We start from the raw sequence: 72,089 nt of genomic DNA, 5'->3' as shown, positions 1-72,089 counted from the left end.
ATATGATTTTAAAGGTGATTCAAATAAGTTTTTAAATATTATTTAATATTTATTAAATATATTTTTAAATATTATTTCTTCCAAAGCTCAATAATTAGAAATTGCTTTCAAACTTTAAAACATTAATAGTTATCATAAATATTATTTAATAGTTATTGTATACATATACATTTTTATAATTATCAGATTAAAGAATGCCTTGTCTTCTAAGGACATGTGTGTGCACATATATATGATTTCAAATAATGAAAAATTATTCACTTGTCTAGGTTCAAAAGATGTAAAATTAAAACCTAAGTTTATAAAATCAATGATGATAATTTTGATAAAACAGGTTAATATTCTCATTTTCTGAAAAGCATTTAAAATTAATCTTAAGATAAGCTCATTCTACTTAAAAAAAAAACACACCTGGGTGTGTAGTAAATTTAGCAATGACTGACTGTAATGCTATGTGAGGGATTACATGGGTTAATTTTACAGTTAACAATTTCCTTCTTCTAAAACTGTACATAAGTGAACACAATCACTTATATATCCAAAGAGAAATCTGTCCTGACTCTAATTCAACATGGATAAAGGCAGAAGCAAATTGCTCTGCCATATAGAGAGCTGAGGTCATTGAAATCATTGCTCCATTGAATGATGTTTGAAATAAAAATATGAACAAAACTGAACGAAAATTAACTCCATGTTACATGATCCAAAGAATACTTCAAAGTGTATGAAGTAACCAGTGATTGGCATTTTTATAATTATCAGATTAAAGAATGCCTTGTCTTCTAAGGACATTTTGCTTTTAGATAATTAGGTAATTTTGCATTTTCTAAGGTAAAATGAAGCTCTCTCTCTGAGGTGGCCCAAAGAGGTCTGTTTTAGCACAAAGAACACTTTGGATGTTTAATTGCTTATTTTATCTTTATTCTGACCTAGTATCATCCTGATCATGTATCACAGTTACCTGAAGATGAAAAATAAAAAACAACAACAAAAACATTACATTCTATGCTTGTCAAATCTAATGACATATTCAACTGTTGATTTGTGTATTGTTCTTATCCAAGATGTTATTATGTTCTACCAAATACCATTTCTAGATAGAAAAACAAACCAGATACTATCCGAAAAGGTAAATCTTTCTGGCATAGCAAGTCCTTAAAACAAATTTTATATATATATATATATATATATTTGATCAGTAAATTATAATTGAATTTTAAGAAAGTAGCCTTGATTTTATTACAGCAACAAAATTTTTATAAGATCACACTTTAAATCATATGATAAATAGTACCAAATTTTGTGGCACAATTTAAAAAAAAATCTACATAGGAAAGTCCTTTGTTATAAGATTACAACATTAAAATACTAAATAAACCTTGTTAATGATCTTATCTAACTTGTTCATATTATAAATGGGAAACTAAGGTCTAAAAGCATTAATATTATTTAATCAAGGTCAAAAACTTACAAAGTAACAATATAATATCCCAATCTTTTGTTTCCCATGTCAAAATGTTAATGCAAAATTATTAAATAAAAAATAAAGAACCACATATTCCCATATTTCTATAATAGAAAAGAAACTCCACAATAGTATAATATTGCAAGAAAATTTTTGTAGAATATAAATATGGTTCCTTTTATTCTAAGCTATATTGGTGCTTTTGACATTAAAACATGGCCACAAGATAAAATTACCTTTACTATGAAATTAAAGTGCAATTATTTATCAGGATCATTTATGAGAAGCAACCAAGAGAATAGCCTGAGTTGACTAACTTCACAGTGGATTGCAGTCAGAAGCACTCACTATAGACAAGACATCTGTGTTTTATATAAACACCACACCAGTTGATCCCTGTTACATTTTGGGTTTCTACATGATGATTAGCAATATACTTTTCCTAAAAAACGTTTTCTCAAAAGTTAAATGGATAAAATATATGCATGGAATTAGTGCTCCATTTTATAATGAATTGAACTGGGCTTCTTTGTGGCCATGTAATTATTTCTTTACAATATCAGCTGTTAGTTAAAAATTCAATTATAATTTATGTTGATGAATTTTTTGGGGAATTTGAAAAAAATATGGATTCTGCAGAAAACATGCAAAATTAGGTGTAGAGGTTAAAAATTCTATGTGATTTTTCCTCACACAATGACAATTTAAATACTAGCTACTGCCCTGAACAGTGTTCTCAGTGGTTAGAGCATTGGCTCACGCACCAAAGGGTCTCGGGTTTGATTTCCAGTCCAGGGCACATATCTGGGTTGCAGGTTCAATCCCCTGGCCCCAGTTGGAGTGAGTGCCAGAGGCAACCAATCAATGTGTCTCTTTCACATCAATGTTTCTTCTCTCTCTTTCTCTCTCTCTCCCCCCCCCCATCTCTAAAAATCAATGGAAAAAATACCCTTGAATGAGGATTAACAATAATAAATAACGGCTACTTTATGAATAAGTCAGTGTGTACCAATCACCAAATAACAAAATTAAAAATTGAGAACATTATAAGTACTGTTTTTTAAGTTATCATACACTGACATAGAATATACTAATCTTAGGAAACATATCGCAGCAACAAAAGACACTAAAACAGGACATATATTCGGGGATATGACATGAAGTAATTTCCATTCTAATGATGCATTCGTAAGTCAAAGTCAAAGCCAATGTCACCTACCATAGCTGCCTATTTGATTGTCCTGGTGAAAATTTACTATGGTGGCTGGAAGCAAATTTCCTTAATCCTGTTTTTGTCCCTAAAAACAGATAAAAGTGGCATCACTAAAACATAATTTAGTGGCAAGAATACAATGAAAGGAGTACCCAGGAATATCTGCTGAATTTCAGCCGTCATTAATGTGACTCTACCTGAAAAAAAAATATATGTTTGCAACAAATAACACTCACACAAAAGCATTATATCCAAAGTGAAAATTAAAACTAATTTCCATTTCATATGTAGTGGATTCTGCAATTCAAAGCATACTGAATTAATTTTTACACATTTATGCTCTGTTCTCTTTTATTTTTACTATTACCAACCTTGCCAAGTACCAGATGCACATTAAATATATTAAAGTGGTGATTCACACATGTCAGCTTTCCTTATCACCAAGGAAAAGGATCAGAGTTTCCCTCACAAATGTTAAAATAACATCTTAACCTCTAAACATCTCTCCTCAAGAGCTTTTATAATTTTGTGGAACATTATTCTTGATTTCCTAGTGAGTTTCTTATTGAGGAACAGTCTATCAGGGAGGAAATTAACTAATGACCCCTTTTTTGTTTTTGTTTTTGGTATCACATATTGAAAAAAAAAATCTATATATATAAAGAGCCAGGGTCCATAACAGCCAAAACAACTGAAGACTCTACTGAACACCTGAAGTCAGTCCTGCAGTCAGTGCTGGGTCGCCATGGTGACCCAGCACTGATTGCCACACTGCGGGCACCTCAGCGACCCAGCACTGACTGCGGAGGGGGCTGTGATAAGCCCAGAGGCCCGGAGAGAAAAGCAGGGTCTGATTGCAGGCCCCGTGGCAGTCAGTGATGGGTCGGCATGGCGGAAGTCAGTCCTGCAGTCAGTGAACATAGGGTCAATTAATATCTCTTTGAGAGGAGTTGAGAATATAAAGTACAGTGTAGAGCAATTACTTATATTATTTCACATAAAACTCTTTTCAACTAAGATATTTTCCTTTATTTAAAATGTATCTTTATTGTTGAAAGTATTACAGATGTCCCTTTGTTTTATTTATTTTTTTTTTCCATTGATCTCCTCCACCCTGCACCTGCCCCTTCCAGGCCTTTACCAGACTATTGTCTGTGTCCATGGGCTATTCCTATCTAATACATAAAAATCTAGAAAGATTTAGAGAAAATAAAATAAAAGATATGCCAGGTAAATATTGAACGGAAGAGCTGAAGTTGCTGCATGAATACTGGATACAGGTTTGAAGCCAAAACACAACTCATGAGATAAAGTTAGTCATTGTAACATAACAAAGTGTTCCTTTCACTAAAGAGATAAGATGGTTCCCAATACTTATACACATAATAGAACAGTGTGGGGGTTCAGAATGAGCCTCACCAAGATGTGTCTCAGTGGTAGGCAGATTTTTGAGCTAAGGGAAATTGTAGCTTCAGGCTCAAGTTAAAATTCTGCCACTCCCTTTAACTACCTAAAAAAAATTGAATTAGAGGCCTTGCCCATAATAAGACATTATCCTATATAATAAAAGGCTAATATGCAAATCGACTGAACAGCAGAATAACCGGTCGCTATGACATGCACTGACCACCTGGGGGCAGATGCTCAATGCAGGAGCTGCCCCCTGGTGGTCAGTATGCTCCCACAGGGGGAGCGCTGCTCAGCCAGTAGCAGGGCTCATGGCTGGCTAGTGCAGCAGTGGTGGTGGGAGCCTCTCCTGCCTCCGCGGCAGTGCTAAGCCATCAGTCAGACATCCCCTGAGGGCTCCCAGACTGCGAGAGGGTGCAGTCCAGGCTGTGCTCCCCGCCCCCCCCCCGCCCCCCCCCCCCCGCCCCCGAGTGTACGGATTTAGTGCAACAGGCCTCTAGTTAGAAAATAAAAAATATAGAAGAAAAAAACTAAGGATGATGGAGAGGGCAGGTGTCCAATATAAAAGATGAAAAAGACCTTTTTTGTAGAATTTTATGCTGACACATATCAACATGAGTCATTTGCTGGTTTTTTCAAATATAGCAGCAAAATGTTAGATCAAATAGGTCCTAATTAATCCTGAGGCCATTTACATAATGTTGCAATAACCACTCAATCAAAATGTTTCAAAATCAGCTCCCTGTAGTCATCCCTGAGGTTTTATTAAAAAATGAAGAAATTAACAAGTCATTCTTTTCCTGTAAATATAAGAAAAAAAGCAATAAAATGTGGCTCTGAACTTGGAGTCTCCTGTAGACCATTTATATATGGTAGGTGTGCTATTTGTTGCTTTCCGATCATGAATTGCTGGATATATTTTAGAGATATACATTCACTTCAGTAAGGCAGAGGAATAAGGCGAGAATTCAGGATTCCAAATGAATCCTACTTTCTCTGCTTTTCTACTCAGTTTCATATCTTGATGCCATATTTTGTACACAGGATTGGAAAAGACAAAACATTTTCAATGCCTAAAGTTTTACATGTGTATCTTGCCTCAAAAACTGAGGATATATTCAATTCCACTCAAACTTACACTGTAAGAGGGAGAGTGGCCACAGGGTTAAAAAATTATTATGCCCGCCACCCACCCCCCCAAAAAGAAACACACACATATGTTTTGATCCCAATGCCCAATGTGATGGTTTTAGGAGGTAGAGTCTTAGGGAGTTAATTCAGTCATGAGGCTGGATCCTCATGAATAAGATTGGTGCCCTTATAAAAGAGACCCAGGGAACTCTCTCACTCCTTCTGTCATCTGAGGACACAACAAGAAGGCGTTGAACTGGGAAGTGGGCCCTCGCCAGACACTGAATCTGCCAGCATCTTAATCTTGAACTTCTCAGACTCCAGAACTATAAGAAATAAATTTCTTTTGTTTATAATCCACCTAGTATATGCTCTTCTGTTAAAGCAGCCTGAACTGCCTAACACCTATGGTGAAATATTTCACTTTATCAGTTGAAAGAACTTAAGTGTGGGAACAATATTAGATTTGCATTTAGAAAAGCTACTCTAGTTTCCATCTCAGACAGACATTTACAAAAAGCAAGATTATTGGCAGGGAGCTCAGTTAAGTAAATGTAATTAGAGGCATGAGAGCTGGTGTTGGGGTAGAAGTTAATGAATATTGTCAAGTGGTCACGTAGTTTCGGAGCAGCAGCATGGTGACAGCTGCTATGCTGGCTTGCCACATTTCCACAGGTTCAGTCAGAAAAAGACAGTTAACCTAAATGGACTTGGACAGGTTGTTACCTACACAAAGTAAAGCAAGAGCAAAATTAGTATGGGTTCAGCTCCTGGGAATCCTAATCCGATAGAATGACACAGGATTTGAGGGGCCAGGTGACAGCACAGTTAGTAGATTGCTGTGTTGTGAAGGAGCCATCTCTAGACTGCAGTTAAGTGGTGGTTTTATAGCCTACACCTGTACTCTAAATTGGAAGTGGGGGAGGGGGGAGCGGGGAGGGGGGCGTGGGAAGTCCCATGCTTCACCACAACCAGAGAGGTAAAATGAAAATTTGCCTGGTGCTTACCACTAGACAGGGAGCCTCCCGCAAGATCCCCAGGTGGGTGGGAAACAGTCTTGTGACAGTTCCTCACAAGATTACCTACCTTACTATGTGACAGAGAGGATATCAGACATTTGCTAAGAATTGAGTCAAACTGAAAAAAATAAAAAATAATCCAATTAGAAAAAGTGCAAAAGGCATTATAGACATATCATCAAAGGGGACATACAGATGGCAAATAAACACATGATGCCCAACATAATTAGAAGTAGAAAAATACAAATTTAAAACATCATGTGATATGACTAGATGCCTATCAAAATTGCTAAAATTTTAAAAAATAGATTTATTAGAAAGGCGTAATAATTATAAATGTGTATGTACCTAATAATGATTTAAAAATAGATACAACAGAATCTTTTTTAAGATTTATTTTTATTTTTTAATATGTTTTATTGATTTTTTTACAGAGAGGAAGGGAGAGGGATAGAGAGTTCGAAACATCGATGAGAAAGAAACATTGATCAGCTGCCTCCTGTACACCCCCTACTGGGGATGCGCCCGCAGCATGCCCTTGACAAGAATCAAACCTGTGACCCTTCAGTCCAAAGGCTGACGCTCTATTCACTGAGCCAAACGGGTTGGGGCACAACAGAATCTTACAGAATTAAAAAGCTGAAATAGATGAAGTCATAAGGAAGCCAAGATGGCACACATTACAAAACCCTGTAATACTGAGATGGTATTAATTAATCTTGGGAAACATTCTCCTGGAATGTTCATCTCAAGTCAAACCATCTTTGGGGATAAAAGAGTTTATTCACTGGTTCCCACCAAGCATGGGTTGAATGTTTATGCTTCAGATAACCTCATAGCTTCCATTATAACTGGCTCCAGATTTTAGCCTCCAATTTTGTGAGAATATGATGATCTTGATTCTTCCCAGAGAGAGGCAATACAAGTTTATTAGAGTTTCCTTTGAGATAGAAGCCAACTACCATCTGAAAATTCTTAAGTTTAGAGGGTTAGGGAAACATGCTACAATCCCTACTGAGGCCTTAGTTGAGTCACCATCTCCCTCTTCAACCTCCCGCTCTTTCAGCCAAGCTGGTCTTAGATACCTGCCTAGTACAGTGGTCGGCAAACTCATTAGTCAACAGAGCCAAATATCAACAGTACAACGATTGAAATTTCTTTTGAGAGCCGAAAACCGACTTCTGCTCATGGGCCACGAAGTTTCAATCGCACTGTACATGCGTGCTCGCACATGGTATTTTGTGGAAGAGCCACACTCAAGGGGCCAAAGAGCCGCATGTGGCTCTCAAGCCGCGGTTTGCTGACCACTGGCCTAGTACAATGATACAAACCTTTAGTCCAGAGGAATAACTAAAAAGCCCTTAGTTGTATTGTCCTTGTCGGGGCATTGTTTCTGCAGTTGCCCGTTTGCCACTATTATTAGGAATGAAAGCATCAAAAATCCTTTAAGTCCCAAATACAGTCACCCTGCCCCCATTGTATAGCTGCATCCCAACTTTTTCATGGTGATCAGAGTTGATTACTTACACCAGTATTTTTTTTCTTCCCATTGCACTGTTGACAAAAAGACCTTAAAGTGATCAAGTGGCAGGTGCGACTTCAAGTGCAGTAGAATCCTCATTGTGCCCCTGGAAGAAATGTTCCCTCTCTCCCTGGAAACCAGGATCTCTAATGTGTCAGAAGAGTAAACACAAATTCTACAAGTGGAACACTGGAGGTGATGGTGATAGGGGTGGGAATAGGGGTAATCCTACTTCTAGTTTTGATTTTTGGAAATTTTAACTGCATATTTTAACTTATTTTAACACATTGGGATCATTGATACACCCTGGTACCACATCCTAAAGGACAACACCCTAACTTCACAGTATGTTAATCCCAAATTGAAATATTAGCTAAAGTTTTAACAGGCCATTCTACTGTTCTATTGGGCCAACTGCTCCTTGTTGTTGTTGCTTTTTGTTGTATAGTAGGGTTTATCTCACTTCTTGCTCATATCAGTTGCATATAACATGATGTCATTATAGAAAATATTCAGGGAAGCTTTCCAGAAGAATAAAGGCAATTGAAGTCCCTTGTTGGAGAGTAGGATTCTTCTCATGATCCTGGAGGCAAAAGAGCAAATCTATATTGTTGTCTCTGTCATATGAAATTATGTTAATTGAGAAGACTGTATTCATCAGATCAATAATTACAACTAAGTGCCAAAGTTGTATGAATATATTCTAGTTAAGGCACTGCACATTAAATAGCAGCTACAACTGCAGTTACTACATGCCTAACTTTATAGTAATCCACTGTAATTAGCATAATCAATGTGGTTGTGTGGGGGCCACACAATTGGAATAAATTAGAATAGGAAGGATACCTGTGCACCTGCATCTTTTTAGTGTTTAATGATGGATTAATCTTTGAAATCCCTCCCAGTATGTGATATTTCTTTTGATTTACTATCTTCATTGGGCAAGGAAGAAAGGGAACTGGCTAAACTCTTTTCTCAGTAATGTTTTCTTACTCCGCAGATCAGGAACTAATGTGAGTGTTCTGCCAGTTGCTAACTGCACCCTCATCAGTGGTCTTCTATCCTACTTCTAGAGACACCAGGAACCATTGGTCACTGCTGCATAGTCAAGGAAGCTATGGGTCAAGGCACCCAGATTCACATTATAGCCTTCCCGCCCATTTTGGTGATTATAATTATCTTAATTCTGATGGTAAAGTGCTCCCAATCTGGTATTTACCATCCCAGAATTAGCATCCCTTTTGATACTAGGAAGTTCTGGTCCACGGAAGTTCTGGTTCCAACATACTCCTGTCAAGCTTTTCATGGGTACTGCATAGCCATATCACCAGTGCATTCCTTACTGCCTTGATAAACAGCCAGATGGTGATTCTCATTTTAACATTTCCACCTCCATGAATCTGCAGACCACTTCCTTAATAACAGGCCAAGAAAATCCTGGAACCTTCTCCCAATTTATTGTAGGCTATCATCATGCCTAAAACTCCAAGGAGCCATAGTAACAGACTGTTAGAACCATTTCCATGTGTCCTTGCCAGAACCTGATTCACAAGTGAGGGCTCCCATGACTATAAATCCTCCCTTGTCCAGCCTTATAGTCTTTCCCACCTGATCTAACATCCTCAGGATCCACCTCAACACACTCTCCTGTTTCCTCCTTGTACATATTAATGACATCCTAAATTTTTTGTATAGACTATTTTCTCCTGGGCCAGGCAGTGTACTTCCCCACTCAGGTTCTACAGAGACCTAATCTTGGTTATCAACCAGGTGGAAATGAGAAGGGATGGGGTGGATGTCTAGGAGGATAGGTGTTACTTTGCCTCAGATTAGATATGAAACATGGTCTCCTAGCTTTTCATCTTTGGGAGGGGGAGAAAGGGCTACTTTGCATCATTTGCCTCAGATTAGATATGAAACATGGTCTCCTAGCTTCTCATCTTTGGGAGGGGGAGAAAGGGCTACTTTGCATCAGAGAAATTTATGGTTTCAAGCTTCTCAGGTTTATCCACTGAAATGTCACTGTCCCTAGGTTCCATTATTTTCCTATCAGTTCCCTGACTGACATACAAATCCTTTTAAAGCTGTGCATTCAGTCCCTTATGGAGCTCTGCCGCACTTGCAATTATGTGCTGGGCCCAATAATTAGGACAACTTGCCCTGAAGTTACAGGAGATCAGAATCTCTCTAAAGCTGTCCTAGAAATGTTTTGATTTTCACAACATACCTTCTATTGACAGTTGGCTTCCAAGTCTTCTGATGAAGTTAATAGAAGCCAACTCTCTCCACATTACAATTCATAAAATTATTATCATAGCCCTGTATGGTTCTTAAATAGAACCCCAGCCATCATATATTCTACCATTTTCCATTCTTCCTTTATCTCAGGAAGAACGTATCACAGTCCAATTAACCACAGGTAAAAGCCTTAGTAATGATGATGCCACTACATGCTAGGTATTAACATTGCAATCCTGTTACCAACTGTTTTATCCCAGGTTCACCAGAAAAATAGAACCTGAGGCAAGAGTTTGGCCCTATAGTTTTATTCGGTAACACAAGCCAAGGGTAAAATAATGAGAGACAAGGGTAATATAGCAGAGAAGGCTGTATTATCAAGCTGGTTGCCTAAGTTGAATGATGGTTCAATCGGGCTTTGTTACCTTCTAGGAAGAATGCTTTATGTCAATATCTCAGGAAGACTGCCAGGAGTAGGGTGTGAATGGGGGAAGAGGAAAAAGATTCCACCTCTCATTTGTCAAAGATTGCCTCATAAAGCATTAAGTTTCTCCACGCATTTGGATTGCTCATATGTAAGAACCCAGTGAGCATGTGTGACATCCCACACTTCAGTGTCAACAGGAAAGCCATAAGCCAGGAGCTGAGACTGAGATAAGACATTGTCAAGTTGCACCTGTTTTTACAGCTGGATGGAACAATATCCAGGTGAGCACAAAAAGATCTGAAGTAGTACATTAAAATGTGTCTAATATAGTACCAAAAATTATTATTTTGATATAGGTTTTATCTCTTTGGTAACAAAATGATCTCCTAAAGTAGAACTTAGTTATTAAGTTGGCTGATATTATGTGACTATATCATAAGAGTTTAAATATAGGTATAAATTTTTAGGTATAAATGCTGTGTTTGAAAGAAAAGATCAACTGTCTTTTAGGTGAGATAGTTTAAAATAATTGGTGGCTTACTTTCCCTTGGTCACTCTTAAAAAATTAGGCCACACAACTAGTTACCTAGCCACATGCCTTAAAAGTCAGAGAATCCCTAGACGGTCTATAAAAATGGAGGAACCAATGGCCATCTCCCAAACTGCAGAAGACAATAGGACAAGCCCTGTCCATGTGTCCATCACAGGTATCCAGGCTAGTACTAGTGTGGTTGTTGAGATCCACTGATGAAGGTTATGCTCCTCTTCTCACTAGAAAAGGTTGCATCCTATTTTCTTAAGGACCCATCTATTGTCAGAATGACCTTGCCCACCCTTCTTCATCAGCTTGTTCCAAACCTTGGATGGAGTGATGAGAAACTGACACTTTTAACTCCCCTCTTTAGCTGGACTTAATCCATTCTCTGTATCTCTGTATGATATAGCAATCATTTGGTAGAAGAATGCAATTTCAAGCTTACACAAATAGAAAATAAGGGCTTACTCAGAATACTATCGATAGCGCCGAAACCGGTTTGGCTCAGTGGATAGAGCGTCAGCCTGCGGACTGAAAGGTCCCAGGTTCGATTCTGGTCAAGGGCATTTACCTTGGTTGCGGGCACATTCCCAGTGGGGGTTGTGCAGGAGGCAGCTAATCGGTGTTTCTCTCTCATCGTTGTTTCTAGCTCTCTATCCCTCTCTCTTCCTCCCTGTAAAAAAATCAATAAAATATATATATTTTTTTAAAAAAGAATAATATTGATAGGAAACTCTTAAGATCTGTTAAAAGAAATTTTTTTTTTCATTTCTTTTAGCACAAATGATTGGGAGTTTATCATGCACTATCCTGGAATAGGTGTTGAAGCTTATAGAGAGTAGCTGCATCAGCCTTCACATACATGGCTACCTGTGGCTATCTACAATCAAGCTGTTTTAAGAACTGAGTCTTGTAGACAAAGTAGTGTTTATAAATATTTTCTATTACTTCTCATACTCTGCCCTTTAGCTATGACTTTGAGCAAGTTAATTAACATTCCTGGCTTTATTATCTCCCATATATGGAGCTTAAAAGAACAGCACTCACCTAGGCTTCTGATAAAGATTAATGTTTAGCAGTGTGACTGGTACTTAATGTTAATATTTTCACTCAATCAGTAAAGCTGTTGATACTGCTGACATCTTTGCAAATAACATGTTGCTTAGTTTATACAGTCACGTGTTTATGTGGGACGATCTTGGGGGTCCATTTATATCACTCATTAGAGAGAGCCATTTTTCTGATTATCTCTGTGACATGTATATTTTTATTAAATTAAAACTTTATCTCGTTTATTTTAAATGTCCTTTAAATACGAACTGAAAAAAGACATGTGAATCTAAACTAAAAATATATTTCTCATTTCTTTATACTCGGGGTTTGCACATATATATAACCCTCCTGTGTGGGGGAAAGTGCTCCATGGGACAATCTTTTGACAAAGAGAATATGGACTCTTGGGTTGAGTAATGAAAACAAATAGAACATAAATGACCTAAGAATTCTTAGGGCAAGTTTATGTTGGAAAATCCATTGCCTTTCATAAAAATGGAACAAAACAGCAAAATGTCAGAACTTAAATAACCAACATTTCTTAGGTTATTTGCAATATCATATATTTTAATATGTAATTTTTACAAGTAAAAGTTGATGCTTTTGATTTCAAATTATTTTAAAGTCTATGATTTTGTGTTATACGTTCACGTGTTCATAGAATAGCAGTTAAGAGTTGAATCTTGAAGTGAAAAAAAGGCCACACAATTATGTCCCTACAATGTATTGGCTGTTTGACCTTTAGTTGAAAAACTTGTGTTTACATTTCTTCATCTAAAATGGGGAGTAATTGTATCTAATTCATGGTTTTTTTTATGGTCATTAAATGAGATAACATATGCAAAGCAGTGAAAAGTGTATGCATTCATAGAAAATAGTCCATAAATGATCATTTGAATTTACTAGAAAATGCAAACTTTTATTTATAACTACTATAAATTTTCATGTATATGTATAGATAGTGAATAAAAGAAGTTACATATTATGTCAACATTGATTATAATTTTCTATGAAATATAAATTTAATTTATAAAAAATCAGAACATACCATTTATTTTAAGACCAAAATTGTGTAGTTCAATGGAAATTTTGTGATATTTGGAGTTAGAGACTTTGATCCTTGTATCTGTCTGAAGGCCTATTTGCTGAGAGAATTTGCCCAAGTAACACCTTTTGCACTATATTTTCTTCACCTTTCAAGAAGAGACAATAATCATGCCTTTTATTTTATCGTTTTGTCATTTATTAATTGAGTAACCTTAATCATATTCCTTAAGTTCTACATGCCTCAGTGTGAACATCTGTGAATTGGGTATAATACAATGTGTCACTGTATTGTTGGAAGAATTAATGAGATAAAACAGGTGAACTCTTGGCACAATGCCTAGAAGAGAACAAGTGTTGAATATTTGCTAGTGTTTGTTTATTATCTATTATACCCACCAGGATTTCTGTAAAAATCAAATGTAGTCTATAATCAAGAAAGCATCTAAACAAATTTTGTTGCTATTTCAATGCCATCTAGGTGTCCATAATATTTTACTAAATTATTTAATAGTTTAAATTTACATAAAAACTACTATTGGAATAAAAGTATAATTTTATTATTTTTTTAGTCTCCAAGATTTAAGTGCAACACCAGATAACTGTGACTAGAAGTTTGTTTAATTGAAAATATAGATATATTTGATATTCTGAAAAAATGGAAATAATTTGGCTAAAGCAAAAAGACATCTGCTTTCCTTGCAATTTTAGATCTATATTTACTCTTAAAATATGCATATTATTACAGTTAAGTTCCAAAGTGATCAGTTGACTAAATATTTCTTTTTAAAGTGAATTTAGAGTACTCACAGTAAACTTCCTTTTAAAATTGGTGGTCTGTTTAATTCTTGTTTTTCTTCACTTGGGTTTGTGAATAAATATAAATTTGTTATAATCACTTTCCTGAGAAGTGCATGATGGATAACACATTAGACAAACTATTGGTTTAGGAACATTTATAAACATAAAAGCTTTAGCATCTTATAGGAAATACTAATAGATCTTTAGAAAAGTCTTCATGGTACTAATGATAATAAAATAATAAGCTACTTGATGTGCCTCTTAAAATTGAGAATATCAATTAAAGAAAAAAAGAATTGACAAATGGAGATATTACAAAAAAACATGGTATTACAGTGCAATGGAAAAGTGATACTTTTTTATCTGACTACATTGCATAAGTTTTCTACTTTTTAGGAGGTTTCACAGAACTAAAAATTTTATTAGATTAAGTACTACTATTATCTCAATTAATTATTGGATCTCACAATATTAGCATGCATTATATATAATATTTCATAATTGAATCTAAAATATAAAGTATGTAGGCATTTTAATAAAAGTGTGGCTTTTACATTTGCATGTGTTTATAAGGGAAACAAAAGCACATACATTATTTAAACCTAGTCTTCATACTCATTAAATATAATTGAGCCTGACTATAATTCTAGAGTTGTGTTTTATTTTTCAGAACTGAAATTCCAAAAAGGGGTGATTTATAGTTCTAAATATGAAAGGGTATTTCTAGTGACCTGCCACAGCAAGCAGTACTTGGGAAAGCTTGGATATAAATGAAAAGTAAAGTAGAAATCATGGCACAGATTTAAAATCCAGTCTTATTACAGTAAGAAAATATATCCAATTTGAAGGCTAAAATTACCTTCCTTTACAATTTTTCAAGCTTTGGAGAATTAATTAGGTTTTATCATATGTTTTGCTTACTCATGCAAAATGTAACTAAGACTCTTCCCTTTTTTTTTTTTTTTTTAATGCAGGAGCCTAAATTCTATTTCACAGTTTTGCCAGGTAATTCTCAGCTCAAGTCAAACTTCGGTTTGTGGGATTTCTTCTGCTTTCTGCTCAGGGAGACAATAGAGCATAATTTTGAATGCACAACAGGTCATTCCAAGATCAATTCAATTGTACCAAAACCATATAATCTCAGATTATTTAATCAACTCATTTCATAAGCAGAAACAAATAAATATAAAAACAAATAGTTCAGTGCTACTTGATAATTAATATAGTTTCCTGGTTTTGCATTTTAAATATTTATACTATAAATATATTCAACAAAGAAAAACTATATTCTTATTGAATGTTGATACTGATGTTTCTCATCTTACATTAGAATATGTCTTAAATCTAAATTCTGTACTGTGAAAAAATACTCGAAAATAGCTCCCTCAATCTCCTTATGATAAGCTATTACTTGACTTGGGATAACATGGAGGATAACGGAGTAACAGTGCTTTATGAAATATATATGTATGATTTTCTATAAATCTTTAAAGTATCCAGACTTCAAGGGTGCAATATTTCTATATCAACCATAAATCCTCCCCATGAAATATGTCAGGGCTCAGACCAAGATTCATTCTTTAAAGATTACCTCTGGAGTTAATATTCTTTCTCATTTGGATTTTTAAAAATTATTCTTTCTCTTACATCATTACAATAAAGTGAGCTAAAATTGTTGAATGAGCTGATAATTTAACCACGCAATTAGAACCTCAAAGTCACTTCAAATCTCCTTCCTACTTAACCAGGGCCAAAAATGGTCTAGATTAAAAATAGTTGGTGGATATTCATGTGGGTTTCTCAACAAAAATTGTGTCAAAATTATTGTTCCACAATGCAATCTTCAATTTTTAAAAATTATTTTCAACAGTATCCTCTTTTTCCTTACAATATTTCCCTTTAAATAGTAGCTGAATACTACATCTCCTATTCCTTGGTAGCAACATAAGACCTGGTTGATTCCAGTGATAGATGGAGGTGAAGTACCCATGCTGAATCAATAAAGCTTGGCAGTACTCCAAAAGTGACAATGTGTTGCATATATTTCTTAAATGTTTCTTCAAAATTAAATATAAATTAAATATTTTCCCACTATCTCTGCTGAAGTTCCATGACCAGTAACTTAAGAGTTTAATCAGTTTTTCCACAAAGGTATATTAGTAGCGATCTTCTCACTTGCTTATAATTCTAGAAATTAGTCTAGAAACTTCTGTCACATTAACCTTTTTCTTTAAATATATATGTATATCCCTATATGTGTCATTCCAAAAACCCTCCTCTGCAACTATGTGGATTCACACAATGTTACTCACATAATTAGAGTCTTCAAAATTTAAGATAATATAGAATCCATTCCTCACTTATGTTCGAGGCTATCATTACTTTTAGAAAGTAAAATATTGGAGGGATCACAAGACCAGATATCAAGATATATTACCAAGCCATGGTTCTCAAAACTGCCTCGTACTGGCACAAGAACCGACATATAGACCAAGGGAACAGAACAGAGAATTCAGAAATAAACTCAAGCCATTAATGCTCAATTAATATTTGACAAAGGAAGCAAGAGCATACAATGGAGTTAATAAATGGTGCTGGGAAATTTGGTCAGATGCATGCAAAAAAATGAAACTAGAGCACCAACTTACACCATACACAAAAACAAACTCAAAATGGCTAAAGGACTTAAATGTAAGACAGGAAACCATAAAAATCCTACAAGACTCCATAGGCAGCAAAATAACAGACATATGTCGTAGCAATAACTTTACTGACACAGCTCCTAGGGCAATGGAGACTAAGGAGAAAATAAACAAATGGGACTACATCAAAATAAAAAGCTTCTGCACATCAAAAGAAACCATCAACAAAACAACAAGAAAGCCCACTGCATGGGAGACATATTTGCCAATGCTATTTCAGATAGGGATTTAATCTTCAAAATTTACAGAGTAAGAGAACTCATACAACTTAAAAGGAAGATAAACAATCCAATCAAAAAATGAGCAAAGGACCTAAGTAGACACTTTTCAAAAGAGGACATACAGAAGGCCCAGAGACATATGAAAACATGCTCAAAGTCACTAATCATCTGAGAGATGCAAATCAAAACAACTATGCTGCTGTAAAAAGGAAGGAACTCCTACCATTTGCAACAGCATGGATGGAGCTGGACAGCATTATGCAGCTAAGTGAAATAAGTCAGTCAGAGAAATATAAATATCACATGATCTCACTTATTTGCGGATTATAATGAACAACATAAACTGATGAACAAAAACAGATCCAGAGACAGAGAAGCATAGACCAGATGCTTAAACCTCAGAGGGAAGGTAGGGGAGGGTGGGGGTAAGGGGAGAGAGCAACCAAAGCCCTAACTGGTTTGGCTCAGTGGATGGAGCTTCAGCATGCGGACTGAAAGTTCCCAGGTTCAATTCCGGTCAAGGGCATATACTTTGGTTGCGGGCACATCCCCAGTAAGAGGTGTGCAGGAGGCAGCTGATCGATGTTTCTCTCTCATTGATGTTTCTAACTCTCTATCTCTCTCCCTCTCCCTTCCTTTCTGTAAAAAATCAATAAAATATATATTTAAAGAAAAAAAAGACTTTTATGCATGCATATAAGCATAACCAATGGGCAGAGACAGCAGGGGGTGAAGGCGTGTACTGGAGTGGGGTGGGGGAGTAATAGGGGATATGGACACATATGTAATACCTTAATCAATAAAAAAAATATTTAAAAAAACCAATGAGGTACCATTTCACACCTGTCAGAATGGCTATCATCAACAAATCAACAAACGACAAGTCCTGGAGAGGTTGTAAATAAAAAGGACCCTCCTGCACCCTGGTGGGAATGCAGACTGGTGCAGCCACTGTGGAAGACAGTATGGAGTTTCCTCAAAAGTTAAAAATGGAACTCCCATTTGACTCAGTAATCCCACTTCTAGGACTATATCCCAAGAAACCAGAAACACCAGTCAGAAAGGATATATGCACGCCTATGTTCATAGCAGCACAACTTACAATAGCTAAGATTTGGAAACAACCTAAGTGCCCATCAGCAGATGAGTGGATTAAAAAACGGTGGTACATCTACATAATGGAATATTATGCCACTATAAAAAGAAGAAACTTACCATTTGCAACAGCCTGGATGGAACTGGAGAACATTATGCTAAGTGAAATAAGCCAGTCAGAGAAAGATAAATATCACATGATCTCATTCATATATGGGATATAATGATCAACATAATTTGATGAACAAAAATAGATCCAGAGACAAATGGCAGACAAGGTGGAAGGGTTAGAGAGCAACCAAAAGACAATTCATTACTTCTGCATATATTAACATTTCTTAGAGAGATGTAATCTTGGCATATATAGATCAACTGCATTCCATTCTTTTAATTATTGCTCTCATTAGGAAACACCACTTGAACACAACCTTCTAACCACTTCCCAGACCAAGACGTAGATATTACCAGATTGCTCCTTCTTGCTGCTACATGAAACTGTGGATTGAGAGGGACACAAATGTATCTGAAAAACCTCACTTATGTCTTCTAACACCCTGCTAATTACCCACCAAAATGTAAGTAATATCCTGATTCCTGCCACCATGGTTCAGTTTTCACTGTTCTTGAAATCTATGTAAATGTTGTCACCTGGTATGTAACCTTTTTGTCTGGCTTCCTTCATCATCATTGTGGGAATGAACCTGATTATGAAATATACCATTGATTTTATTTTTATTGATGCTATCCAGCATTCAATTACATAAATAAACCAGATTTCATTTATTCATTCTACTAATAATGAGCATTTGGGTATTAAAAATAATATGGTTTTTTTCATTACTATGCTTGAAAAGATGCAGCTTTTGTGTATTCATTAAATGCTGACTGATTTTTAAAAGTATGGTGGACAGCATTTTTGTGAGACTGAGAGCCAAAGAAATGCATGGTTACCCAGAGTCAGAAAAATATTAAACCTTTCTCAGCTAGTGTTTTATTATAAATAAATACCAGATAAAGGACTTAATTTTAAGACATATATATTAAATAGATATATTTGGACAGAAACTTGCATAAAACATCGTTATGCATTGATCAGTTGACAAAAATATTGTGGCCAGAGGCTATCAGGAACCTAACCTTGTAATTCCTCTAGGAATAATGGCCAATCCAAGTTCATGACAACTTTCTAGAGCACAACTACCGTGAATGATAAGAATCAACTCTACTTACAATATGTCAAGTACCTTTCTGATTCTGAGGATTCAGCAATGAATAAATTAGATGTAGGCATTTTTTAAGATGCTTACATTCCAGTGGGTGGAGGTAGGGGAAGTTAAAAAATGAGTAAATAAGTACATAATGTGTTGAGAGTTAAAAATGCTATAAAAATATTTCAGTAGGGCAATAGTAAGCATGAGTGAGTTGTATTTTTTATATAAGGCAAGAAATTGGAGCGAAGAGAATGCCAGGAAGAGGAGGGAGCAGAAGCAAAGCATCCAAAGTGGAAATATGTATTTTTAAATGGGGAAAAGTAAGCCAGGTCAGTGTTCTTAAGGGAAAAAATGTTAGGTAGACTAGAAAACTAGATAGAAAGGAGTAAGACAAATCCTAAATAGCTTTATAGGGCCATACAAATTGGACACCTATTTGTCCCTCAAGATATTTTCCCTGTCTCTCTTACCTGCTAGACACTTAAATTCTGAAGACCAATAACCATATTTATTTTGCTCAACATCCTATCCTAATTACATTGCACACTATGAGGCACCTAGTCAGCAACCAAAACTACTTTTTCAATGAATGGATGAGTTTTATTTGTATTCAGAGTTTTATCTTACAGAGAAATCCTAATATCTGTGTGCTCCAAGTAACTACATTCTTGTTATGGAAACCATAATACCAAGTACAATGTATAAAATTTGTTTTGATATTAGTTTGAACAAAACCATACAATAGACAATTTTGGGATAATAGAAGAAATATGAACACTAACTGAATATTAGATGATATAAATGATTTTTAATTTTGATAGGGTCATGATAATGGAATAAAGCTTTTTTAAGTCCTTATCAGAGACTAGAGGCCCAGTGCATGAATTCATGCAAGGGTGGGGTCCCTCAGTTTGGCTGGCTATCAGGACCAATTTGGGCTGTCTTGCCCGGTCCCGATCGGGGTGGGGCCATCTAGCCAAGGGGAGGGGTCTCAGTGGGTTGGGGGAGGGACCACAAGAAGTTGGCCGGCTACCCCCCCATCAGGGGCAATCAGGAGGGGGGCCATGGGAGGTTGGCCTCAGCAGCAAGTTAACCAATGGCCAATTCCACGAGGAATTGGGCTCCCTCCTCCCTCCTGTCTAGGTCCGGGGTGTGGGTGAACCAGATTCGGGCTGTCAGGGTTCCAGCAGCAAGGTCTGGGTCAGTGCGTGTCATAGCTACCAGCTGGTTGTCTGGTTGTTCCGGTTGTTTGGTCATAACGGTTGCTTAGGCTTTTACATATATAGAATTCGTTATTTATTGCTACATAAGCGGTTACCTCAATACTTAATGGTGTAAAACAGAAAAATTTTACTGTCAATTCTCATTACTTACAGTAGTTATGATAGGTTCTATAAAGTCACTGCAAACAGAAATAGTGAGCACTGAACCATTACCTCTTGATAGAAACACAGGCTTACTTTTGGCTCCTATGATTCTCTGGTTACAACCTTCATCAACCGATCAATACATAAGTTTGTTTTAGGTGTGTAACTGCTTAAAGATGCCTTATTTAATATAAATTATTGATTCATTAACATTAAACTCATGGCCAACAGCACTATAATCCAGGCCTGAAAAAAAAGCTTATCTAACATATTTTCTCTGTAAGGCACATCAAAGCCTTCTTGTGCTTATGGGCCCTAGTCAGCACTTTAGCATTATGCTCAGCAAAATCACCACCAAAAATAAAAAAATAAAAAATGCAGACAATGTGGCACCAAAGACCATGAAAAGGACACTTGCTCACAGTGTGACCGCTGATACAAGATGGCAGAGCATCACCTTATTAGAGCTCAGCTGGGAACATGCACATCGGGCCACTCGAATTTCTCACTCCTCTGCACATGTCTGTAAGTGACAACGAAAATACTATGAGTATTGATTTGTGGGTTACAAATATATTTCAGCAAGTAGGAGGATTTGCAAATACAGAATCTGTGAATAATGAGGGTGGATTGTGCTTTCACAGTCTGTCAGGCACAGGAATCTGGGAGCGGCTTAGCTAACTCTTATTCATTCCTCAGAACTGAGTTTATGACATGTCCTCCTAGAAACTTTTTCTAATCAAGACTGAGTTAAATCACCTCTTCTTCTGTTCCATGTGCTTATTTTTATCATATAACTTATCAAACTACACCATAAGGTCATAGTAACTTGTCTTCTCAATACTCAGTTGTAAGCTCCTTCGGGGAAGGAACTGTGTCTTATTCATCATTATATTAAACGAAAGTTGGCTTAATGAGGCTCTTAATGATTATTGAGTAGATCAACAAATTAATTCATCTCATTTTGGGTATTAGTGCTGGTAATGTCAACATAGAAATACTAACGTACCTCTCAATAACAAAGAAATATTATATATTTAGTTTTTAAGTCTATTGTTTGTTTGTTTTGTGACTTTGTCTGGGTCACTAATTTTTCTGACAGATGAGTCCCACTTTTATTGATTTTTTACAGAGAGGAAGGGAGAGGGATAGAGAGTTAGAAACATTGATGAGAGAGAAACATCGATTAGCTGCCTCTTGCACACCCCCTACTAGGGATGTGTCCGCAACCAAGGTACATGCCCTTGACCGGAATCGAACCCGGGACCTTTCAGTCCGCAGGCTGATGCTCTATCCACTGAGCCAAACCGGTTTTGGCAATATATATTTAGTTTTTAGTTAAATGAGTTAACATTATGCTTTTTCAAATACTAGCTCTGAAGAATATTTTTCACCAAGGAATTTAAAAATTCTGTACAGGTATTAATGAGTTGAGGTAGTTGGAAAATTAAAAAAAAAAAAGCTGGTAAAATAGCAAGTGAATCATTATTAATTTTAAATTAGTCAAATTTGGGCTGTTGTAAAATTTGCCCAAATTACTATCAAGGGCTATGAGGGCTTTTACTCTTCTTGCAAGCTAATAAGTTATCCTGCCATAGTTGCAAGGAGAGAGAACACAAATTGACAATAGCAGGAAAGAAAAGGAGGAAATCATTTAAAATACTATAACCATTAAAATGATTATAAGAGAATAATTTGAACAACTCATGCTAATAAATTTGACAATTTAGAAGATATGAACAATTTTATCTAACACACACAAAAATAATAAAGACCCATGACTGTTAAGAAAATTAATATCAATTTTTCCCACAAAAAAAAAATGTTGACTTAGATAGCTTCACTGTTGAAAACTACCACGTATTTAAGGGAGAAATAAAACCTATTATACATAAACTTTCAGAAATTAGTGGAATACAGAACACCTCCCAATAAATTTTATAAAACCATATTAGTTTTATGGTAAAAATATTACAGAAAAAAATACAAGCCTATATCTCTCATTAATACAGATGCGAAATTTTATAACCAAAATTAATAAATCTAATTTATTTGCATATAAAAGGATAATAGGTTAGGCCAAATGTTATTTATTCCACAAATGTAGGTTGGTATAAATCAGTGTAACTTAATACATAACAAAATAGAAAAGAAAACCATATGACTTTTCCAAGAAAAGTGTGTGGGGGGGAATTTGCCTAAATTCAATACCCATTCATTATTTTTTTTAAAAAGAAACAAAACAAAACAAAAACTCATCAAGCTAAGAACAGAAGGAAACTTTTTTAATCCAATAAGGGGCATGTATGAAAAGTCTAATGCTAACATAATACTTAATGATAAAATATTAAGCTTTTTTTCTCTAAGATAGGAAAAAGCCAAGATATTCACTCTCACCATTTCTATTCAGCATTGTATCAGATGTCCTAGCCAGTATAAGGAAGTAAAAATGTTTAAAAATAAAAGACATAAAAACTAAAAATAAGTAAAACTGCCATTTGAGAATGTGATTATTATGTATGTATAAAACTTTATAGCATCTATAAAAATTGACTAGCACTAATAAGTGACTTGATCAAAGTCTCAGGGTGTGGCAAAAGTAGGTGTGACATATATGATTTGTGTTCCTATCTACTAGCAATAAGCAATGTCATTAAAAATAATATTAAGAAGCCTCAAAACTTTTTGCAGTCAATGCCCAAACTGTGTTGGCTATTGATAGGAGGCATGTAGACAGCCCAAGTACCCATCAGTAGATGAGTGGATAAAAAAGCTACATTTACACCATGGAATACTACATGGATTCAAAAAAAAAAAAAAAAACACACAAGGAAATCTTACCCTTTGAGACAGCATAAATAGATCTGGAGATTATTGTGCTAAGAGAAGTAAGCAAGTCTGAGAAAGACAAATACCATATGATCTCACTTATATGTGGAATTTAATGAATAAAATAAACTGACTAACAAAGGCATATATACAGACTGACAGCTATTAGGGGGAGGGAGAAGGGAAGGACTGGATGAATAAAGGTAAAGGGATTATCCAAAGAACATATATATATATGACACACAGACACAGACACCAGTGAGGTGATGGCCAGAGGGAAGGTGTGGCAGGGGCTGGGGGGAAGTGGGTAAGGGGGAGGGGGAGAAATGGGGACATCTGTAATAATGCCAACAATAAAAATAAAGTTTAAAAATATTTGAAAAGATTTTTTAAGAAGCATGATCACACTTGAAAAATATATATATTAGAAAGCATTGCCACTGAATGTAACAAAAGATATGCACAAACTGTGTACTGAAAAATAGAAAACATTGCCTAAAGAAATTAATGAAGGCTGGAAGGGATATATTTGCCATTTTCTGAGTTGGAAGATTTGATATTTTAAGGTGGTTCTTTCTCTCTAAAATGCCTAATGGATTCAACACAATCCCTAGCCAAATCCTAACAGGATTTCTAGTAGAAATTGGTGAGAAGATTCTAAAATTCATATGGAAATGCAACTAACCTAGAAAATCATCTTGAAAAATAATAAACAGAGTTCATGGAATTACTCAAACTGATTTCAAAACATAGAATAGCTGAGACAGTGTGATATTGGTGTGAGACAAAGAAATCCATAACAGAACAGAATTCAGAAATAGACTCACACATCTAGCCAGCTTCCAATAAAATGGGAAAGGGGTGACAAATGTTGATTAAGCAATTAAATATCTATATGAAATATGAAACTAGACCCCTATTTCATCTCATATACAGATTAATTTGATATAAATCATAGGCCTAAATTGAAAATCCATAAACATAAAACTTCTAAAAAAATTCATACTATAAGAGTATCATAACCTTAGAATAAGCAAACATTTCTTAGTAAGGACAAAATTTAAAGTCTTAAAAGAAGTGAAATTGATTAATTGGAAATGTTATGCTCATGCAAAGATCTTATTTAAAAATAAATTGATAAACCAAAACAAGAAAAAATATTCACAAGACATATGTACAATAAAACATGTATATCCAGAATATACAAAAACTTCTATAGTGAATAATAAAAGTATGAATCTAATTTTTTAAATGAATAAATTATTTCAACAGACAATTCACAAAATCAAATATTAAAATTCACAGTAAGCACATGAAAAGGAACTCAAATTTATTTGTGATCAGGAAAATAAAAATTATAATAAAAAACACAAATAAATATTTTTTCACACCTACTAGAATGGCAAATTAAAAAATTATGCTAAATATAAGACAAAATGTGTAACAATGGAAACTCTCATATATCATTCAGAGTGTGAAATGAAAAACACTTTGGAGAGCTGTTTGTCACTTTCTGATTAAAATTAAACATACATCTACTCCACAGCCAACAATTTCATTCCTTGATATAAACATAAAAGAAATGAAATGAAAATACATAACTGCAATAAGACTTACATAAAAACATTCACAGCAGTTTTATTCATAACTAGAGGCCTGGTACACGAATTTGTGCATTGGTGGGATCTCTTGGCCTGGCCAGCGGTCGAGGCCTATCAGGGGGCCAGCTGGCTGGGGGGAGAGACTGCAGAAGGTTGGCCGGCTGGGGGGGTGGGACAGTGGGAGGTTGGCTGGCCAGCCACCCCCCCCCAATCAGAGCCAATTGGGGAGTCCAGTCAGGCTGCGGGTGCAGGAGGTTGGCTGGTGGGGGAGTAGGGACCATGGGATTTGGTTGTGGGAGCACACTGACCACCAGGGGATGGCTCTTGCCTTGAGATTCTGCCTCCTGGTGGTCAGTGCACATCATAGTGACTGGTCGACTGGTCATTCCGGTCGTTCGGTCATAACGGTCACTTAGGCCTTTGTGTACATAGAAGATAGTCCAAACCAGGAAACAACTCAAAAGTCTATTGACAGGAGAATGGACAAATTGGAATAGTTTCTTACAGTGAAATAATAGTCATCAATGTAAAATAATGAACTATCAATACACACAACATTCTCAAAAATATTTTGTTAGAATGAAAATCCCAGAGACAGAAGAATAAACTCAGTAGAGTCCACTTATATGCTGCCTGAGAATTTATAAAACTAATCTATGGTAATAGAAGTCAGAAAACCATTGCCTAGGGAAGGAAAGTTGAATTTCACTAGAAAGGAACATGAGGGAATTTTTTAAGGGTAATAACAATGTTCCAGATATTGTTTTGTGGTGTTATTTGCAACTATGCATAAAGTAGTCAAAACACATTGAATTTAAGATTTGTGCATTTTTTTTGTATGTCAATTATGTATCAATTTAAAACTTACTGAATTCACTTTATCCCTAAAACTGAGTTTACTCTAAATGATAGTGCAAACATTTGCTTCAGTCAAAAACCTAGGAATTATCTTTTAATCTACCCTGTATAACCCAATTTTATAACATCAATTTTCCTGAATCTATCTTATAAATACTTCTCAAATACATCTATCTCTTTTCCTGAGACTACCAGCACCTTTACCCAAATTATCATCACAATGTATTTGGACTAGTAACTTTCTAACTGGTCCCCATGCTTTCACTTTTGCCTTGCAATCTACTCACCATAATTTATAGAGGATGATATTTTATAAATAAAATATAAATATTGAAACTTTAAAATGTTCACATTGATCTTATGAAAAATTATAAAATATTTAATAGTGTTCATATTTTCTACAAAGGCATACATAACTAGAGACTAAATTTGTGTCATAATACTTCTATGAGGGTCAAGTAATAGCATGGCATTACAGACACATAAAAAAAAACTTAATAATATTAACAATTTACTGGTTCTCAGAGAAATTTCAGAAACTGTACTAGGTGAAAATCTCTAATTTCATCAAACTCCAATGAAGAAACAAAAATTTAGACAGATTAGTAGCTTCCAGAAGGTTATACTGAGGCTGGAATTTAGATTTGAGTCTGTCTGCCTTCAGGATTTCAATGATATTACTGGCAATGTGTTCATGGATCTTTGGCTGCATATATACAGCTGTGATTTATATGGCTGAATACGATAATTACAGGAGCCATACTAGCTGGGTCAACATCAACTATTTTTCTTATTATTCCTAGTGATCAGCTCCCAATAAATAACATTTTTATTGAAATCCTCATTACTAGGGTCTTCGTATTTGTCAATTTATGTGTTCCCTTTTGTAATTCATCAGAGTAATGGAAGAAGTGATACAGGGAGGCTGCCAAAGGGCTGTGGAGTCCATATAACTTATTGGAAGACCACAAAGGAGTGTTTTCAGAAGTGAAGAAAGTGACTGAAAATAATACTAATGTTCAATTTCTGGGACAATAATGTGAAGGGAAGCCCCTGAAATGTTTTCAAAACCCTAGATGGGAATGCAGCTTTATGAGATCATTGGCAGACGCACTTCCATGACCCTTCTCTTTAATTCTACATTCTACTCTGCAACAGCATTTCATCCCTCCCTCAGTAAAAAGAAATAGAACACAGACCACAGAAACAATAGCAACATATGATACCTGTATGAGAAACTTGAGAGGCATGTGAAAAGACATGCTTTAAGAAATACAATCAACTTTGTGCACTAAAAGCATAAATAACATTTCTATGTTTTTAGAAAGGAACAAAGGTAAGAAGCAATTTTTTAGTAATAACCAAATACATCTCAGTCATTTGGAATCTGGGGAGACTTACTTCTTTTTACCCATTTATGCTTTAATATAAATCTTTGTGCAAAGTGAAAGCTTAGGAAGAAAGAAGGTTGGTGTGATACAGCTTGTGCAGAGTTGTTGCATTTCATGTTGGGGCCAAAAGACAGTGGTTAAACCAGGAGATCCTGAATATATTGTTAGCAAAGTGATGGTTCAGTAGGTTCATGTACAAACCTTGGAAAGAAGTTTAAAATGTAAGTTAAAGAAAAAATCTATTGATGCAATCTCACTTTGACAGACATATCTATATATCTATATAGATATCTATAGATATATATATATATAAAAGCCTAAGTGACCATCGCAACTAAAATAACCGAACAGACGACCGAAAAGACTGCATGGGGTGACCAGGCTGGCAGGGGGGTTAGTGAGGGACAACCAAACAACTGAACAGCAGACTGTGTGGGGTGACCAGGCCAGCAGGGTGGGTGGGGGGGGCGGGGAAGTGAGGGCTGACCAAACAACTGAACAGCAGGCTGCGTGGGGAGACCAGGTTGGCAGGGGGTGACAGTTGGGGGCGACCAGGCTGGCAGGGGGGCAGTTGGAGGCGACTAGGCCAGCAGGGGGGGCAGTAAGGGGTGACCTGGTCAGCAGGGCAGGCAGTTAGGAGTGACCAGGCCACCAGGGGGGGCCATTAGGGGCGATCAGGCAGGCAGGCAGGTGAGCAGTTAGGAGCCAGTGGTCCCAGATTGTGGGAGAGATGTCTGACTGCTGGTTTAGGCCCAATCCCTGAGGGGTTCTGGATTGGAGAGGGTGCAGGCTGGGCTGAGGGGACCACCCCTCCCCCATGCATGAATTTCGTGCACTAGGCCTCTAGTATAGCCTATAATATAGTCTATAATCAGTACACATCTCTGCAGGTTTTGAATAGGAGATATTTTGCAGGTTAGTGTCATAATGAATCAGTCAATGGATGTCTATAGCAATAAGTTCCTGACTAGCTTCTTTGTACATTCATTTCAACATTACATAATTCCATATAAATTTGTGATTCTTTGACTTCTCCTGTGAAGAGGTTATAGCATCTTATATTTCTCATTGATGTATTAAATAAAATCATTTTTATATCTATATAAAAATCATGATTTTACCTTTCTTTGAAAATTATTCTTTAGCAACAGCATGGGCAAAAATCGCCAACATGAAAACAACCCCTTAATTATAGCCAAGATATATAGTATTAGGTTGTACCATATCTATTGTCTAATTAATTAGCACTCTCTTTAAGGACAAAAGAGTTGAGTTGGACACTGTCCAGAAAGAATGAGCCATTTGCTTTGAAATCACACAACTGTTGTAACACATGTATACTTCTCAATAGTTGAGAAGTATAAATTATGTACCCTACCCAATATAATGAAGAAATTAACTCTATAGATAAGGGAGAAATTAGTTTTCATTTGGGACTATAGGAAAAGAAAAACGTACACCAAAGGAAAAAGTTCATTATTCTAGAATGAGTAGTTTGTAAAGTGAAAATTCAGAAGAAGAAATAATGACTTGACAATGCATTTAACTACCCTTAAACTCTAGCTTATGACATCATTAAAAATACCAATATTTGTATATAATAACTGAGATTTCTAAAAGGACACCAGTATCGGTGTAAGTTTCATGCTCAGAAAGTAGAGTATTGACTACATTATAAAATTAAATGACTGTTACTTGAATCCGTGGCTTCAATTCAGTAATTTTTCTTCTTTAATTAGCCTTCTCCTTATGAGCTTTAAAAATCTATTATTTAACTATAATTTTTGGAAGAATAACTCATCAAGTACTTTGCAAATCTCCATATGCACTTATAGGATCAATTTCATCCAATATCAACAGATACTGGAATGACATCAGACGGGAGTGGTGGAGGTCAGAGAGGAGAGAATGTTTATGGGGCACTCTCGGGGAAATTAAGGTGTCTAAATCAGAAACAAATACAACTTTTAAAACGTTTTGACACAAATCAATACCAACCAATTTTTCTTCAATTGAAAAGTCTGTGTACTTACTTTGTACTTGTTCTGTCCAATTGAATTCATTTTTTAAGATATGAATTGAATTCATTTTTTAAAATATTATACGTATAGTGTTTACAATGTTAAAGAAATTCAAAATTGGATGATAGTTACAGTGGTAATAACAAATTTCCTTCAGGAACTGTTGCAATAGGGAAAAGAGACCTCAATATAGAATTGGGCTCAATTCCAAATATAGCATAGACAAGTGGAAATTTACAGCCAAGGAGTAAAGTAGGGGTCAGTGGATGGAAAATTGTTGAGGAAACATCAAGGATCTGAGGGATTCTGGCTAAATCAATTTGACAGGATTCCTGCTGAGATCAGGCCAGCGTGATCAGATACTAAGAATGGAGGAAAAGAACTTAGACCAGATATTGAGAGTGATCATATAGCAAAATAAGGACTTCTTGCTACAATAGGGTGCTGAAGGCGTGACAAGGACAGACAATGAAGCTTCGAGTTAGGTAAAAAAGAGAGCCTCTACATCCAATAGTCCTCTTTAAATGGAATCCAGTGAAATACAACCTGGTGAAAAGAAACGGGTTTGGGTGGGTGGCATTATATCCAAATGGAACTTCTACTGCTTATTAAATGAGTAACATTTAAATAAACAATTCACAGAATTGACACCTGGAGAAGAAAAAAGGTCTAAAATGCACATCAGACAGCCAAGCAGATCTTTCTATGAAACTTCAGCAGGGATTCACTCACTCTAAGATGTGTAAGTCTGCATCTGCCAGATAATGTCTCTAGGGAATAGTATGTGTGTGTTGTTGTTGTTTTAATCATGGAACATGGTACTGGCAAATTCTATTTCTATTGCCAACCCTGATGGATCTAGCTAATAATCTAATTTAAAGAACAATGATTATATGTAAAGCCACATCTCATTCCTCAATTCTCCCAGAACAGAAAGAAATAAGTTCAAAGAATATCCAAACCTAAAACAGGCAAATGTTTCTGAGGTTAGATGTGATTTTATTGCTATTGTACTTTTAATGTTTTAGCAGGTATTACTAAATATGTCCAATTACCTCATTGTAATTTATTCTCTGATATAACACTTCACCATCTGGCTTAATTCTTTCCAACAACTTCATCAGTTTTCACTAACTGCTGGCAGAAGAGAGTCATTTGTTTCATTTACTGATCTCCATTTTTACCTTACACTGATTCCCATTTAATACATCTCAGGAGCTGATACTACAGAATGTGAAGGAATGCAAATGATCTGGTTGGTACAACTGGAAAAAAATTATAATTGCTATGAAACGAACAAGAGGCCTCTAATTATACACATTAATGGGACAAAGATGCACAGTATTCTGCTTAAGATGTTTTAATGGCACCAGTTTTATGGTTGGGATTTCCATCATTTCTCATATTATGTTGTATGTCACATTAGGTAATTAGTAAATTGGTTCAAACTGCACTGATTTAAAAATTTAACCATTCTTGTGCTGATAGGTTTTTCCTTTTCTCTTTACATTCTCCTATGACAGGAAATGCCCTGAATACTAACCAGGAAGTAAGACAGGTATCAGTTTTTCATCAGAATACTGCTAATATCTTGGTGTTGAAGTATTTCTCTTCAAATGGCCCCGGATGTTAAATGTGGATTAAATCTTCTTGTTGTAATCTATCCTCTTAAATAAATAGAGAAGCACACTTTAAAAAGGCTAGAATTGCTTATGGAAGTGATTCCAATCAGATTTGACATTTACAGTGAACATAAGAGCATAATAGCAAAAAAATAGTAAAAAGAAAAGGAAAGCAGGAAAATTACTTTTAAGTTATTCATACTTAAGGTGAGAGCAATGTTACTCCATTGTTACAGTGAAAAGCAATATCCATGATATGATTGAAAAGCAATACCTAACAAGTAATAATTTCACAGATGTATAGGCAAAGTTATTTGGACCAAAACCTTTCTTTATTGTACTTGGTAAATATTTATGTTAAGTGAAATGAAGTATTGGGAAAGAAAATGAACAGGTTTTTTTTCTATCTCTTTCTAGAGACTAATTCATGGCCGAAGTTCTCTTTATGATTGTTTTTCTAACTAAAATTGTTGCATCTGAATAACCTACTGATTTTCTGACCTCTGCAAGCATTTTTCCAGGTATACTTTATAATGTGGCCTTAGTATTTCAAACTTTTGTTATTTTATAATTCCAGGCATTTGGAGAAGCTGAGGGAAATATTTTAACAGTCAGGAAGGTCATTAGGTGCTAGCAGTATGGCTTTATAGTTTAGTGGTTAAATGTTAGTTACTCTTTTCAAATGTTCAGGAGGTCATGCCAACCTCCATTGTAGTGCCTTTGGAAAGGAGCTTCTGTTACACATCTGTAAATGAACACCTTAAGTGTAGTTACATGCTTATATGTTGTAAGTGCACCATTTAAAGCACCAAATTATTACTTTATCATAGTTGAAGCCCATATTCTACCAATATCTTATAATGTATAAGCTACATGCTGTGATGGATACAATTAATAAGGAGCATACATTTAATTTGGAAGATTGATTGCATATGAAAATATAATTAACAATGTATGGTGAAGGGTAGAAAAAGACTTGAAAGGGTTTGGTGCTCTACCACTAGCAGTGTGATATTGGCCAAACCCTCAGCATTGCTGATTCTGAATATCCCAAGTTAAGTGACTTAACAAGGAACACTCACAGGGCTATTGAAAGATAAACTGATGCCAAAGAAGTAAGATGGAAGCTGGGGATACATTTTTGGTTTCTGCTTTCTTTCTTTCTTTTTTTTTTTCAATATTGATGGAAAGGGGCATATAAAAGGAATGGGTTGCGAAAAAAAACAAGATAATGGAATTTAAGTTTTCTAATCCTACTGTGTGGAACCTCCCTTTCAGGTAAGAGCAAAGTTCAGGATAAGGTCATGCAGATGCTACTTAAGAAAAATGTAAGGGAAAGGCATAGAGTGAATAAGAAGCCGTGAGATTCAGGATATTTAGGGGTGATTTATTTATATGGTGAAATCACATAGAATAATGCAAGATGGAGTGAAAATGGCTATGAGATGAGTAATTGTCCTCAATAAATGCCTGAAATGTGAATAAAAATTGAAGAATATAAACTGGGTAGCAAATGGTTCCATTTTCATGTTGAAAGGTTTTTGTATGAGTTTTAAAGTCTTAGACGAATGACAGTATGCCCAGTCTTGAAAAAAAAGTAAGAAGCTCAGGGAATGAGCCTTCCTATTGAACGGATCCACAGGGGAAATTATGTTCTCTGGGGAAAACCAGTTTTCTGATTATTCTAAGAAATGATCATTATATAATAAAATATAGATAATATAGATAACCTTTTATAATACAGTGTAATCAGGCAATTCTCAAAATGTTCTTTCTGGTCATAGACAATAAAAAATTATGGGTCCTGATATGCTTGCAACATACCTCATTTCATTGTGTTTCATTCTGCTTCACTTCATAGGTATTGCGCTTTTGTACAAATTGAAGATTTGTAGCAACCCTGTGTTGAGCAAGTCTATAGGTGCCAGTTTCCCAACAGACTCAAATGATAGCATTTTTTTAGCAAAAAAGTATTTGTAATCAAAGAATGTACATTGTTTTATTAGTTATAATTCTATTGCACGCTTAGTGGTATAAATATAAACTTTTAAATATATTTTTATTGATTTTAGAGAGAGAGGAAGGAGAGGAAGAGGGAGAGAGAAACATCAATGTGACAGCAGAACAATGATTGGCTACATCCTGCACAATCAACCTGGGCATGTGCCCTGATAAGGAACCAAACCAGCAAACTTTCGGTGCATGGGACAATGCCCAACCAACCGAGCCATACTGGCCAGGGCTAAACATAACTTTTATATGCAATGGGAAACCAAAAATTTGTGTGACTCACTTTATTGCAGATATTGGTTTATTACAGGGGTCTGGAACTGAACCCACGATATCTCTGAGGTATACCTGTGCTTGTTGACTGACTCATAGTGATTCAACATGAATCTCCTTAATTTAATGGTATTAACATTTGCTTCCTTTGGTGTCCGCCTTTTCTAATTGAGACATTTGTTACATGAACAATATGAATCCTTGACATAATATGTTCCTTTGCATTATGAACTTTGTCAAACAGTTTTGCCTCTATTGTCCATCATGTTTTTACATTTGAAATTGAACTGTACATTTGTCATTTTCCCATGAGCTGCTTCTTATTTAGTTAAATACCTCTTCAGTGTCTAAGACTCCACTGATTTCAAAGTGAGATCAGTATGCCGACGAGATTTTTAGACCATATTGAATAATGAAAAGTTGGACTCCTCATCGCTCGCCCCCAGAGGGGAAGGCTGCATTCAGCAGAGCCAAGGAAAGAAAACACTAATGAAAAAATATAGAAACCAAGGAAACAGCAGGTAGAAGAATTAGTCATGGTTGCTCTGGAGTATAAAATTTTACCTGCAGTATACTGCCAAAAATACTGAATGATTTCATGCAACATGTTATTCTAGCTTTTACAAAAGATGGTTTCTAAGATTTTTCTTCCTTATATGCCCATGAGTTTTCTTGACTTTTTACCTGGTTCCAGTTTCCTTAAATGTTTGCAGGGAATAGCATGGTGAGAGCACTTTGGCAAGACTTTCCCATAAGAGTTCTACTGACCTTGATCAAGACCAATAGGCAAAATCCCCAGCACTTAACTTTGAAAATTAACTTGCTATTTCCAGTCAAATATTTTCACCTGTTTTTGCTATTCCACATATGAGAATTATTTCTCTGAGAGGTTTGATTTACTTCTATTAATTATTATTTAAAAATATACCCTCTAAAACAATTGCAACCAAATACCAAATGAATGAAAACAGATGGTAATGTAATCTAGAGAAAGAATTTTACAAGGAGAGATATAATATAGACAAAAATGTTCTTAAATTGCCCTTGAAAAGTTAACATTAAAAGTGGCCGAAATAAGTTTTGCTGATATCTCCATTTTAAACATGCTTATGTTTCTAAAGTGAAGCATTTATAAATATAATCCAGAATGTAAATAACTAAAATAAATGACTTTGTTTTATGATCCCTCAGCTACAACATTTAGGTTCATGCCAGATCAAAGAAAACATTTACCAAGTGAAAATATGACATTCAAATGAGAAAAATAAGTTTGAGAATTCATCAATAATTTGAATAACTCGTCAAAAATTTCCCTCAGTCATTCAGAAGTTTATGACTTTTGTTGTTGTTCTAACATTATCTTTGCAGACTTTACCCACTCAAGATCAATACATTTGGTCAAGTTCATCAACTCCTTTAAACAATGTCTAGGAAGTGAAAAGGAGTCTGAGTATCTGACGACAATGCCTTCACCATGTTAGGAGGGCATCCTTTGGTCTCATTAACATTCACTAAAAAAGCTGCTAAACTGAGTGCCTACTCTGGAAAAGCAGGCCTCCGGGCACAAGATAAAGCTATAAGGTCAAGTTGACCAGATATTAATCAGTCAAAAGTACCTCTGCCTGAAAAGCCTAGTCCAAGATCCCCATGAAGCAATGCACATATCACCTCCCAAACTCTGTTTCAGCACAGATTACCTGCTGCACGTATAGCGCCAGAAGAAATATTTAAAAAGTGTTGGGATGTAATCAGACACCAATGTTAAAATGAGTTTTGCAAACAGCATTAAGGATAACTACATTTCAAAACCACTTTTGGAATATTTCTTTGGTGTTACCCATTCTTTTTGCTAGCAATTGTAGATTTAAAAGGTTATGTGAATATGTGTATTTTTTTTCTAATGTGCCATTTACAGAGAAAGCACTTATGTAAATAAACCTTTAAAAAATGAGGCTGTTTGATTAAAGTGCAAATGTGGGCATTTGCGATGAAAAATACTGTTCTTTTCCTTTAGTACTGTGTTAAAGAAATGTTATTTAAGTAAATTTCAAGTAAACATTTTATATATACATTCACTATTATAGAAAATCAATTTTCCATAATATTTAAAGTATATGAATGCTTTTAGACTGGAAATATGTACCATGCTTGTCCTAGTACGAAGATCATAGGTAGCACACCTGCCCTCATATCTTCATAATATATTTTTTATGTTAAAACACCAGAGCCAACTCTGACTGCCTGTTTTTTATTATGCTGTATGATTCCACAGGTATTGACATATGTCACCTGTGATGCAGACATACTAGTATTTGGCCAACTCTCTGCACTAACCAGGGAGGAATTGATGTTCAGCTTTATTGTGTGGTAGAAAGAAACCACTAACTTAAAAAATATATTTTAAAAAAATAAGAGCATTTTCTGCCTGGGGGCCACACACTACTGTTCTCCAGTAATTTGAATTATTGAATGTGCTAAACAAAAGTCATTTTTATTCTTCTCTTTTTGCCCAGACAAACCACCTGAAGTGCAAGTTGATTTTTTAAAAATTATCTTACCTCACAGCTTGATAGGACTTATCTTTGAATGTTCTGTGCACTCTGCATGGAGTCCTTTCGCGTATTTATATAGCAATCTCTTCTAAAAATAGAGGTTTAAAGAAAATAGACTACAAAGCCCATAATATTTGCCTATTTACTATGTGCAGTTGTGAGATAGCTTGACACAGAACTTCACAGAAAGCTGAAACTTCTCATTACTACATCTCATTTTTTATCAATGGCTTCAAAGTTGTTTTCTCTGTGCCTGCAGGGCAACAGAACATATGAATGACAAAAAGGAAAAATTCATACAGCAATTTTAATTAGATTAAAGTCTAACAATATTTGTTAAGCATCTACTTTGTGCAACAACATGGTTTGGTGGCACTGTGGGCTATAATACTTATTTTTTCACTAGTCAGTTCAACACTAAAACTTAAGCTCAGCATCACCAACTCCTAAATTTTATTATTATTTTTGTCTCCTATTTTCCCATCCACCAGCTAGGTTCAGTTCCCCTTTATATTTTACCATGTTGCATCTATGTCATTGCACTGACCCTACTGAATTGTAGTTGTCTGTTGTAATTACCTCTCTAGAACAGTGGTTCTCAACTTTTCTAATGCTGCAACCCTTTAATACAGTTCCTCATGTTGTGGTGACCCCCAACCATAAAATTATTTTCGTTGCTACTTCATAACTGTAATTTTGCTACTGTTAATGAATCGTAATGTAAATATCTGTGTTTTCCGATGGTCTTAAGCGACCCTGCTAGCGGTTCTCAACCTATGGGTCGCGACCTACAGGTTGAGAACTGCTGCTGTAGAGTGACCCACAGGTTGAGAACCGCTGCTGTAGAGCCTAAGACCATCGGAAAACAGATATTTACATTAAGATTCATTAACAGTAGCAAAATTACAGTTATGAAGTAGCAACGAAAATAATTTTATGGTTGGGGGTCACCACAACATGAGGAACTGTATTAAAGGGTCACGGCATTAGAAAGGTTGAGAAGCACTGCTCTAGAAGGTTTTTCTTAAGGTCAAGAACTCTGCAGTATTCTATGTTGTGCAGACTAGCACAGTGACAGAGTTAATTAATAAATTAATAAATGAATTCAATAGGATGAATAAATGAGTGAATTAAGATGCCGTCAATAAGCTAAATCTCATAATGCAAATAACCACAGAGAGTATAACAAACTGAACATAGTTAAATAAAGTGCTCTAGAGTAGTTTAGAGCAGTAGAAAGGGTATTTTAGTGTGGCCGTAAGAAAAGGTGACTTTAGAGATCAACCCTAAAAGATGAGTAGAAAATCAATAAGAAGAAAGGTTTTGATGATCTAAGGAGGCATCAGATGGAGGAACCACAAAATCAGGTCAGAAGCAGAAAAGCACATAGCAGGAGACATAACAAGAAGGAGACATAACATAGTGATTAAATCTGCAGGCTCTGGGACCACCAGGTGAGGTTCAAATCCTGACAGTGCCTATCTCTAGTTCTGTGAACTTGGGCAAGTTGCCCAACATCTTCAGGCCTTGCCTTTTTTTTTTTTTTTTTTTTTTTTTTTTGCTTTATTTATGTTTATAAAATGAGGATAACAATGTACCTACCTTATAAAATTTTTGTGCAAATTAAATGATTTCAGAAAATTAAATGATTCCATACACCTTGAAAGAAGGTGTGGTCACACTATGGAGAGTATAAAATTCCAGAATTAAGAAGTTTGCACTTAATTTGTAACACAATAGGGAAAGGTATTGTGTTGCACTGTCCTGATTTAATGCAGTTAAATGTACACCTAACTCATTGGCCACAAATCAGTGTCTTATTTCCCAAATAAATAGGAAAGCCCTGAAGACACAGACTTTGTTGTGCTCTACTCAGCATAACACTTAGAGTTTACTAAATGTAAAATAAATAATTAGTAATTGATTAATGTACTAAAGAGATACCTGTAGACCTCCACTCTGGAGAGCTAAATAACCCATCAAAAGTTTCTTTTCATTCCTTATTCGGAAGTACTAATAAAAAACACTCCTAGACTCAAACTATTTTTGCACTGGGAATTGATCAGGGCACTGTTAGAATCAAAAGATGAAACATGCTCTCTGCTCCATAATACTCTCTAAAGACAAGTTTGATCCCAGTGAAAGTGATGAGTATTAGAGAGATAACTAGAATTTATATTAGTATATAAGGAATGTTATTTTACTCTACGTTACATTTTTCACAACCTATGATACTTATAATCCCTTTCCTAACAGGTAATTTACCCTAAAGTATTTAGTATTAAGCCGTTGAATGTGGAGAAAAATCATTATAAAATATGAAAAAAAATAACAAAAGTAATCAACTAAATAAATTATATATATACTAGAGGCCTGGTGCACAAAATTTGTGCACTGGGGGGGGGGTTCCCTCAGCCCAGCCTGCACCCTCTTGCAGTCCGGGAGCCCTCGGGGGACGTCGGACATCCTTAGTGCTGCTGCAGAGGCAGGAGAGGCTCCTGCCACCGCCACTGCACTCGCCAGCCATGAGCCAGGCTTCTGGCTGACTGGCGCTCCCCCTGTGGGAGCACACTGACCACCAGGGGGCAGCTCCTGTGTTGAGTGTCTGCCCCCTGATGGTCAGTGCTCCTCATTCCACCATTCAGTTGATTTGCATACTAGGGTTTTATTATATAGGAGATGAAATAATAAATTATAATAAAATTAAAATTAATTTCCAAAATAGATGAGTGAGTTTAGAAAGTAAGACATTTGCAAGAGTACTTTATAGTTAGAATTAACATTAATACTGAAGAGCTTAATCAAAATACTAAGGTTCAGCATCTTCCAACCTGATAATTATTGAAATTGGACTGGAATACAACTTCCTGAAAACAGTCTTCTATTTCTAAACGAAAGACCATTAGTAAGAGAAAATGTTAAAGTAAATGTAATAGTATTTTATCTTAAATATTTTTAGAATTATAAATATACATTAAAATGGGAAATTTAATGATGATTTTTGCATTCTGTTTTTGCTTTATTTTTTGTTTTGCTTTGATTTTCAGGAATGAAAGTTAAACTCAAGGTAGAGGGGTCATATTTGGAGGCAGATGGCTTTTACCAAATCATAGTAAAAATATCTACTTAATCACTGAAGTTTAGTGACAGCTTCCTTCTTCTCTTCTCGCATTATATTATTACCTGAAATAATTAGCTATATGAGATCATTTGCATATTCAGCCTAAAGCCATTTTAAAAAGCTACTTCAGTCATTCTGTGACTTTTCTATTTGGTTTAACAAAATTCCCAAGACATCTTTAGTTATTTGAAATTGACTTTTTTCAACATAATTGCAAGTTTATTCATGAAAATGGGACTGGGGATTATTATTTATTCTGAATTTAAAATAAACTTCTCAGAAGCTAAAAATTCAACCACAGAAAGAGACTTTATAAGTACTTCTTTGAAATACTCCAGGAATTTATATCAGATAAGATAATGGACAATTAAGCATTTTGGGTCTTGACTGGTAACTATGGGGACCAGATGAAAATATGTTTTCATGTGCTTTAAATCAAACTATTCTCTTTTGCTGGACCCCTGCGCCTATTTCTTAGGTAATAGCTGTATTGCAGAGTTCTGTTCTCTTCCCTCACTTATATCTATCTCTACCACATCTATTATATCACAATCATCTTGAGTTAGTTGCTCAGATTAGTGAAGGAAGTCTTCGCTTTCTGATCATTGTAAGAGGATCCAGCCATTCTTTTTACTGACTTGTTTTTATTATTTTTATTTTACATTCCTATTTTATAATAGAAGACATGCCATATACTCCAAACTATCTATTTAAATTCTATTTGATATGTAGAAATTATACAAATTGACTTACGTTGCTCTCTTATTTGTGAATAACTAGCACAAATGTTGACCACTTGAAGTGATTACATAATAGGCCTAGTCAGAATTACCCACTGCATTTATGAAAACTTGTTTTTGCTTTTAATCACCTTAGGGGATTAAAATATAGGACACTAAGGTAAATTTGAAAAAAAATGGGGCAGGACTACTGACCTTGACCTGCCCAGTTACTTTGGTTCTCAGGGTTATGATCAGTGAATAATCCCAAATTCTGTGGTTTGGAATATACTGTATTCAAAGTTTTAATCTTTCAAACTTCTGAAAGAAGGCTCTCAGTTCATCTTTGAGATCCAAATTTTCTGCTTTGGTGTTTCATATTGCTGTTTTTATTAGGTGAAAAAACCTGTCTGAATTACTGTCACATAGACAAAAGAGGAAAAAGTAGTCAGAAGAGGTATCTTTCCTAACCAGCTCAGTCATATAACATTCTTATGAATAAGAATATGTTTATATTTAAATCAAAACCCTTGTGTTATTCTAATGAGGGATAGTTTGTTTGTTTTTGTTTTAACCCTCACTTGAGGATATGTGTGGTATATTTTTTAATTTGATTTTAGAGAAAGGGAGGTGGGGGAGAGAGAGAGATTCATAGGCAGCAAAATAGCAGACATATGTCATAGCAATATCTGTACTGACACAGCTCCTAGGGCAATTGAGACTAAGGAGAAAATAAACAAATGGGACTACATCAAAATAAAAAGCTTCTGCACAGCAAAAGAAACCATCAACAAAACAACAAGAAAGCGCACTGCATGGGAGAACATATTTGCCAATACTATTTTAGATAAGAATTTAATCTCCAAAATTTACAGGGGACTCATACAACTTAACAAAAGGAAGATAAACAATCCAATCAAAAAATGGACAAAGGTCCTAAGTAGACACTTTTCAAAAGAGGACATACAGAAGGCCCAGAGACATATGAAAACATGCTCAAAGTCACTAATCATCCAAGAGATGCAAATCAAAACAACAATGAGATACCATCTCACACCTGTCAGAATGGCTATCATCAACAAATCAACAAATGACAAGTGCTGGCCTGGATGTAGAAAAAAAGGAACCCTCCTGCACTGCTGGTGGGAATGCAGACTGGTGCAGCCACTGTGGAAGACAGTATGGAGTTTCCTTAAAAAGTTAAAAATGGAACTCCCATTTGACCCAGTAATCCCACTTCTAGGACTATTTCCCAAGAAACCAGAAACACCAATCAGAAAGGATATATGCACCCCTATGTTCATAGCAGCACAATTTACAATATCTAAGATTTGGAAATAACCTAAGTGCCCATCAGCAGATGAGTGGATTAAAAAACTGTGGTACATCTACACAATGGAATACTATGACGCTATAAAAAAGAAAGAACTTTTACCATTTGCAACAGCATGGATGAAACTGGAGACCATTATGCTATGTGAAATAAGCCAGTCAGAGAAAGATAAATATCGCATGATCTCACTCATTTGTGGAATATAATGAACAACATAAACTGATGAACAAGAATAGATCCAGAGACAAATGGCAGGGGAGGGGGTGGGTTAGAGATCAACCAAAGGACTTGTGTGCATGCATATTAGCATAACCAATGCACACAGACGCTGGAGCAGTGGGGGCTTGCCCAGGGTGGCAATGGCTGGGGAGTGGGGGGCTGTTCAATCAGGAAAAAAGGAGACATATGTAAAACTTTAGACAATAAGTAAATTTTAAAATAAAGAAGAAAAATGAAATGCCAACCTAGGTATGTGTCCTGACTGGGAATCGAACCCACAACCTTTCAGTGTACAGGAGGTTGCTCCAACCAACTGGGCCACATCAGCCAGGGAAGGGATAGTCTATTTTTTTTTAATTTATGTCATTTCATTCACATTATGGGGATGCCAGAAGGAGAGGGGGTAGAGCAAGAAATTGAAAACTAACTTGGAAAAATAATGACAGAAAACTTCTTTAACATGGTGAAGGAAACAGACATACAAGTCCAGGAGGTGCAGAGAGCTCCAAACAAGATGAACCTAAAGAGGCCCACACTAAGTCACATTATAATTAAAATGCCAAGGACTAAAGACAAATAGAAAATCTTAAAAGCAGCAAGAGAAAAGCAGTTAGTTACCTAGTAGTACAAGGAAACTCTCAGACTGTCCGTTGATTTCTTAACAGAAACTATGCAGGCCAGAAACTTTGCAGAAACTTTGCAAGAAATACCCAAAGTGATGAATATTAAGGACCTAAGCTTACTCTACCCTGCAAAGCTATCATTTAGAATTGAAGGACAGATAGAATTTCCCAGACAAAAAATACTAAAGGAGTTCATTACCACCTAACCAGCATTATATGGAAGGTTAAAGAGTCTTATTTAAGAAGAGGAAGAAAAGAAGATAAAAATATAAATAATAAAATGACAATAAATCCATATCTATCAACAATTGAATCTACAAACAAAATGAACAAGCAGAAACAAACTCACAGATGCAGAGAAGCTTTTGTTGGTTGCAGGATGGGAGGGTTTAGGAGGGCAGGTGAAAAAGGTGAAGGGATTAAGAAGCACAAATTGGTTGTTACAGAATAGTATGGGAATGTAAAGTACAGCATAGGGAATATAGTCAATAATATTCTAATTACTAAGCATAGTGCTGGATGGGTGTGGGATGTATTTGGATTTTCACATATTAAGTTATGTACTGTCTGGTCACTGGGGTGTACAAAAATAAAAAGACATAAATAAAATAAAATAATAAATATAATAAATATAATATAATATAATATAATATAATATAATATAATATAATATAATATAAATAAAGTTATGTCACATTTTCTGATCCATGCCAAATGCCTAGATGGATCTATGAATGTGGCCACAGTGATAAGTAGCCCATGAAGTTTTTGTGAGAGACATTCTCTTCTGCAGGCCAGACAAAATGCTAGAAATGAGGTGTTTTGTATTGTTTTTAAAAAGTAAAACTTATTTTCATTGTATTGTGTATTTTTATGTATTTCTAATGTATTCCTTTTCAAAATATCCATTTGCTGAAGTGGAGGCAAAGGCAGAATGAGCAACAGTTGCTGTTCTATTCACACCAAGTACCCATTTTTAAAACTCTTAAAAATGCAGCTGAGAAATTTAAAAGAGCAAGTGGCAAGGTTAGTTTTTTTAAAAATATGTATTCTCTGTAGCTACATTTACCAGAATCAAACATGCAAATTTCACAATATATAAATTTTGGTAGGGCTAGTTTCTTTCAAGACTAGCTGATACAAAGATATTAAATAGATCCATGTATGTGCTAAATGCAGATTTCTTAAAATAGAGCCACATTTCTTTTGAAACTATTCAACAACATTGCATTTAACAGCAAGACATATTTAAGATATTGAAAAGATTCAATTCAAAAATATTCTTTGAATCAACAATAATTTTATTAATTATTAATCAGACACATTTTTTTTCTTCACTTTAAGTCCTTCTGTTGACTTTAGTAATTTCCAAGTAAGTGTGCTTTTGCCTTGCATGGTGAAGTTTAAAGTTGAGGAGGCTATAGTTTTGTTAATTCTTGTACACAAATGCAAAAGTTACTGAATTATGCCCTGACCGGTTTGGCTCAGTGGACAGAGTGTCGGCCTGTGGACTGAAAGGTCCCAAGTTCAATTCCGGTCAAGGGCATGTACCCTGGTTGTGGGCACATCCCCATTAGGGGGTGTGCAGGAAGCAGCTGATCGATGTTTCTCTCTCATCGATGTTTCTAACTCTCTATCCCTCTCCCTTCCTCTCTGTAAAAAAAATCAATAAAATATTTTTTAAAAATGTTACTGAATTACTCCATCCTTATTGTCTGGGATTGATTCTTTTCAGTCCTATCCACCTCTCCTTTTGAAGTCATTGTTAACTTGAGATAGAAAATATACTAGTATGTGTATATATATTTAATTAGCTAAATCAATATTTCTATTTTAAAAAAGGTCTAAATTTTTTAAAAAAAAACTATCCTCATATGAAAGTAAATCATCTCGAGCAATTTATTTTCTAAAGGACTTTGGCTTTTATGCTTATGCAAGACTGACTTCTTGCTAAGCCTTCATTCCAAGGCATTTTATAATAGAGGTCCCCAGTGTTTGTTCTTGTCATTTTGTAGGATTAATGTGATCTCCTGTCATTCAACACAACGAACTTGTGTCTCTTGTTAGTATGCAGTCTATAACTAAGCCCTATTGTTTGTTCTTTAAACTTTATAAAATGGCTCTTCTGTTCACTTTCAGGATATACCCATACATTCAAATGCAGGTGAAAATGCCCTGTCTCTTTAAGTTATTTTTAATGCTCTGAAAAAAATCATTTATTAAAAGAGAGGTTTTGAAGGAAGTATTGTCCTTCTAGCTTAAAATTTATAGTTTTGCAACAGTTAACATAAAAGAGCACATTCACAACCAAATCTTTTTAAAAGTAAAGGAATAGAATATTTAGTCTGAGAGCTCTAAAGGTAAATGAATACATGTTTAATCTGAAAGTTTACAGGGAAGATGAGAGGTTTCATGAAGACAAAAGCAAAAGAAGTGAAAAAGAAAAGCTCAAAGATAAAGTGTAGTAGAGAGAAGTGTTTATCATTACCTTCAGAATATAAAAATTTCTCTTTTTTTACCCAAATATTAAGCCCTTTAAAATGTTCCAAAAGATCAGAATCTAAAATTGATTCTCACTCTTAAATTCAAGGATTAGCATTTCATGAGCTTCTGCCCCCTCTTGGTGAATCATTTCTTACTAACATTAGTTATCAAGACACTTGGCATTTTTTTCACAGCATGCGTGAGTCACAACACAGACACCTCTATCCTTAAAATAAATGGATGTTGAACTTTGAATAAAACATGGCTCTCTTATCTCAATCTCCAATTTGTGGGTGTGCACCACCTCCTTCTTAGCCTTAGATTGCCTTCTAATAATAGTTCTCTTATGCAATCTAAGTTGAAAAAGATGGACCAAGGATTTACCGTGGGAAGCATCTGTTCACAAATGGGAAAGGTTTGCGGGGGTGCGGGGGAATGGGGGTACCAATTGATGCACTTGAGATTTTTCCAGGGCCCAAGTCTCTTTCATTAGGCTATCTTTCTAAGAGATGCTAGTCTAAGATTTCACAAAATATACTTGTCTGGTGACCATAGAGCTAAATTTTCTAAAATAAGATTATTTTCATTACCCTAAAACAGGTGAAAATCAGAAAGCTTATTTCTAAAACAGAATATGGAAATATCTTAGTCAAATAATAGTATGTCCCATTTTAACTTTATCAGCTATTGTAACATTCACAGTCTTGCATAACTGCTATCTTCCACCTACACAAGAAACTGTCCACACAATAAGGTGGGTATAATGGGTATTTTTATCTCATTTTATAGATTAGGAAACTAAAATAAGGAGCCATTTTTTATGTCCCAATGAAAATAATTGGCAGAATCACAGTAAGAACTGAAATCTCCTGATATTTCACCAGGGATTACTTTGTTTATTCATTCATCCAACATCATTGATTAAATGCCTGATGGTAATTATGTGTAATATATTACACTGAGCTCTAGAAATACCACTATGCTGCCTTTTGTCCTATTGTTAGTTGTTGTCCTGTATCAATGTGTACTGTAGAAATATTACATATATAAATTAAAATGTATTACTAGATGTCAAAATAATTTAAATGAAACTAAGACTACCAATGATAAATAATAATGAAAATCAACCCATTTTCATTATTACTTATCAGCATTGTTGACTAAATTTACCAATATAATTAACACAATTTTAATTATACTACTAGACTGTAAGTTCCAGCTTTTCACAAAATGTCTAGCAAACAGAAGGCACTTAGAAATTGCATTTAGAGAGAATAAAGTAATAGCTTTTCTTTATTCACGAAAAACTTGTTCTTTGTACACCAAGCGCACTGTCCCACTCATAGCTGACACTCCGCACAATTGGAAAATAGGTAAAAGTTGTCACGGGCATCCTCCTTCCCCATCATCCTACTCAGCCCTTTCAGATTCTACACTGAGCCCCATGCTCACAAGATCCTTTTCCTAAACTAAATCTTATATTATACTAGTGTTTATGATATGGGATTTTTTACATTGTATTTTATTGTGTAGCTCTTAAAAAGTTCCAAGATTGATGGAGTCAATCCCTACATTAAGTATTTCAAATAGAAGTCGTGAATAAGTGTCTCAGAAAAGAATACTCCTTCCCCATTCAATTCAAATCACAATTTACAAGACACTGTCTCTTCATAAACATAACCTTGGTTCTCTGCTGAACCCTTTGAAAAATAATGCTGCACTAACTCTAAAATCAAATGCTGCCTTGGGAAAAAAAAAGAAAGCCTCCTTTAAAAGAATATATATATTTTTAAAAATATAAGAATATATATACATTTTTAAAAATTTAAGAATATATATATTTTTAAAATTATAAAACAATCTGCTGAGGACTTCTAGGTTACAATGTATTTTTTTAAAGTGTATATATATATACATATATATATATATATACATATATATATGTATATATATATATGTATATATACTTTTAAAAAATACATTGTAACCTAGAAGTCCTCAGCAGCAGATTGTTTTATAATTTTACAAACAATCTGCTGAGGACTTCTAGGTTACAATGTATTTACAATGTATATATATATATATATATATATATACTTTTAAAAAATACATTGTAACCTAGAAGTCCTCAGCAGATTGTTTTATATTTTTAAAAACTCCTAAAAGGGCCTAACAAATTTGCTTTAAATGCAAAGCCATCACTTCAGCATATGTCAAGTCTAAAAGATAACCAGAGATTTAGCTTTTCCTTCCATTGTGTAGAGCTGTTATTGGGAAATGGCTACCAAACAATAGACTACCTTTCCCAGCCCCCTCTGCCTGTCACTGAAACCCTGGGACTGATTCTTGCCAATGATACCAGAAGAATTAATGAGTAACACCTACCAGCCAAATTGATAAAGAAGTGAGTGAACCTTTTTCACCTTCTCCTAACCTGTCCATGAATAAAATTCAAGGGGGGTTCCCTGGCTCTAATCCAGAACCACAAGACAGAAGGAACCTGGGTCCTTAAATGTGGAAAGCTGCCTGCCAATCAAGAACAGCCAATTTGGATTTTATGTCAGAGAGAAATAAATTTCTATTTTATTCACCCATTGAGATTTTGAGTTGATTCACTATAGCAACTAGCATCTATAATAATAAAAGCATAACATGCTAATCAGACTGGACATCCTTCCGGACGACCTTCCGGACAAAGCTGCGGCCGCAGGGGCCGAGCCCCTTGCATGAATTTTGTGCATCAAGCCTCTGGTTAAGTAATAAAATGCTCCACTGTAAAACAAAATGGAGAAAGACAATCATTTGTTAACTATGTGTCTTTGTCTTTTCAGACCACTATACTCAAATATCACAGACTGGGTGGTTTATAAACAGCAGAACTGTATTTTTCTCAGTTCTGGAGGCTGGGTGAGGGCTCCCTTACTGATTCATGTGTCCTCACATGGCTAAAGAGGACAGGGACCCTCTGGGTCTCGTTCATAGAGGCACTAATCCTATTCAGGAAGGCTCTGCCCTCATGACCTCATCAGCTGCTAAATGCCCCCTCCTCCTAATACCATCACAACGGAATAATAATTTTAACATATGAATGGGGGGGGTGCAAAGATTCAGTCCATGGTACTAGTGTAACTGAACAAGGAGGTCCACCCACCTCATGCACAGCAGAGCCAAGCACTGCGCACCCAGTTCTGCAGTGGAAAAATTAAAGCAATTTATCGGCAGGGTGCCAAACCAGAAGAATGTCCAGCTAGCCCTCAAACTCTGAGTTTCCCAGTGGTTTTTGTTCAAGGGTTTTTCAAGACAGAGATCAAGATTTAGGGGTAAAGAGGTTGCGTGTAAAACTCTTTGGCTAGTTCTTATGTGTGGTTTACTCGGTCTGATTAGTTCGGTTCCTAAGGTCATCTTGTCTGGTATCTTCTCCCTGGTCCCCTGGTCCGGTGACCGAACCAGATTGTAGAGCCAAGATATTTCTGCAAAATATCTCACAATTGTGCGTCAGTAATGTTATCCTTAAAGTAAAAGGAAGGAAACTAAGCATCTTGTGATCACTGTTATCGTTTAAGCGATCCCTGCTTTGTGCTTAACTAGCTGCATTTTTATTATCTCAAGCAAAGTATATGTTTAAACTTTTCCAGAACTTGCTTTACAGGCAGGCCTCCAGGACATGACTAATATTTTCTTAATCTTTGACAATAAACTATGTGACAACCAAGGCCATTGAAACATTTAGTTCAAGCCTATGCCTTTATCTCTAGACTCTTTAATGTAATACCTAAATATGTTTACTATTAACTGCCAGTTTCACTAGGGAAGCGAGAAGGGTATAGATGGGGTCAGTGTATGGCATATTTTTTTTTATCTGTGTTGTCCTCTATAGCATGAATAATGGTCAGCCTGTCCTTTGAGCATTAACACAACAGGAAATGTTACAGAGCAAATGAGTGAGTGGAATTCTCCTAGGAACCAAAGATGTAACATTCTGAAAGTAGCTCCAGGGTATCAAACCTAGCACCGGAAGTTTTGTGGGGATTCCTACCATTAATTTGTAGTCTCCTAGTTTCTTCAGGTTCCATGGTGTTCAATCTCAAGGCATTAATGGTGCTTTCAGGGGATCCTGAAATTCAAACACATTGACTACCCTCAAGAGTGAAGATAAGCCACATTTTAACTGGACCTCTCCCTTTGCACTTCCAAAGGCAGCTATGCTTTTAAGCTGTCATCTCTAGATCCTTGTATGAGATAGCATAAGATTTCCTTGTTAAGAATGCAGTGGCCACAAGTGCACAATTAAAACAAAGCTGGTGTACACAATATAGCCCAAAAGATAATTTGACTTAAGAATCTTTCAAATGAATTCAAGGTGAGTAGGAGGAATTTATATTACCTCCTCATTCATTTGGTTTTAGCTACTGTTAAGGAAATAATTAAAATGTGTTTACTGAGTCTCTGAAAGGGAATCTGTTTCTTAATTAATGGAAAAATGCTTTGCACCAAACAATGCCTCAAATCTCGTAAGAAATTCTGTAATGTTAGAAACTATGATAACAAAGCAATGGTTGTTTACCACTCCCCGTGCTATGTGCATTCTTGTTTGATTATGCCAGTTCATAAACAAAGAAATAAAGAACAGAGAGATATGTCAGCCTTCCCAACCCTTGTAAACAACTCTTTGATAAATGAAGGGCAAATTCAGTGGCAAGAAAATAACTCTGTCTAATGTAACAACAGGGTTTCTTTTATATTTCCCAAGTGCTCTCTTTCCTATTCTTAAAGCTACCTTATCAAAGGATCCTGAAAAAGAGAGATGTTTCTTTATACATTTTGCTTAGAGCATTTATAATATTTAGTATGCCCATAGAAAAAGGCACCGTTAAGACACTATCCTTAAAAATAAGCAGGTTGAATGCTTTTTGCCTACTGTGAACATCAGAAACGGGATTTAGAAGTCAATCTATTACAATGGCTTAGAGGAATTCTTTACTTTAGTATTAAAAACAACACAAAGCTTCATTAAAAATTGCTGAATTCAAAGTAGGAATCAAAAAAGAGGATACAGTTCTTAAGATTTAACTTGAATATTTTTATGTGTTCAATAAGAACCAAATAATATTTTTCTGGAATTAATTTCCAATCATGAGATATAATAAAAAATCAGGTTTAAATTTTTGATTTTGGAGAGATGAGCAATGAGGGTTATTTTGATTATGCATTTGACCTTTGTCTGGCATTCACCCCATCTGCTTGGAAAAGTTTGCTTCCTTCTACAATTGTTCTTATTAGAAGTTATAGAATATTCTTTCCAATTTTCCATGATAGTTCAAGTTTAAACTTTAGGTAAAAGAGTTTTATGATGTACTATCTGAATTGAATGTTCATCAGCATGATTAGACATCGATCATCACAATGTTTAATCTCCTTAATGGTTTCTTCTCTTCTAGACCTCTTATGTTAGCATGCTTGGGAATGGTTCCTAGACCTCTTGTTCTCTACATCTTTTTTTTTTTTTTATCTCTATTTGCCTCCCTTGGTGATCATATCCAGTCACATGGAGCTACATATCATCAATAGGTATTTGACTTCTAAATGCATATCCTCAGCCCCAACATTCCCCCAGAACTACAAACACAAACAGCCAATATTTATTTTAAGTCTCCACTTAATGTTGAATAAGCTTCTCAAGTTTAGCATGGTTACTAGAAAACTTTTGATGTCCCCTGAAGGGGAAGAAAAAAAGAGTTTCACCCATATTTTTTCTTTACTCATTAATGGAACCACCATTTCTTTCTCTCTCCTCACACTCTATTGGACTTTTTTACTCTGCTCTAAAACATTTCCTAAATCTGAACCATTTATTATTGCATCCATGAATACCACCATAGACCAAGCCACATAATTTTTCCTAGAGTATTAGAAGATCCTCCTCACCTTCTCCTTGCTATCACTTCGTGCCCAACATACTCTAGTCTTCACACATTAGCCACTGCACTCCAACCATACTATGTTTTGTTGTTACTCAAACAGAAAATAAATATGTATGTTGATTGTCATATAAGATTTCATTTTTACATAACTTAAGGATATAATCCTGTTTAGCATGGCTGTATAGGACTTCAGGGGAAGAAGAGGGAAAGCAGCAGGTCTGTAGTAGTTACAGCAGCAGTACCAACAGTAGCAGCAGCATCCATCGCCGTGGTAACATTTTTACACACAAGGTTATTACTTTTTATTTTTTAATAACTTAATGAAACAGGAATGACCTTGGAGAAACAAACTTTCTGGAGTAAATAATGGGAATAAGTTATTAACCTAACACAGCAGGAACTATATTGACCACAGTTAGAAATTTACTCTCTCAGAATGCAGTGCAGAGTTTACTTACTGGTGCTAGTACATCTCTATAAAACTAAAAGGAGAAGAAAGAAACAGAAAAAAACAGACACTTTTTGATTGTTGATAAATATTCTGAAAAGAGAGCTGACTGAAAATGCACAAAAGTATTCAACTCTGACTGTAGAGTATCCTATATAATAAAAGGCTAATATGCAAATCGACCAAATGGTGGAACTACTGGTTGCTGTGATGCGCACTGACCACCAGGGGGCAGACATTCAATGCATGAGCTGCCTCCTGATGGTCAGTGCGCTCCCACAGGGGGAGCACCACTCAGCCAGAAGCCGGGCTCATGGCTGGCAAGTGCAGCGGCAGTGGTGGGAGCCTCTCCCACTGCTATGGCAATGCTAGGGGCCCCTAGGGGGATGTCCGACTGCCATCTTAGGCCCACTCCCCGCCGGCAGTTGGACATCCCCCAAGGGGTCCCAGACTGTGAGAGGGCAGGGGCTGGAGTGAGGGACCCCCACCCCCGCCCCCAGTGTACAAATGTTGTGCACTGGGCCTCTAGTGATCTATAATAATAAAAGCGTAATATGCTAATTAGACCGGACAGCTGAACAGCCTTCTGGATGTCCTTCTAGAAGACCTTCTGGACGAAGCCACGGCTGTGTGGGCCAAGGCAAGCTGCTGCAGCTGCGAGGGCCAAGTCTCTTGCATGAATTTTGTGAATCAGGCCTCTAGTTTTACATAATGTTGCTCCTCAATACCCTTGTCCCTTTTAGATGTCTTAGAAAGTAACACACTCAACTACTTTTTAATATCTCAAAATCACTTTCAGCAAACTGAAACCAATGTAATCGCCAAGAGCCCCTTTTATAGGATCAGCTAATTTAATTCAAGCTATGTCTCCCTTCTTCAGGTACCTTTAGTTTGAACATTGTTTTCTAAACTTAACCCTTGGTGGAGATGGAATCCCATACTTTCAAGAATGAATAAGAAATGGATAGTTTTAATAATAGGCAACAGAGATGTATCAGATACTGCCAAAGATAGTGAATAGATTGCCCAAAGATTATAAGTTTAACCTACAAAGTGATGTTTACATCTTCAAATCCTACCTTAATGTACAGGTAAGGTGACACTGACCTATAGGAGACCAATTAATGCTAACATGTTCCAGTAGTCGAATACCTCCACCTAGAAGCAGTAAAATAAAACAAAGCTGTACTTAACTTTTCATAAAATTCACTGTGAACTGATTTTTTGAAGTAGTTAAATTATGGACAAAATCGTGTTCATGTTCAGGTTTGACTCCAGGAGGCACTGGATGTTTGGCCGATAAAAAATTTGCACTCTTAGCATTTTTCTAAATTTAACTAGTGTGACAGGTGTGACAGGTGATACCTGCCTTCCAGGTATCAAGGGCATTTTCTCAATATGCTTGTTAGAGGATTTCAGGCTCCGGCTCACTAAAGGTCCTTGGCAGTCCTTAACAGCTGCAGACCATTCACACTATTTCACCTACACTGCCATGTAGATCTGAATTAACTCTTGGGCTATATATTCATTGGCAAAAATATAGTAAAAAAGATATTTATAATGCACAATGTAAAGTCCTGTTGTGTTCCAGTTCTTCACTTTGTTTAATATAACCTTGAAGAGAAATTTGATGTCAGAATGTGGGGAGAAATTGAAATAAGTACATCCCCTAAATTGGTGCAGCCACTGTGGAAAGCAGATGGGAGGTACCTCAAAAGATTAAGAATGGAGCCACAATATGACCCTACAATCCCTCTCTGGGTATCTGTCTGAAAATGTTAATGTTTATTCATAAAGCTATATGTATTCCTATGTTCATTGCAGCATTATTCACAATAGTCAAGACATAGAAACAACCTAAGTGTTTTGTAATGGATGATTGGATGAAGAAAATGTGGTACATATATACAATGGAATACTACTCAACCATAAGAAAAGATGAAATACTGACATTGGCAACAATATGCATGTACCTTGAGACTATCATGCTAAGCAAAATAAGTCTGATGGAAAGGACACTCATACGTGAATATAAAGCAGAAAGCAATAAAAAAACAAACAAAAACAGACAGAAACTCACAGAAACAGACAACAGTATGGTAATTATCAGAAGGAAAGGGGGCTGGAAAAAAGATGGAGAGGGTAAAGGGGGTCAAACACATGGAGATGGAAGGAGACTAGGCTTTGATTGGTGAGCACACAATGCAACATACAGATGATGTAACAATGCAATACACAGATGATGTATGGAAAATTCTGCACTTGAAACTTACATAATCTTATTAATAAATGTCACCCCAGCAAATTTAATAAAAAATAGAAACAAGGGGAAAAAAGAAAGAAGCACATTTCCTATTTATTAGTAGTACAAAAGACCTGTTCAATGAAGCTATGTTAACAGCTAAGATGATCTTCTTGTGATAGGGAAAATTCCTTTAACATATTTTTGAAGAGGGCTCTTTTTTTAAAAATCACCTTAACGGTAAATAAAGCACATTCACCTAAAGGCAAACAATAACTTCTTTGCAATTGCCTGATTTGTGAACTTGAAGAAAAATAATAATAATAGACTTAACTGCTGTATAATATTAAGCCACAAAGTTTTTGGCACTACAGGGTGTCCCAAAGCATGTATACACACTTTAATAGCTGATAGCTCAATTTTGAAAATGAAATGTATTTTAATAAGCACTGCCTTTATAATTATTCAGAATGTGTGTATACATTTTTGGGACACCCTATATTTGCAGATTTTGACTTAAAGGTTTAATTCAAGGTGAGAATTGCAGTGGGACACATTCTGTGAGAAATAGTTATAGTTCTGTTCATTTTTCCCCCTAAGCAGGAAATTGCTTTTGTGAGTCTATACTATTTTACCAGCAGCATAAATGCAGCTCATTACTCTGAATTCAGATATAATAACCTAGAATGATATAGAGGAGGAAGATGAAGGAAGAAAGCAAGCTTGTGCCAGATTGGGGTGAGGAAAATAGACAAATTATAATTCCCAAATCCATCCCTGAATAATTAGTTGCTATATAAAAAAAATACCTGAAGTTGAAAAGAGTTAGTTTTGGAGGGCAAGCAATTATTTTACTACATGCATTTAGGAGGGCATATTGAAGATGTGAACATGCGAGAGATACCTACAAATACTAGTTGTAAACTGAAAATTAAAACATTTTAATGGCTTCAAAGACATTTACATAATATTTGCCAAAAGGAGATATTTAAATTATTGTTGGCACTTTGCTGAATCTTTAAGTGACAAAAATTACAATTATATCTAGAGACAGGTATTGATAACTTTGCATATTTCTATTACCACCACTTTGGCATGATTGACTTCTGCCTTAAACTATACATTTCTGACAGGGAGAATATTGTTTAAAGTGTCACTAATCTGATCCCTAAAAGAGGAATATAGAGAATTAATGATGTCCATCCTTCCTTCCAAAATAGAAAATTGATTGTCTACATCAACATTAACTCAACAGCAGCTTTTCTTCTATTTGTTAGCATGGTGAAGTTGAAAGACAATGATTTAGGGGTCAGGTACACATCAGTTCAAATCCAGACTCCACCATTTTCAGACTAAATATTTTTGGGTAATTTAACTTATTCAAATCTCACTTTCATCAACTATAAAACATATATATTTATATATGATTTTTCAGGGTCATTGAGAGGATTTAATGAGATTAACATACATAAGAAGTTGACTAATATAGTTTGTGATACATAATAAGTCCTCAATAAATGTAGTTCTCCTGAAAACACATATGTAGTCTCTACAGATTTATTATAGTAAGAGAAACTGAAGCTGATAAAGTGGCTAATGCAAAATCAGTGAGCTTTTTAGAGACAGAGCTAGACCTAGAATCTGACCTCCTGACTTATTAATTAACACATATAATGGGTCCAGGAGAGCTGGATATCGCAGGCACAAAAACTTTGAAGTCAGGCCTGCACTCTAACCAATGCATGGGTGTAGCAAGTGATTTAACTTCTCTCAGCTTCAGTTTCCTCATCTCAAAAATGGAGAAAATAACTACTTCACAGAGTTGCCATAAGAATCAATTGAAATGTTAGATGTGAATGATATAGCAGTATCTAGAAGGTACTTAGTGTTCCACAAATGGTAGTGATTATTATCAAACTAGAGGCCCAGTGCATGATTGAATCATGCATGTGTAGGGTCCCCTACATGCTTTCGCTTTCGATCGTGGGGGAGCTGGGTGTCTGTCTGCTGATGTACCAGGCCTTTCGGAAGCCTCCGGAGTGGCGGAGGCTTCCGAAAGGCCTGGTGCCGGAGCAGACAGGCACCCAGCTCCCCCACTTTTGATGGTCCGCGGCGGGATGTGAGCTCGCTGCCCCAGAGGCCCCTTCTGTGCCGCAGCACAGCCATGGCGATGCGAGCTCAGCGTCCCGCTGGCCCAATTGGCTACCCCGGCCACCCCGAGTCCCACTCCCTGCACCTCCCACTGGCCCAATTGTGGGCATAGCGGAGGGATGGTAATTTACATATTACCATTTTATTAGGTAGGATGCTTATTGTGTGTTGGACACCATGGAAAGTACTGTGAGATACCCCAAAATGACAAATTCCATGCCCTTGAGAAGTTATTTGGGAAAATAACACGAGGAAAATAATTCTTGATGCTAAGCAGCGCTTAAATGAGTCATATAGGTAAGAGGTTATTTAGTTAAAAAGTTGGAGAAATAGGTCATTTTATGTCTACGTGGCCAGAAAAAGTCTCAAAAAGGGGGCAGAATTGAAGGTGAGCTCTAGAGTAGGAGATTGATTTTAAGGAAACTATAGTTGCCTCTTCTCTTTTTCCTATAGGAGAGTTGAAAAAGGACTTTGAATGTCAGAATTATGAAAAATAAGCCTGAGGAGTCGTTAGGGAATACAGTTTCCTGGCTAATGCTGATGGACAATTATTCTATCACGAACATCAGAAAGGTGAGTGCAGCCTAAGTTTCCTGTGCATGTGTGCCTGTGTGTGCACACACTCTCATTCACATGTGTGCCTGCGTGTGCACACACGCTCATTCACAAGTTTTCATGAGTTGGCTCACTTAACCTCCGAAAACATGCACTGCTTCCTGAACCAATGGAATGTACATCTTAAAGTTCCCTTTTCCGAAGCACAGCAGAAAAAGAATCTCATCTAGTTATTTCTCAACAGCATCTCCACGGACAATTGATACACCCATTAAAAATGCTGGCAGTGTATCTGGTTTGGTAACTGCTTTGTGTGCTTTCTAATGGCGCAGCTTGCCTTTGGCAATAATTGTAATTCAATCTATGCATCTATGGAACCATCTGATCCTGTTGCTGATGCAGTATCACAAAATAACTTTTGTCTTTAGAGTTAGTCAGCCTTACATTGTATGTTTTCTATTACCTAGATTTCACTGCATTGCACAATAACTTTCAACCTGAACAAGCTTGCATTCAAATAAGTAAACACATTAGAAATAAAGGGACTAACCTTGAGCTGATGGCAAAAGATGCAACTCATAAAAATGGTAACGTGGCTTTATTGTAAAAATTGATGTGTGTGTGTGTGGGGGGGGGTGTATATGTGCGTTTTTGCTCTGGGTATAGAGGGTGTTTTTATCTTTGCATAAACAGTTCTATGGTAACATTTAAAAATAATTTTATTCATGATTTCATTTCATTTTCATACAAACTTTAAAATGTGGTTGAAATTTTTTCTTGAGGCAAGTACTGTATATACATGACCACTTTCTCAAAAAGTCTTAATATTAAGAAGTATAATATGAAATAACTTCCCCCCCACCCAATCATTGTTGTATAATGTTCCTATGCTTCAATGCTCTCTTGGGCCAGTTCTAGCACCTTCAGTATTCAAAAATTTAATCTCAAACTCTCTTAAGGTTTTATGTGCTGCCAGCCAGTTTCCACAAGACCACTGAGCTGGGAACCTGACTCTTAGTCTCAGAAGGTAAAGTTAAGAGCCTGGCTGGTGTTGCTCAGTGGTTGAGCATTGACCTATAAACCAACAGGTCACGGTTCGATTACTGGTCAGGACATATGCCAGTTTGCAGGCTTGATCCCCAGAAAGGGCGTGCAGGAGGCAGCCAATCAATGATTCACTCTCATCCTTGATGTTTCTATTTCTCACTCCTTTTCCCTTCCTCTCTGAAATCAATAAAAATATATTTTTTAAAAAGAAGGCAAAGTTAAGATGTTATCTTTCTCTGGGTCATATCTTTCCATCCCGCCTTTAATAAAACTCCTCCAGGATTGGGGTAGAGAGGAGGGCTACCAATGTTTCTTCATTGGTTTTGCTCCTTCAATGGAATTAACTTACTGGTTATCAGTGTTTATTATCTGACTGAGTCTGAAAGTTGATTCTTCTGTGGCAGAGAGCATCAGTACACAAAGTGTGGTCCTTGGCATCACCTGGAAGATTGTTAGCACCTCAGCCACACACCTGCTGCATCAGAATCTTAACAAGATCCCCAACTGATTTGCACGCAGACTAAAGTTTAAACGCTTGTGGTTAAAACAGTTCGTTTTTATTTCCCGTCTGTCACAGACTGATATACCTTAATGTATCAAAAAATGAACTGCTAGTGCCCTGGCTGGTTTTCTCAGTGGTTAGAGCATTAGCCTTTGGACTGAAGGATTGCTGGTTCGATTCCCAGTCGAGGGAAGGTACCTGGATTGCAGGTTCGACCACCTGGCCCAACCATTCGATGTGTCTCTCTCACTCTCATATCTTTTACTTCTCTCTCCTTCCCTTCCAATCTCTCTAAAAATCCATGGAGAAAATATCCTCAATGAGGATTAAAAATAATAATAATAACATAAATAAAAAATAAATTTCTAGAAAAAAATATATATTTTTTTAAAGTAGACATGCAAAGCACAAGCCAAAGTCTTATGTGACTCAACAGATTGACCATAATGGAGTAAGAAGTACCCTCCCTGCCTTCCCACCAGAAACTTATGATACAAGTTATTTTAAAACATTAGACAATAGACAAAATAAGACCTTCATCCCTAAGAGAAGGAAACGGAACAAGATGAGCCTCATTATCACCCAAGCTTTTGTCTAGAGGCATCGCACAGGAAAGGGGAACTGAGGCCGAGCAGGACAGGTTCACATCTCTGAGGAGACAGACACAGAGTTCGGTGAAGTTGGGGAAGCTGTGTAGGACAGAGTCCTGGAAGGGGATAGCCTAGAAGAGAACATGCACTAGAAATCTCCTTGCATTGATTCTGAGGTCTAAGTTATGCACTAACTGTGCTTTATGTTGGAACTTCATGAGGCTGAGCAAAAACGATCGGGGCCTGTAAACTGGGCAGACCCACAGCTTCCAAGGGGCTGGGTGACATTTCAGGTTCAATCAACTGGAGTGCAGAGATCTTTCACAGAGTCCCCCCCTCAAACTCAGATATAAAATTTCAAAATTAACGTAGTGGAAATTAAGGGGAAATTTTTTTAACTCTAAAAGACAAATTCCTCTCTTTCAAGACCAGGAGTAATTTTATTTTAACAAAATGAAACCATAAAAATTATTATCCAAGTTTAGTTCAAACAATAGGAGAAAATAATTACCAATCAGACCAAATATAATGGAACTTGTATTAGAGGAACTTGAAGCAGAAAGAAAGTATATGACTTTTTGGCATATTTATATCATCCTCTATTAACCGCAATGTTTATCCAGAAACCTGGGAAAATCTTATTGCTGGACAGTGCAATGGGTATGGAAGAGGTATTTTGCTTCAAGTAAACTATCACCTGATACTGTTTGAAGTCATATTTCCTTTCCTGGATGACAGTTCTTTAACTGGCAGTTAAATGCCAGTTCCCTAGGTGTATCCAAGGCCCAGGGAAATCTGCACAAAAAACTAGACCAGAAAAACTCTAGCCACTTGGATGGTGAAAAGCCTGGCTAAGATCCAGTGTCAGATGTGTCTGCTTTAAGCATGACAAACTGCTTTGTAAGTTAAAACTTTAAATATCAAAAAATCAACTTATAAGTCACACGAAACTCCAGGAATAAAGTGAATTCAGCTATAGCATTGGCAAGAACAAAACAAAACCTCTAAATGTGGACCTAGAATTTGGATTGAGTTGTATATATGAGTTAATAGTTATTTTATCTAGGAGAAACAATGAGCTGTATTCTCTTGAAATTAATATACTGTAAAAGATGAAACAGTTAAGTTAAGCAGATAATGTGAGAGTGATATGTAAAATGTAAAATGCTATGAGAGTGTTATGTTACAGGCTCTTTATACTACTTGATATGCACTGAGCCCTGGTCTATACATCTTTACAAATATTAACTCATTTAATTCTCATTTTATAGATGAGGACACTGAGTGACAGAGAGGCTTGCTCCAGGTTGCACAGAATTAGTAAGTAGTAGAGATGAGATTAAAATCCAAAAAGCCTGATTCCAAGAACAGTGCTAACCTAAATTTCATATGGTCTTTGAGCACGGAGAAGTCAGCTTCATGGGCACACTTCTGGACCTTTCTGGCTTGTACTTAGGAATGACTTTCTTGAGTTATTGTTTTACTTTGGTGAGTCCTAAGTATGCCAGAGTGTACTAGTGAGGGAGGGAAGAGAAAGGAAACTACACAGAAACCAAACCTTGGAGTCAAATTATTATGAACTCAGTTTCAAAAGGTAGCATCTATAATGGATTACTTGGAAACCATGCAGGACATCCAATGCAATAGGTTAGTAAGCTGCAGAGTTCCTCCTGAGGGCCATTGTTTGGCTCTCATGGCCCCCTGCAGAGCCACAGATTGATCCAAACATGTGAATGCATCTTAAATTGTTAAAAGACATAAAATTCCAAAGACTTTTATTTATTATATTAGAGGCCCGGTGCACGAAATCAGTGTACAAGTGTGTGTGTGCGTGTGTGTGTGTGGGGGGGGGGTGTTTCTCAGCCCAGCTTGCACCCTCTCTAATCTGAAACCCCTCGGGGATGTCCGACTGCCCTCTCACAATCTGGGACCACTGGCTCCTAACCCCTCTGCCTGCCTGCCTGATCACCGTTAAGTGCCTCTACCAGCCTGTCTGATTGCCCCTAACCATCTCTGCCTGTCTGCCTGATCACCCCTAACTGCTCCCCTGCTGGCCTGATTGCCCCCAACAGCCCTCCCCTGCCGGCCTGATTGCCCCTAACCCCCTGCCAGCCTGATCTCTCCCCCTGTCTGCACTCCCCTGCCAGCCCAGTAGCCCCTAACTGCCTCTGCCTCAGCCCCCACCACCATGGCTTTGTCTGGAAGGAAGTCAGAGGTTTGGAAGATGACCAGTCAACTCAGTCTAATTAGCATATTACCCTTTTATTAGTATAGATAGATTATATATGATAGGATTGCTTAAATGGATTAGGGGGAGCCTTTTTCAGCAGGAGAAGATGCTCTTGGCAGACAAAAATACATAACCCCTATATCTGGACTGATAGCCAACCATATGCAGTATACTGCAAAACCGGTTATTAAAAAAATTGAACCATTTTCTTACACCTTACACCAAACAGCTGTTGCCCTTAAAACCCCTCCTCAGCCCCCACCTAAGGTTCTGTCTTCAAAATTCACCCAGATTAGGTTCTGATTAGTCAGTTTCTATGCCAGTCAGCGTCAAAAGCTCTGCCTCCAAGGCAGCCTTTGGCTCTTTGCAGTTCACCCAGATTTGGTTCTGATTGGTCGGTTTCTATGCCAGTCAGCATCTCTTGGCCTATCTCTGGGCCTATATCCTGGCCTGATCCACAGCCTCTGTGGCAGCTGCGAATCAGGCCCTGCCTCTCTCTCTGGGCCTGATCTGCAGCCTCCGAAGCAGCTGCTGATCAGGCCCCACCTCTCTCTGTCTCTGTGCCTCGCCAGCCATGGTGGCTGCTGATCAGACACTGCCTCTCTCTCCAGGCCTCTCTCCAGGCCTGATCCACTGCCACTGTGGTGGTGGCGAGGTCATTACGCCTCTGGCCCAGCCCCAGGCCAAAGACATAATGACCTCGTCACACCCGCCTCACCCCGTCCACCACCCACTGCTGCTCTGCCCACCCACCGGCCGCTAGCCTTGCTGTAAGTTACAGGAATGGACTCCTGCTTGTATTCAAGAGATTCGATTCCTTTCATCCTCATGAGCCTGTGGGCCATGGGGGGGGGGGACCAAGAGGTGCTCCATGCACTTCCTGGTGACTGTTCATTTGGTCATTTTGGTCATTACAGCCATTGGCCTTTTATTATGTAGACTAGAGGCCCGGTGCACAAAATTCGGGCATGGGGGGGTCCTCTCAGCCCAACCTGCACCCTCTCCAGTCCAGAATCCCTCGGTGGATATCTGACTGCCAGTCTAGACTGGCAGTCGGACATCCCTCTCATAATCCTGGACTGCTGGCTCCTAATCACTCACCTGCCTGCCTGCCTGGTCACCCCTAACGGCACCCCCTGCTAGCCTGGTTGCCCCCAACTGCCCCTCCTGCCAACCTGGTCACCCCCAACTGCCCCCCCTGCCAACCTGGTCACCCCCAAAAGCCCCGCCTGCTGGCATGGTCGCCCCATGCAGCCTGCTCATTCAGTTGTCGCTCACTAACCTCCCTGCCGGCCTGGTCACTCCATGCAGCCTGCTTGTTCAGTCATTTTGTCTGTGCCTCAGGGTGGCCCTGGGCAGCTGGGGAGCTGAGGGGACTGGGCATCGACATCTTGTGGCTGTGGGTGCCGCCATATTTGAGGGTGTGGCAGTCAATTAGCATATTCCCTCCTTATTGGCTGTGGGCACCTCCATCTTTGTGAGGGCATGATGGTCAATTAGCATATTCCCTCTTTATTAGATAGGATGATTAAAGGAACAAAGTAGTAACTGTACAGTTTCTAAATTTGGTATTTATAAACCGAATCAAATTTTATTTTTCCATTTATTGTGCACTATTATTTTAAGATTTCAGTAAGTAATCTGAGTAAAGCTTTACTGTGCCTACACATGTGCAACTATTTAGAATCACATGGGCCATTAGGATAGAGCAAGACATGTGGACTCCAGGGTCTTTTGGCCCATTCAACTCGGAAAGTTTGAGATCCAGACAATTCAAACTGGGATATATAAAAATTTTCCAAAGAGTAATACATATAGAAAGATAGGTGGGAATCAATTTCCATATCATAATATCTATAGACAATGTTCCCTCCTAAATATGATCTTCCTAAGAAAATGACTTTGTCCCAAGTTTTTCTTTCTTATCTCTCCTTCACAAGTGTACTCTCATTTTATAAAAGAACAGGATATCTTTCATTCAGAATAATTGGGAAAAAGCCCCACTTATCTCATTAAGAAATGTATTTTACTTTTATGTTTAATAGTTATTCACATAATTTGAACCCTTACCAATGAATCCATTTCTATTAATAATTATTATTATATAATCTCAATTTGGTAGGAGGTTTCAATATTTAAAGCTTATGGTCAAAAGAATTTTACAAACAAACAAAATTATTTATATGCATATTTTTGCTACAGAGAAATATGTTTAGTCATTAGAAGGTTTCAAGGGGGAAAATTGCATTAGGATTAAATTCTGTGGAGGAAATGGAATAGAGTTAAAAATTTAAGAATAAACAATGTAAAATTTCCGTCAAAAGGAGCTTATATTATTTGTGTATTGCCGTGATTATATGTTTTACATTATTGTGTAGTTTAAATTGTAATGAATGCATGTAAAGAATAATGTAAGATTTATTTTTAAATGTCAGCATTCACAGCATTCCATAAATTACTAACTTTGTAACAATTTAATCTAAAGATGAAAAACTCAAATTCAAACTAAAGATGAGGAAGAAGGGACATCTTTGTTTGTTTTTAATTCTAGGTTCTAACACATATTATGAATTTCATTTTAGCATTGTCTCAGCTTTTATGGAAAACAGCTTTTACAGGAAACAGCCATATGGAATTCATCACACCAGAGAAATGCTATTAAAGGTTGTATAACCCTAGCCAGTTTTGCTCAGTGGATAGAGCATTGTCCTGTGGACTGAAAGGTCCTGGGTTTGATTCCGGTCAAGGGCACATACTTGGGTTTGGGGGCTAGATCCCCCATAGGGGGCATGCAGGAGGCAGCCGATCAATGATTCTCTCACATCATTGATGTTTCTATCTCTCTCTTCCTCTCCCTTCCTCTCTGAAATCAATAAAAGTATATATTTTTTAAAAAGTTGTATATACCACATCACAAAAATGCCCTTTCAATTAAGTCCCACATAAAAAATTATTTTGGGAATTCAGTTCTAGGAAAAACTTTGCTTCTCTTGAATAATTGGTATGCTTTATCCTTTCCTATCATAAGACTTATAATATTGGTCATATCTTCCTTTTCACTTTGGCTCCCAGGAAGTTAGCAACTAAATCTGAGGTTAGATCAAAAGAATTATTTCAGTCCTAACAGATAGCACAAGTATTTTTGCAGTCTCATCAGTCTACTCTGGAATAACTTCTTCCTTCTAGGTTTATATTTGCCATTATTTTAATTCTTAATTCTATTTGCCATTATTTTATTACTAGAGGCCTGGTGCATGAAATTCGTGCATGGGGGAGTGTGTCCCTCAGCCCAGCCTGCACCCTCTACAATCTGGGACCCCTCTCACAATCCAGGACTGCTGGCTCCCAACTGCTCACCTGCCTGTCTGCCTGATTGCCCCTAACCGCTTCTGCCTGCTAGCCTGATCACCCCCTAATCACACCCCTGCCAACCTGATCGACGCCTAACTGCTCCCCTGCTGGCCTGATTGCCCCCAACTGCCCTCCCCTGCAGGCCTGGTCCCCCCCAACTGCCCTCCCTGCAGTCCTGGGTCCCCCCCAACTGCCCTCCCCTGCAGTCCTCGGTCCCCCCCAACTGCCCTCCCCTGCAGGCCTGGTCACCCCCAACTGCCATCCTCTGTCAGCCAGTCACCCTTAACTGCCCTCCTCTGCAGGCCTGATCACCCCCAATTGCCTCCCCTGCTGGCCATCTTGTGGCAGCCATCTTATGTTCACATGGGGGTGGCCATCTTTGACCACATGGGGGCAGCCATCTTGTGTGTTGGAGTGATGGTCAATTTGCATATTACTCTTTTATTAGATAGGATGTGTTTCTTAACTCACACAAATCATTTGTGGAGGCAGGGCATGAATAAATGTGAATTTAAATAACAAATGTTCTTTTTATCTAGGTATCCACAGGCAAATCTCTCACTGGTTCTTCAGTATATCCTTATTGTGTGTTAGGTGTGTAAAATTGCTAAAGAAAAGAACCCTCAGTGGCAAGGAGAGGCCACCATCATTATTTTGGGGCAATGCTCTATTCTAACCAGTTTCCTAAGCAAGCATATGCTCTGTGCATCTATAGTTTCCTAAGCAAGCATATGCCCTGTGCATTTATTTCTTTTCAGTATGAGCACAGGGATCAATCTAGCCCTTGACTTTTGCATCCAGTTCACAGGACTTACAATTTCCATAAAATAACATTTTCATCAGATTCAGCAGTCAATAGAGTCTAAGAAAATAGTTTAAGTTTGTAAGAATAGGTCAAACTAAAACTTCTTGGCCAGAGATAATATCCATTAATACTTCTTTTTTAAAATATCACTTTTATTTCCTTTTTGCAAAATATGATTTAATTTGATAATCCCTTTTCCTTTAGGTTTTGTCTCAAATGAGTGACCTCTTCAAGCCACTTATTGTAGAAGGATTCACCCCAGCAGTTTACTGATGTGTAAGGAGAAATTCCTCTTTGCTCTAGATGGCACTGCTGGCTCCACTTGCATCCCTACTGTCTCTCCATCTCTCACCTCCACTCAGGGCACCTGTTACTTAGCCTCTCCCCATCTCTCTTCCACTTCTGAGAGTCTGGAATTTTTTTAACCACCTGACTTTCCCATCACAACCCTATTTTTTTCACTCAGTAAATAAATATTAAATGACTACTATGTGCCAGACACCAAGTTGAGGCATCAGGAATACAGAGAACATGGTGGTAAACAACATAGAATAAATGCCTTCAAGGAGCTTATAATCTTGAAGAAGATCAATGAACATGGGAGAGGTTTCCATCAGGAATTTATATTGTTCCTCACTTTTATCACTGGGTTTTTCTCTAAGTTCTATTTAATACTGTACCACATCCCATCCCAGATCTCACATTGTTACTTCTGTTATTTAAATTAACCTTATCAACATACAAACACACACACACGTATCACATCACATATATGTAACATGGACTTTACATAAAGGATTATACAGACATCTTCTCTAAGGAGATATTCAACATGACATATGTTTGCCCCACAGAATATCTGACTTAAGCTAGCAATATTAATTAGGAAGAGAAATAAGTGCTCATTTGCTCATAGTAATAGTTCCTAACTAGGGGACCTTTTGGGGAAAGGGGACACAATAAGCCCTTGAAATATATGCAGTAAGTAATAAATTGGACAAAATCGTATTCACCAAATTATATTCTGCAATGAATTTTTTGAAATAACTGTACGAACATATTATGTTGAGGTGTGCCTCCAACAGAATATAATAACATATAGTAACAAATAGTGATAATTAAACTTCCTCCTAGGACTGTGGGTCCAGGACACTGGTAGAATATGTTTCACTGACCACTGTGTGGAAGTTTGAGTAGCTAAATTTAATCTTAGGAGCCAGGAAAAGCTGAATTGCTACGCGATTTTCAAAGGAAAACACTGGAATAAAAAATAGTGAAGCCAGGAGTCTGTGTGTAGTAGGTGAGGGAAGGGGACTACAGTTTGTCCAAAGTCTGTGCAGTTTTGAAATTCTTATATTTTCCTTAACAAACACTCATAGACTAGTAATCATCCATTTCCATGATCTCAGCTTCCTAATCTCTATTTTTCCTTTCTTACCTCTCAGCACCATTCAGTAGTTAATTTTTCATTCTAGTATTGTCTTTGATCTTGACATTTAACTCATTTCATCTTTTGTTATGATTCTGGTCATAATGCCTTGGTATTTATTTTATCTCACCTTACATAGTATCTTAGCTTGCAAAGAGACTAACCTCCTTGTAGTAGTAATGGCAATGGTGTCTATTGTTTCTCTCTCTCTCTCTCTCTCTCTCTCTCTCCCTCCCTCTCGTGTGTGTGTGTGTGTGTGTGTGTGTGTGTGTGTGTGTGTGTGTTTTGGTTTTGGGGAATTTAACCTGTCTAGGAGCTAAGAGATGAGTCATCAGGAAAACCCGAAATGAACAAGCTTCGCTCCCAGAAAAGTTTCCGTTCATCAGCACAGGATTTTAGTAAACCCCAGACCTGGGACGGACAAAAGTGAAAATCTCTGACAGATTAGGTAACAGATGTGACTGCTCCAGCATTGTGTGCATACAGGTTAGTTAACAGTCATTAAGTAAGTATCCAACATTAATCTATAAATGTTGCTATAAGGAAAGTTCTTAACACCGTATCTGGCGCAAAAGAAGTGGCCAATAAATGTTAGCTGAAATGGAGAGGAAGGAAGGAAGGAAGGAAGGAAGGAAGGAAGGAAGGAAGGAAGGAAGGAAGGAAGGAAGGAAGGAAGGAAGGAAGGAAGGAGGGAGGGAGGGAGGGAGGGAGGGAGGGAGGGAGGGAGGGAGGGAGGGAGGGAGGGAGGGAGAAGGAAGGAATTAAGGGGGAGGGGAGAAGAGAGAAGTGAGGGAAAAAGATGAAGAAAGGATAAACAGGCTGAACAGCACTGAGGAAAAGTAGAGAATGAAATTCCTTTGGGGTGGTGAACACACAATACAGTGTATAGATGATGTGTTGTGGAATCGTGCATCTGAAACCTGTATGATTTTGTTAACCATTGTCACCCCAATAAATTCAATAAAAAGGAAAGAAGAAAAGAAATTCCCTTGGGACAGAGCTTAACTTCTCTTTTATTATGCCTTGAATTTGAAACTTCCTCACAATCTTCACTCCACAAAACCAGAGCCCTACTGCCTTAGAGGACAATTCTGTTCCCAGCTTTTGTTGGGTTTCATGCCACACCAAAGAGTCTTATCAAAGTAATGCATTTTTTTCATCCACATTGAATTTCTTTCTGAGAAGTACAAATAAATGAAATTTTGTTTATTGTATTTTAACTAAGGTTCTAGCATCTTAGTTATGTCTAAGAATCTCTTATGGATTACAACCTGTGCACTTTCTTCCTGGCCTGCTCATTATGGTTCTTTCATTTACTTATCCAGCCATTTATTCAGTTACTCATTCTGAAACCAAGTCCACAAGAGGTGAAATGATTTGCCTGGGTTGCAGAATGTGTGGTTTGATGGGGACTTAAGCTGAACGTTCTGCCATAATTTGAGTATTCTTGCCTTTTGTTATAATTTCTTATTTAAAATTCAATTTGGAGAACTTTGTATACTTTGCATTTCAAATGTGGACATTAAAATTGACTAAGAAATGCCGAAACCGGTTTGGCTCAGTGGATAGAGCGTCGGCCTGCGGACTGAAGGGTCCCAGGTTCGATTCCGGTCAAGGGCATGTACCTTGGTTGCAGGCACGTCCCCAGTGGGGGTTGTGCAGGAGGCAGCTGATCGATGTCTCTCTATCATCGATGTTTTGAACTCTCTATCCCTCTCTCTTCCTCTCTGTAAAAAAATCAATAAAATATATATTTTTAAAAATAAATAAAATTGACTAAGAAATGAATCTTCTAAAATTATAAAAAATTAACAGAAAATACACAGACAACCCTTACAAATTCTTTTCTGATTTTACTGCCATCAGTGTCAGTAGACTTTTATTTTAACTACCATGTTACTTTCTGTGAGTAGTACACAAATTTTATAAATGTTTATTTAAAATATGATCTGACAGATTCTGTTCTAAATTCTGTAATTGTGGTGAAAATTTTACTTTTTTCTGACCAGGGAGACTAGAACAGGATTTGATAAATCCCAATGGTATAATAATAATGCATACTAGCTACGACATATTTTCAAGGATTGGGCTAAAACTCAGCTATAATATGGTTCTGGAGTTTGCCATCGAATGCTCTTCAGATAATATTGTACTGCAAGTTCTTTGGGACATAAGAAAGTAGATTGTGAATGCTTTCATTTCATTTTCTCTACTCTTGTGGACACGGGAATTTACCAAAAATTAAAAATTTTCATGGTTAGCAAAATGTAAATAATTTTGCATCTTTCCAGAAACATAAAGTGAGAAATTTACATTGGCCAATGTCCTAAATGGTTTTACAAATATAATATCACTAGAGGCCCAGTGCACAAAATTTGTGCACGGGGGGGTTGGGGCGGAGAGCGGGGAGGTGGGTGGCGGCCCCTCAGCCCAGCCTGCACCCTCTCCAATCTGGGACCACTTGAGGGATGTCTGACCACCCTTTTAGGCCCAATCCCGGTGGGCAGGTGAACATCCCTTTCACAATCCAGGACTGCTGGCTCCCAATCACTTGCCTGCCTCTGTCTGATTGCCCCTAACCACTTCTGCCTGCCAGCCTGATCACCCACTAACCACTCCACTGCCAGCCTGATCGATGCCTAACCGCTCCCCGTCCGGTCCGATTGCTCCTAACTGCCCTCGCCTGCTGGCCTGGTCATACCTAACTTCCCTTTCCTGCTGGCCTGGTCTCCCCAAAGGCCCTCCTCTGCTGGCCCAGTCACCCCTGACTTCCCTCCCCTGCAAGCCTACGTCCCCCCAAACTGCCCTCCCTGCTGGCCTGATCGCCCACAACTGCCCTCCCCTGCAGGCCTGGTTCCCCCCAACTGCCCTCCCCTGCATGCCTGGGTCCCCCCTAACTGTCCTCCACTGCAGGCCTGGTCCACCCCAACTGCTGTCTACTGCAGGCCTGGTCTCCCCCCAACTGCCTCCTCTGCAGGCCTGGTCCCCCCAACTGCTCTCCCCTGCAGGCCTGGCCCCCCCAACTTCCCTCCCCTGCAGTCCTGCCCCCCCCCAAGTGCCCTCCCCTGCTGACCTTGTCTCCTCCAACTGCCCTCCTCTGCCAGCCCAGTCACCCATAACTGCCCTCTCTGCTGGACTGATTGCCCACAAGTGCCCTCCCCTGCAGGCCTGGTCCCCCCCAACTGCCCTCCCCTTCAGTCCTGGGTCCCCCCCAACTGCCCTCCCTTGTTGGATTGGTGTCCCCCAACTTCCCACAACTGCCATCCCCTGCAAGCCATCTTGTGGCAGCTATCTTGTGTCCACATGGGTGCAGCCATCTTTGACCACATGGGGTGGCCATCTTGGTGTTGGAGTGATGGTCAATTTGCATATTACTCTTTTATTAGATAGGATAATTCACTTAATATTATAAATCATTTCTAGAAATAGGGATTTATTTATTTCTGACTAAGAATCTCCTTATAGTCTCCAAGTAAAATAATAACACAAGGTTGAGCATTGGGACAGATAGTATTTTTTCAAAAATTGCTGCACCCATATGTAGCTCATTTCCCGTGGTAATCTTACAATATGATATTCATAACTGTTCCATCAAGAAGTGAGATGTATTTGATTTCCCCTTTACCTAGATGGACCTGTGTAACTGCCTCCACCATTAGAATATAGTAGAAATAATGCTGTGTGACTTCCCAGGCCAAGCTACAAAAGACAATTCAATTTCTCTTTCTTTTTTGAGGGGCACGCATTTGAAACTCCAAGCCACTCCATAAGAGTCTAGCTATAATGAAGCTTTGATTCAGCAGAGACCACGTTGAGAGAGAGACGTGCCCAATCAAGGAGCCCCAGATGTTTTAGCCCTCAGCAATTTGAGTCTTTTCAGCGCAGCCTTCTGACACCTGAGTCAGACGTCTTTAGCTGACTTGAGCCCCCGACCACTGGACTGCCTCAGCCGTGCTGAGTATAAAGGAAATGAGTTATTCTCACAGAGCCCTGCCCAGACTGCTGATTCTTGTTATGTAAGCAAACTAAACGTCATTTTAAATCACTAAGTGTTGGGTTTGTTACAATCATAGTAACTGGAACAGAGATGTCCACTCTATGCAATTACACTGGGCGGAACAAATATGGCAAAGAACAGCTGCATAATTCATTCACTTATTCATGCATTTCCATAAATTGCACTAAGTACCTCACATGTGCCAGTCACTAGGCTGTACAGTGGTAAGCAAAACAGGCAGTGTTGGCCCCCATGGAATTTAAAGCACTGGAAATATGCTGACAACAGGCAGGCCTATGAACCATCTGATACCCTATCACAGTGGGCATTATTAGAGGGAAATAGAAAAAAATCATTGTTACAAAATGATTGTTGGAATAGGTGAAATCTTTTCTTTTTCAGTGGTGACATGTAGTCTCTGCCAATCAAATCTCCCTATGCACAGGAAGAATTTACACCAAAGGACATTAGGGAAGAACAGGTGAATAAGATAACTCAGATCTGGTGTTTTCTAGACATCTCTTTCTTTATATTAAATTGTGTATAACAGACACCATAATTGTATCATGTAACATTTTATGATGTTTTGAAATCTTTGGGTCAGATTGGTCAAAAAAGTAGAATTCTAAGACCTTACTATTGGTTAATTCAACACATAGATGATACTGAGAGTCCCAACTCAAATCTACAGTGTAATTTGGATTGTTTTAAACTCTTTTAGGCTTTTTTTTTCATATACAATATGCTTCTCGTAAATAACAAAGCTAGGAAAAAATAGAAAAGCTTTGCACAGTCTAGTTACACAAGCTTAATCCAACAGAAGCTCTAATACTCATCTCAATACCATGATAAACCTCCAAACAGCTGAAATATTTTATTGGGAGAATGAATCATATTATTCCATTTAGATTATTTCAGCATTAAAGGATATGGCTTATTCATGCTGCAGATGGTAAAGTCGTATGGTCAGGTTAATGCTAAAATGACAAATGCTGTGCCAAATTTGAGAATATGTGAAAATTTTTAATTAGAATTTTATATAACTCAGAAAAATCTCCAAAGGATTCATCCTTATGAATGAACTTAAAACAAGTTTGGAGCTGATATATTTGCTAATATGCAGGCAGTGATAAAGGGAAAACAGGTGGCTGGCGCCTAATTTCCACCGTGGTCTCCTTTTTAAGGCTGGCTGTGGAAGCCAACCCTATTTGCCTGTGGGGGTTGTTTGTTTTCAACAAAGAGCAATCAGAAGTTTGCTTCACTTTGTCAGGCATCATGACACACTCTCAATCTTTATGCTACTTTTCTTAGACCAAGATATCTGACTGGCCCTCTATAAACTATTTTTAGATGTGTTTATCTCTCCTACTATTCATGTATAATTGTTCTTTCTTCACAGATTTGTCAATGAACTTGACTGGAAGATTACAGGAGAAAAAAAAAAAAAAAAGCATTGTCCAAGGGGGAAAGAGGAAAACCAGAGAGATGTTGATTGTTGATCAGGCATCCCTGCCTGACCTTTCTTACCTTGATAGCATCTTACAAGTTACTCTAAGATGCTAAACCATTGTCACCAGGAAGTAACACTTCAGTTATAAAGGGGTTATAATAAATGCAGTAAAATGTTTTTTTAAATATGCTGTAAAAAAAAAGATAAATACAATGCAATTCACATAAAGCCTAATGTATTATGTACACTCTGTGCTTAATAAATGCATTACTCATAAAATATACATTCACAGTCCTCCTTTCTTATCAATAAAGCAATCAAGCTGAGCATAAGATTACCCAAAAATTCTTTTCCCTCTTATATAAAATATAATCACATTATCTCATTGTTAAATCATGCTCAGATGAACAAGAAACAAGAAATAGCTACCTTTACTTCATTGTATAAGGTATTTCATATTTAGCCTACAAAAAAATACTACATGCATTTTTTTGGACTTTCATGTTTCAGAGTATGGAAGAGAAAAAATGCAGCCTTTTATTCCTAACCCAGGAACTAATCTTAAAGTATAATACAGATCAGTAATTGAGACTGGTTAGAGTTACCTTGAAGCATTTAGAGACTTTCTGTGCTACAAAGACCATGTATTGATTATCAGTAAATGGACAAAATGCTAGTTCCTGATCTCCAAAGAATTTGACTCTGTTTTGCTTGATATTCTTCTCCACTTGTCAGATTGAACAACCCATATCCACTGTTTGCGATGTTCAGCATCCAAATTACATTTCTCCAACAGTTTGCCCAAAGAATTTCTTAAGCTGAGATCAAGACTCTGTCTTCAGAATGAGGATTAAACTGAGTGTTGGAAATGTGGTCCCTCCTGATCTACTATTTTTCATCTGGACAAATGACCCCTTACTTGTGTATCTTCATACTCCTGTATTTTCTAAGCCCTATTCTATTGATAAACAATTACTTATCAGGCTAAATTGGCTGTGGTTCATTCCAATATATAGATAGGCAGATTCTATAGAAAGCATGGAATGTTAGCAGAATCCTTGTAGTCAAAATTATGGTTGATTATTATGGGAATAAGGGAGACATTAGAAAGACAAAACAATGCACAACAGATTTTACTTCCTCCTGCCCCCACTTTATCCCACCCCAAATTCAGACTTGAAGACTTCACAGCTCTCTCCCCTACCTGCTAATGCATCTTTGTGTACTTTACTAGCAAACATGTCATTTGGAAAGGCAAGTACCA

This window comes from Eptesicus fuscus, chromosome 9, assembly GCF_027574615.1.
Source record: "Eptesicus fuscus isolate TK198812 chromosome 9, DD_ASM_mEF_20220401, whole genome shotgun sequence".
Lineage (NCBI taxonomy): Eukaryota > Metazoa > Chordata > Mammalia > Chiroptera > Vespertilionidae > Eptesicus > Eptesicus fuscus.
This window is presented reverse-complemented; position numbering follows the sequence as displayed.